Source organism: Stegostoma tigrinum, chromosome 31 (genome assembly GCF_030684315.1).
Source record: "Stegostoma tigrinum isolate sSteTig4 chromosome 31, sSteTig4.hap1, whole genome shotgun sequence".
In the NCBI taxonomy this organism is placed as follows: domain Eukaryota; kingdom Metazoa; phylum Chordata; class Chondrichthyes; order Orectolobiformes; family Stegostomatidae; genus Stegostoma; species Stegostoma tigrinum.
Window position 1 is genome coordinate 18214935 of NC_081384.1, and position 55141 is coordinate 18270075.

At 41.4% G+C, this 55141-nt stretch overlaps 2 protein-coding genes across 2 annotated transcripts in view; both read left to right on the forward strand.

Annotated features, from left to right (window-relative positions):
• Nucleotides 1–8401: 8401 nt before the first annotated feature.
• Nucleotides 8402–34224, forward strand: LOC125466413 (all-trans-retinol 13,14-reductase-like). The gene is made up of 11 exons (XM_048560872.2): nucleotides 8402–8593; nucleotides 9132–9314; nucleotides 11651–11892; nucleotides 15058–15259; nucleotides 19859–20056; nucleotides 20148–20267; nucleotides 24737–24875; nucleotides 27151–27260; nucleotides 28503–28669; nucleotides 29902–30061; nucleotides 33323–34224. Exons 1-11 carry the CDS (start codon nucleotides 8434–8436, stop codon nucleotides 33466–33468), a joined length of 1827 nt encoding a protein of 608 aa, XP_048416829.1. The 5' UTR covers nucleotides 8402–8433; the 3' UTR covers nucleotides 33469–34224.
• Nucleotides 34225–51962: 17738 nt separating this feature from the next.
• The window catches only part of LOC125466386 (cyclin-dependent kinase 6-like), a 47081-nt gene continuing 43902 nt past the window's right edge, over nucleotides 51963–55141 (forward strand). Inside the window, exons 1-2 of the mRNA XM_048560818.2 lie at nucleotides 51963–52183; nucleotides 54456–54591. Coding sequence (XP_048416775.2) covers nucleotides 51963–52183; nucleotides 54456–54591 — 357 coding nt within the window. The remainder of the gene's footprint in view (nucleotides 52184–54455; nucleotides 54592–55141) is intronic.

A 55141-nucleotide genomic window follows, 5' to 3' on the forward strand; every position in this document is an offset into this window, starting at 1 on the left:
CCTGACTCTCTCTATCAAATTTTGAGGAAAGCCCAAAATCTTTATGGGCCTTTAACTACATGCTGAGCTTGTAATTCATTATGGCATAAAAATTATTATTGCATATAAGAATGCCAACAAATTGCCAGATGATCTCCCTATTTATTCCAGTTCCCTCCCCCCATCCCCCTCTCTGATGAAGGGTCTAGGCCCGAAACGTCAGCTTTTGTGCTCCTGAGATGCTGCTTGGTCTGCTGTGTTCATCCAGCCTCACATTTTATTATCTTGGAATCTCCAGCATCTGCAGTTCCCATTATCTCTGGTATCAATGTGTACTTCACCAGCTTCAGAATCTCCCCTTCCCCCACTGCATCCCAAAACCAGCCAAACTCATCCCTTCCCCCCACTGCATCCCAAAACCAGCCCAGCCTGTCTCTGCCTCCCTAACCTGTTCTTCCTCTCACCCACCCCTTCCTCCCACCTCAAGCTGCACCTCCATTTCCTACTTACTAACCTCATCCCACCCCCTTGACCTGTCCGTCTTCCCTGGACTGACCTATCCCCTCCCTACCTCCCCACCTATACTCTCCCCTCCACCTATCTTCTTTTCTCTCCATCTTCGGTCCGCCTCCCCCTCTCTCCCTATTTATTCCAGAACCCTCACCCATCCCCCTCTCTGATGAAGGGTCTAGGCCCGAAACGTCAGCTTTTGTGCTCCTGAGATGCTGCTTGGCCTGCTGTGTTCATCCAGCCTCACATTTTATTATCTTGGAATCTCCAGCATCTGCAGTTCCCATTATCTCTGCCAGATGATCAACTTGTTTATCATATGTTCATTAAATGCATTCTCCTGAGATCATCAATGTATTTTGTTGCCTCATGATAATTTTCACTGTCTTATTTCACAACGGGGCAAGAAATGGAAGGAAAAAATATGAATTATGCATCATACACCCCACATCCTGGACTTTCGCAGATTTTAATTCATACATTCAACTAAATTGTGCCCTGACACGTCCAAGTGTAAAGCTTTTCATTATTTCTTGATGCAGCACAAATCCTCAAGCTATTTATATGAAAGAAGAATGTAAGAACTTTAATCATAAGAAATAGAAACAAATCCTAATCTTATGCATATACATGACTAGGGTTTTTCACAATCCGTGCTGAGGGCTTAATCTCCCACTTGTCTGCATTAAACTCCATTTGCCAGCTCTCAGTCCAGCTCTGCGGCTTAGCTATGTCTCTGCAACCTACAGCATCCTTTGTCACTATCCACAACTCCACCGACCTTAGTGTCGTCTGCAAATTTACTAACCTATCCTTCTATGCCCCAATCCAGGTCATTTATAAAAATGACAAACAGCAATGGACCCAACACCTACCCTTGCAGTACACCACTAGTAACTGGTCTCCAGGATGAACATTTCCCATCAACTACCGCCCTCTGTCTTCTTTCAGCAAGCCAATTTCCGATCCAAACTACTATATCTCCCACAATTCCATTCCTCTGCATTTTGTACAATAGCTTATTGTGGGGAACCTTTTCGAACGCCTTGCTGAAATCCATATACACCACATCAACCGGTTTACTCTCATCTACCTGTTTGGTCACCTTCTCAAAGAACTCAATAAGGTTTGAGAGGCACGACCTTCCCTTCACAAAACCGTGCTGACTGTCCCTAATCAATTTATTCTTTTCTAGGTGATTATAAATCCTATCCCTTATAACCTTTTCCAACACTTTACCAACAACTGAAGTAAGGCTCACTGGTCTATAATTACCAGGGTTGTCTCTACTCCCCTTCTTGAACTGGGGAACCATATTTGCTATCCTCCAGTTGTCTGGCACTATTCCTGTAGACAATGATGAGTTAAAGATCAATGCCAAAGGCTTGGCAATCTCGTCCCTGGCTTCCCAGAGGATCCTAGGATAAATCCCACCTGGCCCAGGGGACTTATCTATCTTCACCCTCTGTAGGATTTCTAATACCTCTTCCTTGTGCTCCTGAGATGCTGCTTGGCCAGCTGAGTTCATCCAGCTTCACACTTTGTCACATTGGTTGCAAATATTGTTTTATTAACATTCTTCAGATTGTAGGGTACAATAGCTATAAATATAATTAGACAATACAGGTGGGCATATAAATATAATTAGGCAATACAGGTCCAATTAATAATCACCCATGTTCATGTTATTCAACATATTAAACATTGAAGCAACCAGTCAGAATGAATAGCTCCCAACAAATAAAAATTAAATTTGTTCTGTTTTCATTATTTCACTTGCTCAGATAAAGTCAGAAATTCTATGACTTCTCTCTCTTCTCTGAGTAACCTGAGTTTCAAAATTTAGATTGCAGACTTTTTCTAAATTAGTTATCATGAAAAAATTCAGGGAGATCACTGTTATGAGCCAGGTCACAGAGAATTCACTTTCCAACAACATTGTCCGAATCACTCTGCACTGTTGACAATGTCACACACCTCAGAACAAAAGCAGCGTCCTAACCCTTCACACTGAAATCAGGATTAGCATGGTTGTCAAAGTTGAGAAGTCAACAACAGCAACCTAATAGAGCTAAAACACAAAGCAGAATGTGTGTCAGTCTTACGTTCTCAGCACCCTTCTTTCTAGCAGGGAAACAGAAGCGGTTTACTAAAAACAGCTTCTATCTCTACTGCCTCAGACATATACTGTGCATCTCCAAGAAAGACAGAACTCCAAACATGGAAGTACATCGATGTGAAAGGCCAGAGTTCTTGTTCACCAGGAACAGCAGCAGCTGGCCCTCCTGCCTGACCAAGATAGCCTGGATGAATGTCGCAGCGAGGGTTGTGATTGCAGAGCCCACTTTGGAACATGTCTGCAGTGCAAGGTCGACCAAGGTAAATGGCACTGAACAGTTACTGCAGAGTGATAAGAATATCTGGCAGAGATGCTTAAGTGAAAAAAGAAGCATTCTGTCTTGGGATCAGAGATAATGGGAACTGCAGACGCTGGAGAATCCAAGATAACAAAATGTGAAGCTGGGCGAACACAGCAGGCCAAGCAGCATCTCAGGAGCACAAAAGCTGACGTTTCGGGCCTAGACCCTCCCTGATGAAGGGTCTAGGCCCGAAACGTCAGCTTTTGTGCTCCTGAGATGCTGCTTGGCCTGCCGTGTTCATCCAGCCCCACACTTTGTTATCTCTCATTCTGTCTCGGTACTGACTGTAATCGCAGTTGTATCTTGGCTGCCTCCACTGAAAGAGTGGCGAGTGTGTTGGAGAGCCAGGTCCAGCAGAACGGTCAGTAGCTGTTGGATATGCACTCTAACTTGCACTTGACCACACTAGCTGCGGGTCAATGGCAGCAGTGGCTGTGCAACAGGGATCAAGGCACTTTGACCTGCTCTCCAAGGAAGGTCCCGTTGTGCACAGACAAGGAGGATGAGAGCCACACATGCAACCCAGGGACTTTGTTCCGGGACTCTCCACTGGTTCCCTATATCTGTGGAGGAGGACCTCAAAAGGCCACAGCCGTTAAAGCCTAAGACTGTCAAAAGACAGCTGTTAAAGCCATCTCATGTAACAGAGCAGAGCAGTCAACAGGCTGCCTCCACATCATCTGTGCAGGTCAGGACTGCACTGAGGCGTAGAAGGGAAAGATGAAGAGGTTATAAAACCACAAAGGTGACAATCATTGTATATGTGCAACACACTTGTAAATATATGTTTAACTTCATTGGTTCTCATGCATGTTGCATTTTCATTATGTTGACAAAAATGAGGTCGGGTCCAGCAATAGGGTTGGGAGTGGGTTGGTTTGGCTGTGGGTCTGGTAGCATGGGGTTGGATCCAACAGCAGTTAGGGAGCAGTTTGAGTCCAGTCTGGCAAAGTTGTGGGGGGGGTGGTGGTGCGGGGAGAATGGGTGTGTGTTGGGGGGGGGTGCATGGTTTCGGTTGTGTCCAGCTGCAGGTTGCTGGCTTGGGTCATGCAAAGTGGAGAAAAGTGTTGTCTGATCCCTGGGTGTGGTGTAGGTGGTCTCAGGGATATGTAGTTGAGTGTGTGTAAGGAAAGCATAGGGTTAGTTTAATAGTTGCTCAGGATTTAGACAATGTATTTAACAGTCCAACTTTCTCCGAGTAACTGTTATATTTAATTTCATCAGAAGTCTCAGATTTAGATGAAGACTTTCAGAGGGTTCCAAGCAGAAACAAATTGTCCAGAAGAAAATTCAATTTCCCAGGCAATTCTTTCAGAGTATGTTACAAGGAAAATTCCACGGGATCCCCTTATGCAACTCCCATTAACACTCGAATATAGCTGTCTGGCCAGTGGAAAGTGCAGGCTAGCACACCTTGGGCTAGAGTGTGACAGGCAACGCAGTAGAGTGGCAACTTGTCTATAAGACTCCTTTTTATGCATTTTCTAACCACTGGGAGCATCAGCAGAATCTGATCTCATATTTATTTTGATTGAGCAATTTACTTTCTCGCAGAAGTCTCTGGATACAATCGGAGATCCTCTCTCACCTGAGGCCATCTGCAATATCTCAACACGTGCACCAGCTGAGAGAAGTTAGCTTCACATGAATAAGGTCCACAATTTGAAACCTGCCTGGTCTTTATAATTTACCACTCTGTTACGTCAGCTATTTAACTCATTTACCTGTTGGGCTGCCAATATTTAAATGTTATGAGAAGATTACACCTTCTCAAAAAAATGGTTTTCCGTCAGTGACTGCATGTGTCATTTGAATATTAGCAAACACTGATTCACTAATTAACTGGTTTGCCATCTGTCGAAACATTTCTGTCTTTTCAGTAATGTTATTCTTGAATGGATATTCATCTAACATGTATTGCAGAGACGCTGCTGTGGAATATTGTATTATTTTTAAAAAGTTGAGATTGGGTATTATTTTTCTTCTAACACGATCATTGATTCAATTCATTACCTCACTTCAGAATGTGGATCTTTTGTTCATACTAGCTTTCACTCATTAAAAGGCTTATTGAATCATGAAGAAATGCTGATGTGTCAGAGTTGCTGATGGGTCAAAGCAGTTTGAAAAATTTGGATGTAGTCACTATATGCAGTGTGCAGTCCCAGACTAGCCTCCTAGATAGTTATTTCACAGAATGGAGCCTATGAAACAGCTTGCACGCTTTGAGTGCATTTACTACTAGTAGACTTTCATGCCTCTACACAATTAGCCTTTTACATACTTAAGAAGAGACCCAGGTTTCCAATATCATGCATCAAATTACTTTCCACAAATTAATTAATGAATAATATCATACACTCAATTAAGGTAGCGGATACAGATCAAGTATTTCAATGAAAACCTTTTTAATTGGAAACGTAATAACAGAACTTCATGTAAAATGCAGTAGCAACACTCAAAAGAGAAAAAAGAGACCTGAATTCTAAAGGAAATAGTATCTTCTATCTCAAAATAGTCTGCACAATAATATTTTCATCCAATTTCAGCTGGGGTAAATGATGTATACTATGGAATAAAATTTATAGAACTCCACAGAAACAAGCCATTTAGTGCATTGTGTCAACTTTCCTTGAAAGTGATCCACATTTTGTTGCATTCCTTTGCCATCCTGTTATTTTTGAGCTCCAATATATATTCACCACCATTTAAAATGTTTTTGACTCAAATTTTCAGGTTACAACCAAAAGTGGGACTTTCAGCACTCACTGTTGCAGTTTGAAAGTGATAGCAACCTCTGGTGTATGTAGGTAGTTTTAATCAACCCCTGTTCAAATAAAAATGAGGTGCTGCATTTCGGAAGGGCAAATCAGGGCAGGATTTGTGCATGTAAAGGGAAGGCCCTGGGCAATTCTGCCAAGCATGGAGACCTTCATGTGCAGGCTCAAAGTTCCTTGAATGTGGAGTCACAGTTAGACAGGGTGGTGAAGAAGGCATTTAGTATGCTTGCCTTTATTGGTCAATGCATTGAGCATAGGATTGGGATGTCATGTTGTAGCTATACAGGACATTGGTTAGGCCACTCTTGGAATGTGTTCAATTTTTGTGTTCAGTTCCAGTCTCCCTGGTATAGTAAAGATGTGGTGAAACTTGAAAGGGTGCAGAAAAGATTTACAAGGGTTGTTAGGGTTGGAGGGTTTGAGCGACATGAAAAGGCTGAATAGGCTGGGGCTATTTTACCTGGAATGTAAGAAGCTGAGGGATGACCTTACATAAGTTTAGGGGCAGAGAAAGGGTGAATAGTCAAGGTCTTTTCCCTAGGGTAGGGGTGTCCAAAACTAGAGGGCATAGGCTTAAGGTGTGAGAGGAAATATTTAAAAGGAACCTAAGGGAAACTTTTTCATGCAGAGGCTAGTGTGTGTATGGAATGAGCTACCAGAGGAGGTGGTGGAGGCTGGTATAATTACATAAAAGGAATCTGGATGAGTACATAAATAGGAGGGGTTTACAGGGATTTGGGCCAAATGAAACTAGATTAATTTAGGATATCTGGTTGGGTTGGACGAGTTGGACCAAAGAGTTTGTTTCCATGCTGTACTTCTCTATGACAATGTGTTATGGCACGCCTATGGTGTGTCTCACACATCTGGAACAGGTAGGACTTGAATCCAGGTCTTCTGGCTCACAGATAGAGACATGATCACTATGCCATGCAAGCTGACCACTGGCATATGTCCATGCACAGTTTAACATCAAAATGCTGAAGTTTCTGTCAATCATGCCCAGATCCTATACAGTTTGTGCTGTTGCAGACTTCAATGGTGGCATTGCAGTGATTTTTATGCAAATTCTATCATCTGATACCATTACAGTAATGAGATATTTTTAATCAAGCTGCTCAGACATGGTATTGCACAGAATTGGAGCAGGTGAGACTTGAACCCATGAAGTCTTGTCCCAGAGGTAGGGATACTACAATTGCATCACAAAAACCTTATTACAGTCATTACCTACTAATCACATATTAAAGACAGGTGAGAAAAAGGGGGATCGTGCATTCAGAGGTAAATTGACTTTAATAAGTGACAGTTCTTGCTGAACAACATATCTAGCTTCAAAGATTTTTTTCAAGTGTGAATTCTCATTCTCTCAGAAGAAATTTCATGCTCTGAATTTTTTTTTAGATTTGATGTCCGTTTTAATCCTATGTTTCCATTTGATTTTTGCACAGTGATTTGAATGATTTATTCCTCTGCCTTGCAATAATTATCACTGAGAATGTTTATCTACTTCCTGGGAGATAGCAAATACAGCAGATGCTGGAGTCAAGACACAACACAGTGTGGAGCTGGAGGAACACAGCAGGCCAGGCAGCATCAGAGGGGCAGGAAAGTTGACGATTCTGGTTGGGGCCCGTTTTTGATGAAGGGTCCTGACCCGAAATGTCAATTTTCCTGCTCCTTTGATGCTGCCTGGCCTGCTGTGTTGCTCCAGCTCCTCACTGTGTTGTCTGCCTACTTCCTGGCATGTTTTTAGTACAGAAACGTGCACAACAAGAGCAGGAGTAGGCCACTCAGCTTTTTGGGCCTTCTCTGCCATTCAATACAATGATGTCTGATTATCCAAGTCAGTACCCTGTGCTGCTTTTTCCTCATACTATTTGATCCCTTTAGCCCTCAGAACTACATCTACCTCCTTCCTGAAAGTATTCAATGTTCTGGCCTCAAAAGCTTTCTGTGGTGGAGAATTCCACAGGCTTCCAATCTTGAGGTGGGGAAATTTCTCCTCATCCTCAGTCTACTCTGTATCCTTAGACTGTGATCCCTGGTCCTACTCTAATTATATTGCCTAATTGATCAGGGTCAAATCTTGCTTTCTGATGTTTCTGCGAAGGTGGGGAACATTTCAATTCGAGATTCTGTGAAACATAGGTTGTTGTTGTTAGGTATGTTTGATGAATCATGATTGTTTTGTTCCTATCGCCCCTCACAGCAAAACCTTAGCCATATAAATGACTTTATTTACCCTGTTATGACTCACTACTGGGGCTAAGACCTCTTTAGGCTTGAACCTAGATTGGAGACAGGGTCACTCTGACCTCATGCCCTTTCTGATTTATAATTATGCATTTGCTTCCCTCACTAATGTATTCACTGCTCTACCAAACAAAACCCAAATTTCTACTATAAATGCAATGCAGCTACTAAGTCTCTCCTTGCATCCATATCCGAGTGCAAAATACACAGGTTGTAGGATTACACATTTCATTCTCAATCCCAGCTCTGTTCAGACAGTAGAACAACCCAATATTGAACCAACATTTCTTGTTGAAGTAGTGTGATATAATTTTTCTGTACTATCCTCTTGACTATAAACAACTGTGTCTTTGAACTTTAGTTTTGTTTTTGGTTGCAGTCGACGAAATAAAATCTTGTTACTTTCCCTTTAATTGCCCGGCGATCCTTTCAACGGAATAGGAAGTAGACTGTACCGTTTAAGTGAGCGGAGCTAAGTAGGGGAGGAGATGTGGCTGCATGCGGCATTACTGTTGATTTTGTATTTTATCTACCGCAAAGTTTTCCGCCGCTCCTCCCCGAGTCCTAATCCTTTCGCCAGGGACACCAGGAGACCACCGGAGCCTCTGGTCACCGATCGAGAAGCCAGGAAGCGGCTTATCCACAAAGGTGCCATGCAATGTTGCATTAGAAAAGCTGTCCAAAGTCTACATTCCTGCAGCTATAGCTGTTCAGTTCATATTTAATAACGCCAGGAAGGTCACGTGGTCTTCAGCTGAGTTTGTTTGCGAGGCTTGTGCGAGCCCGAAACCAGGTAGATGTAAACGGCAGGTTCGGGAGCATGGTACCCAACTCAAACAACCTCGTCCCCGCCCCTCCAAACTCAGAACTTGTGTGTATGTCCTCTTTAAAAGCCATGTATAGGTCAGTTTTGTCAGGCGGCATATTTTGGAGAGGGACAGAGGAACATAGCGATATGAGAGCCACACTTTGAATTTTTTTTTTCTCTTTTGATCTTCATCCTCTGTTATGCATCCTCAGTCTCCTGATGGGTCCACTGAGCATGTTTTTTTCTTAAATGTATCCCTTGCCATGTCTTTTCAGCCCAACTTGTCACTTAGAATCAGTGGCAGTTTACTGGAGAATGATGTATTTGGGGATGCCTAACCTTTCATTGTGTCTAATATGTCATTGTGATCTTATTTAGGCTTTACGGCCGATAAAGTGCCTGAAAACCTTGATGCCATTGTGATTGGTAGTGGAATTGGAGGCCTGTCAGTGGCAGCAATATTAGCAAAAGCTGGCAAACGTGTCCTGGTGCTGGAACAGCATGACCAAGCTGGAGGATGTTGCCACACATTCATTAAGAAGGGTTTTGAGTTTGATGTCGGTAAGAGTTTTGGATTCGAAATCCACTGTACTGCAAAATAATATTCTTTATTTGGTGTGGAGCCTTCTCTCCTCTTTCACTTTTAATATCTCAACAATGGTGATTCTTCAACTAATGACAGAAAGTGCTATTCTTGGCTTGTTTTGTGTTCTTGGCTGCTAATGTGGGAAGTCCCAAAGTCAAGTACTTTTAATTGTAAAGCTGAGTGCTATTCATTACAGGAAAATAAACCTTGCAAGTATAGAGTAGCTATCAACCATATTCTAGGCTACTTTACAATCACTGAACCACTTTTAAGACCAGCCATTGTTGGAGGTCAGTCTGGCTGCCAATTATATGCAGTCGGATCCCATCAATACCTGAGGTTTATCTCCCTTTGGATGGTATTTATCGGGAGACCTACTGGCCTGACACAACAATGATGTATTTATTTATACGTTTAACAGAATAAAGCATTCTCCAGGGTATTATAAAACAAAGTACAGCTTCAATTAACGTTAGATCATGTAGCCAGTAGCTTGTTCAAAGCACTGCCTTAAAAGAAGGTCGCAGGAAGAAATGAAGATTTGAGCAAGGGATTTTCCAGAGATTAGGGTCTAGATGACTGAAGGCACAATATCAATGGTGAAGTGATTAACATCAGGGATGCACAAGATGATAGAATTGAAGAATCACCAACATCCCTTCTGGGGATAGTGCTGTGTGAACATTTCACATTCATCCACAATTTTGGTACAGCCAACGAGGATTGACATCTTGTGCAATAAATGACACCTCAAACAGTGAGGCACTCCCTTTGCACTACCCTGAGATAACAACCTCGATTATATGTACAAGCCCTGGAGTGGGAATTGGTTTCTGACATAGTGGGAACCATGCAACTTCTGAATGTGCTTGTATGAATTAAGACCTGTAACTTGCGGCCCTGTGGGTCTTTGCATGAGGAGGTTGGTGTTAAGCCTCTCAAACTCCTGATGACTGCTTACCAGTCTTCTCCTGCATGTCAGTTATCTGCAGTCTAAATGGGATGGGTTCAAACTTGTCAGTCATCTAATGACCAACGAGTGATTATTTCCTTGGTTCCGGTTGGGGCAAAGGAAAGCTAGATGTCTTCAGAATTGAGGTCACTGTGTGATGACTTGCCTGGCAGTAGATATTCAGAACTAATTTAATGCCCCTGTGACAAACTCGCTGATCTGCTAGCTGTGCCGCCACACCCACAGTACCATAAATTACAGGCCCTAATTCACTAGTGACTCTGGCTCAATCAGTAGAACTTTAACCATAATTTTTTTTTCTGGGCCCATATAGTTACAGATAACCGTGTAGGCCATGTACTTTCAATAGCTAGACTGTCCTGGTTGGACAAGCATTGGTAGCAAGTTTACTACTGCCCTGTAACTAGTCTGTACCTGGTTAAATGCAAGCCATATCTGAGGGCAATTGCTAACCTTGATCTCCATTTACTGGATATTGATAAATGGAGTGTGTGCTCCATCCTGGCAACTGAAACTGTAGCGATGTGGATTATTTAGTAACTTGGATTAGAAACCACTAGGCATTGCGATGGATTTATGTATGTCTCGGCCTCTTTAAAACTGTTGATGTATCCTGCTTTTAATATAATTGTAAAAGATATGTGCACTTTTATATTTTTTTAAAAATATAGTTGTATTATAGTATTTTTGTTTTTAGCATTCATGTGAGTATATTGGGTAGGGAATTGATAAGTGTGTTGAAACACTGCATGCCGAAAGCACAGCAGGGCATGTAAGGTAACAGACCCTTTTGGGAACCCAAAATTTGGCACATCTCTGTATGGCAGGACAGTAAAATGAATTATTGGATTTTCCCAGGAATGCCCTGACCCTGCGTGCAGTTAAAGAACATCTTCTAAAAAGGCTGGCAGAAACAACAACCTATACTTACACAGTGCCATTCAAACAACCAAACCTCCCAAGGTACTTCATATTAGTGTTATTGAACAATGTTTGACCTAGAGCCACATAAAGAAGTGGTAGGACGGATGACCAAATGCTTGGTCAATGAGACAGTTTGCAAATGAGTGTTTCATTGAAAAAGAGAGGTGGAGAGATTGTGGAAGAGAATTCCAGAGCTTGGAATACAGGCAGCTACTGATCAATAGTGAAGTGATTAATATCAGGTTGCTCAAGATGTCAGTATTAGCTTAGTGACAAATGAGCTGCTGCTCTCTTGACCAAGTGAGAGCAGAAATAAAACCATAAATTGTATGATTATACAGTGTATTTATCACCATAAATATTAGGTGTCAGTCTTTTGAGAGTTAACCACTTATCCACACTGCACTATTTCAGGGATTCATTACATAGGGCAACTCTATGAACGATCCTTCCTGCGGACATTACTAGAACAGATTACAGATGGCCAGCTGGAATGGGTGAAAATGGATGACCTTTTCGACAATGTAATCCTGGGAGACCAACAGACCCAGCGAATATATCAAGTCTATGGTGGGAATCAAAGTTATCGAAGTTGTTTGAAGATGCAATTTCCTCAGGAATCAGAAGCAATTGATCAATTCCTGGAGCATATAAAGGTGACTTTTCAAAAACATATACATAATGGGGATCCCTTTTGAAGTATTTAGAATGGTAAAATCATGGAATGAAAAGCATCCAATAGATAGAATGAATTGTAAGCATTTAACAGAGCAAGGAGTTTTTTGATTAGTTTAAGCACAGTTCTTTGGAAGATATGATTTATTCTAATCTGAAATATTGTAGCTGGAAGTTAATTGGAATTAGCACTCAGGGAACCAGTCATTGTTGCTAGCACTGCTGCTACTTTCCCATTGGAATTATGTCTTCTTAACTTGTCATCTTATCCTATTCTGTGTTTACAGGCAGAAATTTAGGATGGAGCATGCACTAGGTGCAACACTGTAACTCCAAATCAGCATTTGCACATGTACAGAGAGTGTCTCCCCTGATCTATCAGTACAGAGATGCAGCTGTTAATGCAATGTCACTGTCAGTTTGTCAACTGATGGGAGACCAGGCCAACTGCGTAGTGATCTTGCAAACTCCATTATGTTTGTCAAAGTGTAGCTCTGCGCTCTCAATTATATCTGCCCAGCCGAGCAAAGAATAGGTCACTCAACCAGTTGTGAGAATTAATTATTATTTTGAGCAGCCTCATAAGAAATGATGCACCTATTTTTGCCCATGGAAGAAGAAAAGTATAACAAATTTTTCGATAAGATTTGTGGCTCAGGTTGTAGACATGCCTGCTGAGCTGTTGGGCTAGGTAACAATGTCAGTACGTCTCTGGTGAAGTGTCAGTGTTCTGCCCTGCTTGTTATTTATATGCCTCGGTCTAATTTTCCATTTGCATCGACTGTGACAAATTTCAGGATTTAGCTTTGTAATAAGTTCCCTAATTCTGCTATAAGAGATTAAAAATCACAAACAAATTGCATCTCATTCTAATTTGCTACACAGTTCTAATTTGCCAGAATGTATAAATTTTCTGAAGGCCACACAAAACAATTCAACCACAAAACAGTCCCACTAATTAGTTTGTGAATATGTTTAGCAGGCTTCTTAGGATTTATCAAATTGTTGTTTAAATTCTGAATGGGATCACTGACTAACTTCTCTTTGTTATTGTCTCCCTTTCCTCACGTGGTTTCTCTGTCCCTCATTCAAGCTCTCAACCTTAGCATATGCCTCCCCTTTTAAAAATATCTTTGTGATATACAATTACCTCCATCTCTAACTTGCAAAGTCATAAACCTACATCACAGAAGAGCCTGTTTGGCCCATCAAATCTATGCTGACCTATCTACACTCAACACACCTTGCAGCACTTGGTCCATAGCCTTGAATGTTATAACATTTCAAGTTCTCATCTATATACTTCTCAAAGGTTATGAGGTTTCCTGCCTCTACAGCTCTGCCAGGCAGTACATTTCAGATTGCTACCATCCTCTGGGGTGGGCATGGTCTCTCTGTGGTTAGCACTGGCTGCCTCATAGTGCCAGGGACTCAGGTTCACTTCCACCCATGGGCGACTGTCTGTGTGGAGTTTGCACATTCTCCCTGTGTCTGTGTGGGTTTCCTTCAGGTGCTCTGGTTTCTTCCCACAGTCCAAAGATGTGCAGGCTAGGTGGATTGGCCATGCTAAATTGCCCATAGTGTCCAGGGATATGCTGGGTAGGAGGATGAGCCATGGGAACTGCAGGGTTACTGGGGTAGGTCTGGGTAGGATGCTCTTCGGAGGGTTGGTGTGGGCTTGATGGGCCGAATGGCCTGTTTCCACACTGCCAGGATTACATGATTCTCTGAGTGAAAATGTCTTTTTTCTTCAAACTCCAGTAAACCTCCTGCCCTTCAGTATAAAATTATAATCCTTCATTATTTTCTTTGCAAAGTCTTTGAATACATTGTTGCCTCTCAGTTCTGTGCCCACCACTCAACATTCAATGGATAAATTTCTCTTTTCCTGGCTTCAGCTTTTCCCAAAGCATGGGATCGTCTGGCCAAAGTCAAAATGACCTCTGCCGTAACCCGTCCTTGATGCAGTGTTTGAGATAGTGACCTTGCTAACCATCTGCAGCCTTCCCATAGCCGGTCGTTTTAACACAGCATCCTGCTCACATGCCCACTTGTCTGTCCTCAGCCTGCTGCACTCCTCCAGTGAATCAGAGCACAAACTGGAGAAACAACATCTCATGTTCAGTGTCTGCACTTTACAGCCTTCTGGGCTTAATATTGAATTCAACACCTTCAAATTGTGAACCAACTCTCATTTCCTCCCTTTCTTTTAGCTTTACGCATTGCATTCTCTGTCCTCTTTCCCCTCTCCCCCTCACCCAAGTGGGACTGTCTTCTCTTTCTCGCCTGGCAGTTAGACTCACAATTGTTGTGCCATTCTCAGATTCCAATCACTTAATCTGAACTATCCACATCTTCTCTCCACCAGCACTCTACTCCCACCTCCACCACATATCACTCTCCGCGCCCCCCACCAAACTATAACATAAATGGTGTCCCCTGTACACCAATTCAGCTCTAATGTAGAGTCATCTAGACTCAAAACATTAGCTTGTTCTCTGTGTATGTTGTCTGACCGGCTGTGATCTCCAGCATTTGTTCTTTCCAGGTACAGATTCCAGCATCTGCAGTAGTTTGCTCCTACTATCTCTGTCAGCTCTGCTCCATTTTATCTTCTAGTGGGACAGCCACTGCAAGTTTTACTTCTATCAGGAATAGCCAGCATATTCCCAGCTTCCTTTGATGTAAGGTATCATGTTCTCTAAGGAGCTATCCTTGCCCTTTCCTTATTTACATGTTGTTCACTTTGCATTATTACAAAATGAGAGAGGAAGGCTTTCATCACATTCAAGAGTCAAATAATATACTCAACCAGAATTGCCCAATATCATTGATGTGGAAAATAAATATTTTATGTGGTAAGACCTTCTGGAAGACATCATAAATGGCAACAAGATTTGGGAGCAGATTGCTCTAAAAATGCTCCCAATTGCATATTTAGTCCATTATGAAAATGTTAACATTTATTGTGTATAAGGTCAAAGAATTGTATAGGGTTTGAATTGGATAGGGGATCATTTGGATCAGAAATTTGGGCATTAAGCTGCTTGCATTGACTCAGTGACATGGACTTCTCATTTGTGTTAGACAAACAGGAGGACACTTTTGTTCTTTCTCACTGTTGACCCTTTGCTGTTTTACTCTAGATAGTATCAAAGAAAGCATCGTTGTTGGTCATCATTAAAATGATCCCTCTTCCACTGGCAAGGTTCCTGATAAAGAGTGGCATCATCCACTGGATCTCATCAATTTTCAAGCTGGCATCCACCCCACTTTCAGATGTGGTTAACAAGCTGACACAAAATAAAGACCTTCGAACAGTCATGTGCTATGTCTGTGGGGATTACGGTAATGTGCTTTCATTATGTCACTGTACAATGCTTTTGATTAATGAAGTAAGTGGAATATTTAATCAAATCTTGCTTTTCTCATAGCCTTTGGTTCTGAAGATCGTAGATAGAGCAGTTTTTGGAGCACTGTACAACTTCAAAACTGGAAATCGGCAGTGTCATTTTTTTATCGAGTACCAGGGAGGGCTTTCCTCTGCGTGGCCTCATGAATTTTCTTATGCTATTGTACCAAATCTGCTTCTACAAACAGAGCTTTTTTCTTCCATCTGATTATCTCTGCCTTACAGGTCCATGGAAATTATTACAACGCTGATAAGTAATTATTCACTCTAAACATTATTGAGACCTCTGTCACTGAGCTGCTGAGTGACTCACAGATACTGCATTCATCTTGGCATAGAATGAGTCAGTGTTGATATGGGAGTAAATCAGGTAGAATAGCGTTGTGTGATTTATTTTCGTCAGTTTCGAGTTTTTTTTTGGCTCCCAGTTGCATATTTAGTGCATTATGAAAATGTTAACATTTATTCCATTAGTTTATTGTGCACAAAGTCAAAGAATTGTGTAGGTCCTGAATTGGATAGCGGATCATTTGGATCAGAAATTCGGGCATTAAGCCGCTTACCTTGGTACAGCGACATGGATAATGAGCCTTTTATATGATGGTTGTGTACCTTGTGGCGTAGGTCTACCATATTATTGCCTGGAGGTTGCCTAAAGTCTAGCTTCTAATGAACAATCCTGGCTCCATTATTCCTGTAGCTCTGTGCTTGATTCCTGTGGTACTAAGGTAGCTGATCTACACAAGGTACATGGGGTGCTTATGCGCACCCAGTATGATTCCAATGGTGGGGCATTGCTCTTAATATGCCGTTCTGTTTGAATCAGTGCCTCACGCATCTCACATGGCATCATATTGCAATGTCTCAACAATTGCTGCCGGTGGGGAAAGGGGATGAGGCATATTCAACACATGCATGAAACCCAAATTTTTCCATTTCATCTTGGTGTTTAATTCAAACAGACTTCATTCTAGCAATTGCCAGGGCCTGCCTTATTTATGAAGAGTGATTGAGCAGTTTAAGCCTGTTAAAGCAGTTTAACTCTTTTGAGTTTAGAAGAATGAGATGACATCTAATTGATGGAGATAAGATGCTAAAGGGGGTTGACAGTGTAGGCCTAAAGAGAATGTCTCCTCTTGTTGAGCAATCAAGAATGAGAGGTCACAGGTCATTGTTTATATAGAGTGCAATCATACAGCATGGAAACAGACCCTTTGATCCAACTAGTCCATGCCAAATATAATCCCAAACTAAACTAATCCCACCTGCCTGCTCCTGGCCCATATCCCTCTAAACCTTTCCTATTAGTGTACTTATCTAAATGTCTTTTAAACTATATCATTGTATCTACATAACACCACTTCCTCAGGAAGTTCTTTCACACGTGAACTCCCCTCTGTGTTTTTAAAAAAAATCTATCCCTGTCTCTTTTGTTTAAACCTCTCTCTCTCTCTCTCTCTCTCTTCTCCCATTAAAAATGTGCCCCCTCGTTTTGAAATCCCTGATTGTAGGGAAATGACATCTCCCATTAACTCTATCTATACCCTTCATTATTTTGTTAAATTTCTGAAAGGCTGCTTCTCAACATCCTGTGTTCCACTGAATGAAGTCCTGGCCTATCCGGTCTTTCTTCATAACTGAAACCTTCCGTACCTGTCAACATCCTGGTAAATCGCTTCTGAAACCTTTTTAGCTTCCATAATATTGGACAGCAGATTTAAAACAGAGATGAAGAGAAATTACGTCTCTCAACGGATCAATCTGTGGAATCCACTACTCCAGGGTGTTGTGAATGTTGGGACACGGAGTAAATTTAAGGAGGAGGTACATTTTTACTAGTAACGGGTTGAAGGATTACGGAGAGGGGACAGGAGAGTGGAGTTGATCATTTTGAAAGGCAAAGCAGGCTCAAGGGGTTAAGTTGCCAACTTCTGCTTCTAGTTCTTATATTCTTAACCCATAGTGTGTGTGTCATAAATTTATAGAGTTGGTATAAGTGCTGTTAAAGGAGGGATATGGTCTGTTTAATGTCACCATCTGAGTTTCTTTTAAAATATTCTTTTTATGTGAAGTAAATGAACTTAAACTGCCAGTGCTAGGCTGACAAGCTAAGTGGTATAGGTTTAAAAAATGACCACCTGGTCTGGCAAATCCAGTAACGGTCTTTGTTGGCATTTCCCAAAGAAATTTTATCATATTATTTTGAATACTTCACTTGAGTTTCTAGAACTGCATTTATCTTAGCTAGAGGTTCTGAGTTCACAGTTTTATTGACGGTTTAGAGACACTAGAAAAAATTTGATGTTTAATAAATGAAAGTATATTTGTTTTTGTAAAAGATCAATGAATTGAGACTACGCTACTTTGTGTTTCTTCAGTGGGAGATTTCTTGTGCACTGAAGTGTGTTTGAGTGAGAGTTTTTCAATTAGATTCTTAGAAGCTATCTTTTTAACCATCTCAACATGACTGGTGAAGTTTGCGCCAACATGAATACAATGTGGGTTGACATGTAGTTGGCAAGGGGTGTGTTTATAGCAGATAAAGGTGCATGAGTGAAGGTTAGACCTCACTTAAGTGTCTAAAGCAACAGTGAAAAATTACCAGGAACAAAAGTAAATCTTCTGACAGTTCTGCAGCTTCCCTTGTCCACTCCCTTGTCTGCTGATGATCTGTCCTGGGATTGGACCAGGGGGACGGGGAGCGTGCCAGATTTAATCATTTGCATGCCTCCCAGTGCGAAATTAGGTTCTAACATGGTGTTTTAAAATGGCGCAGATCTATTAAGTGGGAAATTTCCCCAATGAGCATAGATCACAGATCATAGAATCCCTACAGTGTGGAAACAGGCCCTTTGGCTCAATAAGTCCACACCGAACCCTCAGAGCACCTATGCAAACCTATAACCCACCTAATCTACATGTCCCTGAACACAACGGGCAATTCAGCATGGCCAATCCACCTAACTTGCACATCTTCAGACTATGGGAGGAAAGCAGACCATCCATAGGAAACCCACACAGACACAGGGAGAATGTCTGTGTGAAGTCTGCACAATCGCTTGAGTGTGGAAATGAACCCAGGTCCCTGGTGATGTAAGGCAGCGCTGCTAACCACCGAGCCACCATGCCATTTGGGAGAAAAACTCTGCTTTTAGCCTAATGTATTGCTGAAATTAATCACATTCTTGAAGAGGAAATTTGAGCCAGTGCCAGTTTCAGGCTACTTTTCATTAATTTTCAACTAGGCAAACACTCAAACTAGAAATTGTTAGTCCCTACTTGGATAACTGGCATAAACTTTATTAATTAATAGATGTGGAGATAACATTGAACAGGTTAGCTGAGGTAGGACATCAGACATAATCTTATTGATTGAAAGAAAAGATGCAAGGGACCAAATAGGCTACTCCTGATCCCAGTTCATATGCTCCAATCTTCATGATAAAAATACATAGTTTTTCCTATACTGTTAAATATCTATTGATTTTAAATTCAGTATTTATGTTTAGACTTTCAATTTAATTTAGTTGGGCAATTTCATCTTAAATCAATTCCTCACTCCCATATCAAACTTCAAGATAAATTGATTGATTATTTACATGATGATTGATAGCACAATCTGAGCTCACCAGGAATTTAAACATTAACTGAATCTGACCTGATTATTATCTTGGTAACAATAACTTAAATTTGTTTAATTTCTGCTTTAAGAAAATATGCTAAATGTTAACTTTATCTTCATGGAGCTATCTCCAGGTAATTAATTAATTTTAAGAAAGATTTGAGCAAAGCTGCCTGAATATATTTTAGAGATAGTAGGAACTGTTGATGCTGGAGTCAGATATAACACAGTGTGGAGCTGGATGAACACAACAGGCCAGGCAGGATCAGAGGAGCAGGAAAGCTGACGTTTTGGGTCAGGACCCTTCTTCAATATATTTTATGCTACTTTTGATATCCTTCCTTTGCAGTGAATAGCCAAAGCTACTATGTGACTGTCTTTATATGATTTATTTTTATTTTATCATTGATTGGTGTCACATTGTTGTTGAGACCTCAGTTTTATTACGGGCATTTAGAAAAAGGACATTTACATTCCGGCTCAAAAATTTAAAAACTTAAGTCAAGCATGTGTTCATATTTGAGTAAATTGCACTGTAAGTTCTCCTAGTAAACAATGGTAACATCACCACTTCTGGAACAGTAGCTCTTGGTTTGAGTCTCACCCCAGGACTTGCTGCCCACACTTTGGCATGTGGCAGGACTGGTAGATAAGAATCAGCCTGTAAATCCTTCCCGTATGCCTGGTGGTAGCTTGGAGAAAGACTCCTGCTTCATCATGCTGCAGGAAGTGTGTGCAAACTACTGTAAACATGAACCAACCCCATGGATGTCCATTGACTTAACCCTCTGATGTGAGGACAGGACAGAAGACAATGAGAAATGGTTTGTATTTTAGAATTGAAATTTGTAAATCGTTTGTTAATCTTCTGTTTGAACTGTCCCTTTGTTTCAAATATGTTTTCTTTTTCCAGGAGTCATGCCTAAAGAGGCCAGCTTTATGATGCATGCCTTTGTTGTCCAGAGCTACCAGAACGGTGCCTGGTACCCAAAGGGTGGCACCAGTGAGATTGCCTTTCACATAATTCCCATTATTAATAAAAGTGGGGGTGAAGTTCTAATGCGGGCACCTGTCCAATGTATACTAATAAATAAAGATGGTCAGGCCTGTGGTAAGTGTGAATTAAATGTTTTCATTGGTTTAAGCTTCAAGAGACAGCATATTTAATCCTTGCTACTTATGTTTCTCCTCTTTCTCGCAAGGTGTGACAGTGAAGAAGGGTAAAGAAGAAATAAACCTGTTTGCTCCTGTTGTGATTTCTGATGCTGGAATATTTAATACCTATGAACGACTGTTACCTCAAGAACTGCAAAGTAAACCAGGTGTGTGACTACTGTAGTGTATTATTTTTCCAATGGAGTATTAAGTGCACCAAAACCAGGGTTGATTATGTCGCTAATCTGTCGCTCGATGATTAAAGAATGATGAGTTCTCACTTTCTGCTAACTTCAGTGTCCAGAGAATTTCTGCATTGCCATGCCTGGTTTTTCTGAGCTATTTTCATTCAGCTAAAGCTTAAAGGTTCACTTGACGTTTAGAGTGGATACAAAGGCAGGAGGCGACTTGTTGTAATTGGCAGCAGTAATCAGTCAAGGGGTAGACATGTTGCTGCTTGATGATGTGCTATGTCAGTATTTTACTCGTACCATGTGTCAGCAGGATATGCAGCACCTCAACCTATTTGTCATGTCTCAAAGGCTAAACAAAGTAATCCTCAGTCATGCCCAGAGAGCTATTCTTCTGTCAGGGAAACACTGCACTCTAGATCAAAGGCAGCTTTGATATTGGTACATGACCTTGAGCACAGGTCAGTCAGTAGATCAAGACTGTCAGTTTCATAGGATCCAGACCTCTCCAGTCCATGGAGTGGTCTCAGTCAGCCCTGTGAATCCTCTGCATCAGTTTGGGGCATCACATGACATCAGTCAGGGATTTGCACAAGGATCAATTAGGTATCTGGTCAGTAACAAATTGGAACTCTTCATCCATGTTGGTCAAGAGAGTGGGCTATGGTTAGGCCATTAAAGGTCAAGGGGCTTTATGAAGGGCCAATGTTATAGGAGGGAAGCTGGAGAACTCAATTGTGGGGATCAGAGGCAGCTTGCTGGTTTGCAGAAGGCATAACAATTACTAAGGTGGGCAATTCAGTGTACAAGGAGAGGAAATGATAGAGCATGGAAGGGAAAGGGTAAGGCAGGAGGGACAAGGCCATTGATATTAGCACCATTCTGGCTTTGACGGGAATATGTTGCACTACCACATTTGGCACAAGGACTCAGTGTATGAGGTTCAGGGAGTAAAGTGCAGTGATGAGCAGTGAAATAATGGGGTGAGGTCAAAGCATAGGGAACATCAAAGCTGATGTAGTTGACTGCAAGCGCTAACAAGAATGGAATGTGAAGATTTGGATGGTTACCTAGACTGAGAGGCTGACTATGTGACTCACTACATGAATCATGTTTCCTACTGTCGGGTTTGCAGTGGAGATGAAAATGGCGGACTCTATAACCGGAGTGGTCAGGGAAGTGTGTCATTCTGAGAGCGGGACCTTCACTTTCACCCAGTGTGAGGCCCTTCAAGGTACAGTAGCATCAAATAAACAGTACAGGTGTAAGATACTTGCGAGCACTTAGGCTACTGTGTGGAGTCCAAGTCCTGGCCTAAGTAAAAATGTCTTCACTGGTCATTTTCAGTCATGAGAGTGATGTCTTTCTAGCTGCAACTACAAGCCCCCTTGACAACGTTATGTAGCATCAGGAATCGGTCCCACTAAAGAATATGTGTACAAGCAATGTATTGCAGTCTAGATTAACCCTCTCTGTCAAAGTGGCAATCACCTTTTAAGGTCCCAGAGCACGCATAAAGTTTAGCAGTTGTTCAGTTCAAATCTCGGACCATAAGCACATGGTGTAGCATTAAGGATGATTGGCTGTGAACCTTCACTGTTCTAGTTGCAGCTAAAAGACATTCACACACTCACAACTGATGATGAACAGTGAACATAAATTGACTAATGTAAGAATGGATTTCTAATGAAGAGTCACCCATGGCAGCCATGTGCCCTCAGAGTGTCGTCATCTTCCTTTCCCTCCCACTACATTGTAATGCAGTCCTAGGGTCTGCAGCTTGGGTGCCTTTCCGGCTTTAGCCCATCAACCTTGGAGATTTGGTTGGGTGACCCCGGGGACATTTTTGTTGAGTGGGCCCACACATACAGAGTGCGTCCTGCAAACTGTTCAAGGTAGCTCACAGGCTCCAATGGGTTCCCAAAACTTTGCTTCACTGATTAATAACTTCCAGAGGCCATCTTCAAGTGCTTTGGTCAGTTCTCGGAGAGTGTCTCAAATCCACCATCGGTTAAGGCCTGCTCTGTTGACTCTTCTTCCCCCTTGATTTGTCTAGAAAAATCTCCTAGAATTCTTAGAAGTCTGCAGGATGTGTCATTTCGAGTAGAGTCTACCCGCTTCCCACACCTGGCTGTGGCAGCTTGCAAAACCCCAAGCAGCCTTTTATTCCAAATAAAACTGAAAGAACTGCGGATGAAGTCAGAGTTAACGTCTTGGATCCAGTAACGCTTCCTCAGATCTGTTCTGATTACGGGTCACCAGACCCGAAATGTTAACTTTGTTATTTTCTTCACAGATGCTGTCAGACCTGCTGAGCTTTTCCAGCAACTTCTGTTTTTGAGCCTTTTCTTCCAGCTGATCTGTCCTCTTTCTTTTCTGCTCAAGAATCCTGGAACCAACAGGTTTACTTTCTGAGATAATAAAATGTGAGGCTGGATGAACACAGCAGGCCCAGCAGCATCTCAGGAGCACAAAAGCTGACGTTTCGGGCCTCTCGGGCCAGAGAGGCTCTCTGATGAAGGGTCTAGGCCCGAAACGTCAGCTTTTGTGCTCCTGAGAAGCTGCTTGGCCTGCTGTGTTCATCCAGCCTCACGTTTTATTATCTTGGAATTCTCCAGCATCTGCAGTTCCCATTATCACTGATACAAGTTTACTTTCTGCTCTGGTTCTTCATCCAAACTGTGAGAATTTCTCACCTCCCATCAAGTTCCTTGACTTGGAGTCTCTTGTTCCCATTAGCAAGTAAACCAGGCTCATTGTAGAGCAGCATTCAGAACCAGCCACATGACACCTTTTACTCCATTTTACCTAAAACTAAACGTAAAGGTTACAGCAATCAACAATCTTACAGAACTGGAAGCCTTTTAATCATCAGAGGGAGGTGATGGTGTAGTGGTAACGTCACCACCCTGGTGATCTACAACCTGGGCTGATGTTCTGGGACAGGGCTTCAAATCTGACCATACCAAATGGTTAAAATTTGAATTTAATTTTTTTTTAAAATCAGTTAAATGATAGTCTGATCACCACAGTGTCAATTAATGTAAAGGCCCATCTGGTTCATTTCAGGGAAGGAAATCTGCCTCCTTTACCTTGTGACTGTAACCTGTAGCAATCTTGTTGGATCATAACCTCCCCCTGTGGACAATTATGGGTGGGAAATTGGCCTAACCTATGATGCCCAGGCCCCATGAACAAATTTTCTTTTAAAAAGCGTGGACACTCATCAATTATTTATTCAAATGTGTTCCTCCAACCAAGCTACACACTGGTGTAATTAATGCACAGGAGTGAGCTTTTTCATTTGGCAGTGAGGTTTCCAAAATATCATCTAATGGAGGATGACTCATTAAACAGCCAGACTGTTGATCCTCTGGCTAGCTAGAGGGGCATATCAGAAGGCTAGTAATCTTCCAGATCCTGACTTTGAATGAAACAAAATTATAGTGTTAAAGCAGATGGAAAGAAGGCTTATGTTTGCGGTTTTCTGTTTCAAACCTATTTTCAGTTCGGCCATTTATCCCATGGAAAATAGAATTCCAAATCTAACCAAGTGTCACAAAGGGTAGTGACTGGAATTTGAGGAAGTGTTGTCAAGAGGGTGATTTAATTATCTGACTCTTGTACCTTCACCCTGGTCCCAACCAGAGGAACACACGGCTGAAGAAAGCTATGGGCAGGTTTGAGAGAATAAAAGATGGTGTTAGATCCACACAGCAGGATAGGAAGACAAGATAGAAAATGTTCCAGAAGCTTCTGCAGTCTTTCACACATATTAGTCTCGTGGTATTTTAGTACCAGAGTACTTGGCCACATTGGAACAGAAATTAAGCTTCTGTGAAGTTGGCACAAGTTTATCTCACCCTGTGGGTTTTTAAACAGTAAATGGAAAAAGGGGAAGAAAAATTTTAAGTAAAATGCTTGGTGAATGATGCTAAGGTCACATGATGACAATCGGGCACCTGCTTTTCATTATGCTTGACTAGACTAAGGAGTGTAGGCTGATTTGATTCTTCAGCTGATCACCAGAGTACACAATAATAATAAAAACCAAAAGAACTGCGGATGCTGTAAATCAGGAACAAAACCAAAGTTGCTGGAAAAGCTCATCAAGTCTGGCAGCATCTGTGAAGGAAAAAACAAAGTTAACGTTTCAGGTCCAGGGACCCTTCCTCAGAACTGTTCTGAGGAAGAGTCACTGGACCCGAAACATTAACTCTGCTTTTTCCTTCATAGATGCTGCCAGACTTGATGAGCTTTTCCAGCAACTTTGGTTTTGTACACAATAGTAATCTGTTTTGAGAATCATAAGTTATATTTCAACAATTCAGAATGTCAGAACTTATTCTCTGTGTATATTTATGCTGATATTCAGGAGCATGTAAGTTATTTCTTTAGCCATGAAAGGATTCTGATGGTTTTTGATCATTCTGTTGGCCCCACAGCCATCCAGGCTCAGCTCAGCATGGTACGGCATGGAATGGGAGGATTCAGCGTTTTTGTCGGGCTGGATGGCTCGAAGGAGGAGTTGGGGTTGAAAGCACAAAATTACTGGTTTTATCAAGAGAACAACATTGATGAGCTGTAAGTTCATGCAGTGCGTTAAACTTACTGTCACAGCATCCAGTGCATGAGATTTTATTTAGTTGCATTCAGCTTTGTAACATAACATGATTCCACTCCATAGTATTACACTATTTTCTACTGTTGTGTGAATTTCTAATTTCTTTAGTTATGTTTTCTGCTTCATCCTCTATTAATACTTCTTTCATCTACAATCTGTTTCTATATTAATACCTTCCAAACCTGTAGCCTACCCATAAAAGGACGAGAGCAGCAGATAAAGGTAAACATCATCATCCTGACTTGGAAATATGTAACCGTTACTTCATTATTGGAATAAAAAATCCCATCATCCCTTATGTAACAACGCTGGGGATAGACCTACGTCTCACAGACTGCAATAATATAAGACAAGGACCCTCATAAACACAAAGGTATGGATGCTCGAAATCTGAGACAAAAACAGGAAGTGCTGGAGAAATTCAGCAGCTCCGGTAGCATCTGTGGAGAGAACAAAACAGAGTTAACATTTTTAGTCCAGTGACCCTTCATCATACAGGCTGCAGTTAATGCTAGACTGTAAAGGCAGGCCAACAGCCCTTGAATGAATAATAGGTATCAAAAAAAATCTCCAAATCTGTCCCCGTGTTACCAAGTATTTTTGGTAAGCTTGACTTGGCTTTTCTCAACCATTTCAAGTTTCCTGTTTATGGTGATTTGAAACTGGTTTGTCCTTGGTGCAGGAAGCATCTGTCTTTCAGTGTTAAGGATCAATGGAAAGTGTTTTTATATTGACAGTCACAGTTGTTAACAGTCAAAGAATTATGAAATCTAATCCATCAAACATTACTTCCTGATTTTTTTTCTCTTGATTTCCAGCTCTTGATATCTGGATCGCATGTTCTCGTTTTCTGTCCTCAATTTTTCTCCACTTAGTGTGTGCTAGTCCTGGTTGGGAATATTTCTATAGAATTCATTGTCGCAGCCTAAGGAAACCGTCTTTCTTTTTTCCGTTTCTTTAATATTTTTGTAACTAATGGCTGAAAATATTCAAGGAACATGTGGGAAGGTAACAATTTCTTTCGGTGCACTCATGACTTTTTGCCTGAGTTGCTTGGAGCAAAGTCTAAGAAGTTAGAACAAACAAGCAAGTCAAAGGGTTTGTAGCCAATCATCACTGGTTTTTAATTTCTAACTGCACCCAACCTTTTTCTGTTAAAGTTCACAAAATAAAAATTTAGGCCTATATGGAAGACTCCTTTTATAGTCCCATGATTTCTTTTACTTGGTTAGAAATTTAAAATCTTGAATATTTTCCAAGTCAGTAGAAAATACAAACTGGAATGATGAAAAATAAGTTGCTGATTCCAGCTCCTAGCATCAATCAGTTTCTGCTGCAGTGAGTTCTGATACCTGCAAAGCCCAGGGAGAGTTGGCAATATTTCTGCATCCATCTTTCATAAATTGTCACTATTAACTCTGTCTTAATTTCAAATAAAGCTTCAGTACCAGGAAACACCATGCACCATCTTCTGTGCTGAAGATAAACAGAACTGATGGTGCATGTCATGGTCATGGCTCCTGGTTCCTTGTCTCTTCCTCATAGGCACCCAGCCCTCTGATCCTTTTCCACCATACGTCACTCTCATCTTAATGACTGGCAGGTAATTGACTTTGAAATCTTAGTCCATTATCTAATTGGTCCTTGCATTGCATAGTGGAGCTTAACATCATCCAGCAATGAAAAGAGGGAAAAGACCACATGGAAGTTGCTCTCCTTAAATATTGGCAGTGTAAATCAGGAATTTAAAAACATCTTATTACGAGCAAGGGCAAAATATGCAATTGCAGTTCGGTTCTTCTACTTGTAGAATATGCAACACTGCCTGGTAGGCTGTTGATACTGAGTGAACTAATGCTATCAGGACTGAGAGTGATTAGATTTTTCTTAAACGAGGGTATCAAGGGATGTAAAGCAGTACGGGTCAGTCATGATCTAATTGAAGGATGGCACAGGTTCACAGAGCTGAATGGTTTACTCCTGTTCCTGTGTCCCTGATGTTTTGTCTCTGTTTTTGCCCTCCTCCCAGTTAAAAATACTTTGGAGCAATCGTTAGCAGGAACTTCACAGTAATTGGAATAATATGAACTGAAATGTCCTGATGAAAGCTGGAAAGTAGGAAGAAAGAAAGAACTTGCATTTATAAAGCTACATATGACTGTGTAATTTCTTCTCCATTTAAGTTGCTTTCTGGAAGTTGTTTTGTTTATTGACATTTACTTGCCATTATTTAAGTTTCAGTAAATACTACACACTCAGCAAAGAAGACATCACTGAAGGGTATCCCTTCATGTTTGTCTCCTTCCCATCTGCTAAGGATCCAACTTGGGATGAGCGTTACACAGGTAACCAACAGCAGACATGTATCAAAAATATTAAAGCCAATATTGCACGGTATTCTCTTTTCTCTTAGAATCTCATTCAGGAAGTAATAAGCAACTGAGCCAAAATAGACTAGAATATTCCAGGCTAAGTGTCCTTTTGCATTCAGTTAGTTAATATCACTTGGGCATTATGAATGCTTAATAGAGAAAAATCATTCAGGATCTCGTTCTTAATATCTGTTAATTGCTTTCCATGGATTGCTATCCATAAATCCATGTTAGAAAATGTGCCCATTTGGACTTTGGGTCAGAGCAGGATTGTCTCAGCGTGCTGTCGCTATAATTCGCAACATTATTGAAGCATGAGGAGTAACCACTTAAAGAAGGTATCAAGTGGGAGCTCAACGACATGGGAACATAGCATAGCTAGAGTTGAAATACTCTTGATGTAACGAAAGGATGACAATAGGGAGAAACCTGGAACAAAAAGGCATTGCCCTTGCAATTTTAAAACAAATGCCAGATTTCCCATTCTATCAGACAATTACCAAGAAACCAACTTTAGATCATATAGCAGGAGCTTCGCCAGCCTGGTGAAAGATCTTAAGTTTGGGCAAGACAAGAATACAAATATTCACAAAAGCATACAGCACAGAATAAAGGGCTATGATGTCCATGCTGACTTCTGTTCAACTAGTTCCACTACTTACTTTCTTTACTCCAATCACGACAAATTGTTCCTTTAAGATTTTACCCCTTTTAAAATCACTATTCAGTCTGATTCCATTACCTGTTTAGGCAGTGCACTCCTGATTCTATTTGCTGTATAGGTTTTTATTCCTCATGTCATCCTGGTCCCTTTGCCAATCACCTTAAACCTGGAACCCAGTTATCCACCTATCTGCCACTGAAAACATCCCTCTGATTTACCTCAACAAATTACATGTGATCTTGAACACTTCTGCCAAATCTTCTCCTAATTTTCTGTGCTCTCAGGAGAAGAACCCCAACATCTGCACCCTTTGCAGTGTGAATGCTCCCTTTCCTGGTACCATTGTAGTAAATCTTTTCTCTAAATTCCCTCTCCATGTTCTTATGTCCTTCCTAAAAGGACCAAAGTTTCTTAGGCTTTTCACATAAACAAGATCATCATGCATAACAACATGATTTTCTAATCCTTAAAATAGTTCAAAAGAATGTATTTGTTTTACTGCTGTGAAATATGTGTTGGAGAGGGATGTAATTTAAACTTACCCTCTTTAGGGAAGTCTAATATGGTAATTGTGACATTGGCACATTATGAGTGGTTTGAAGAATGGAAGGACGAACGTGTGAAAAAGAGAGGAGAAGACTATGAAAGTTTAAAAATGGATATTGCCAGAAAACTGATGGACCGAGTTATCGAATACTTCCCACAACTCAAAGACAGGGTATGTCAGCATATAGAGTCATGTAACTTTCTTTTAATGATATAATCTAGGCCAAAGCAGCCCACTAGGTTGGTACCCCATCCATGACCTTTAAATATTCCTGCCCTCCACAACAACATGCAGCATCTAACAACTACAAGATGCACTGAAGCAAATCAGAAATGTCACTTTTCAATAGTATGATCACTATCACCCAGAAGAATGTGGGAACTCCACTACTAACTGTTGCCTTCCAAGCCACACACCGTTTTGATTTGGAACTTTCATTGTCACTGGGTCAAAATCCTGGAGTTCCTTCTGTAATAGCACTGTCGATACATCAACGCCACATGGATTGCAGTGATTCAAGAAGGGAGTTCAACACTACTTTCTCAAGAGCAACTAGGGATGGGCAATAAATGTTGCAATCACCAGCAAGTCCATATTCCATCAACAAATAAGAATGAAAAGCATGATAAATAACAGCCTTGTTTGGCATTCTCTTGCAGGAGTCAAAAGTAATGTTATAGAATGGAGTCTGTATTAGAGTCAGAGATTGAAATGGCTTTAGTGCTTCTTGTATGGTCTGTTAAAATCCTAAACTCCCTTTTAGGGCTAATCTGGATCAGGTCTGCTTCCTGATTAGCCCCCTTTTGTCGCCTCGTGTCAGAATTTAAGGACACTTAACTGTGTCTACAGATTTGCATAAATCTCTCCTTGAAGGTAAAGAGCCAGTCACCATTACCTTCCTCCTGATAACCTTTATATTTAAGTAAATATCAGCCAGATTGTAATTTTCTCAGGGTCCCGTCAAATTACTCAGTTAATTACTTCCACACAGAAAGAGAATGAGAGGTGGGTTTTGTAACTTATTGTTACAGAAAATGAAGTGAAACGAATTAAATTTAAAAAACGTGTAAAAAGCATGCAATTTGGTATGTACATGAAAAACATAAATCCCAAAATAACTATCTTTGAGGTGTACATGTTTTCCTATCAGCGAGTCATTTTCTCATCGTTGTGAAGCATGTCGACCATACGGCATTTTGCATGATTGTTTCTTGTGAGAAAATGTGTTTCGCTTTGTGTTTTACGGGGAAGTAACTTTTGAACCTAATATTCCTTTCTTATTATCATATCATTTGATTCTTCTTCTTTTGCACTTTTAAGCTTATAATTGCTTATAAAGAGTGAAGAAAATCATTTTCGCTTTGCTTTGGCTAACGACTTGTTTGTGTCCAAATGCTCCACAGATTGAGTATATTAGGGTTGGGTCTCCACTATCACATGAGTTTTACATAGCTTCTTCTCGTGGAGAAATTTATGGTGCCAATCATGATGTATCGCGTTTTAAACCAGAAGTTATCGCTTCCTTAAGAGCGGGAACACCCATCAAGAATCTTTACCTGACAGGTATGTTACCCTAAATGAAGCAATAAAGAAGATTTAGAATGCGTAACAGAAGCTGAAAATTTGTTGTTTAATCGAATGTGTTGCTTGCCAACTTGTGGCATTAAATTGTTAGCGATTGGACAATTACCTCAAATTTGCAACTTCTGGAGAGGCTAGTGGCTAGTCTGAATTGGAATGTGTGGACTTCTAACCGGAATAATAAGGTGGGCATTTTGGCTGTAAACAATAGCCTTAGAAGAAAAAGTGTAAGCACAATCAAAGGGCATACATTTACCTAAAATGCATCCTTGCTAACAACATTTAGAAAGTTTTAGCTATTAGAGGTGGCAGTTTCAAACTGTTAGTTGCAGCTAATGGTCAATTAGGAAGGTGACAAGGTAAAGAATTATAATTTAATGAAAATGCTGAAAGAAATTGGTCAAACCAGCAAACAGTTTAATGTAATTTTAAGCAAGATTTGGATTAAGCCTAATTTATTACAAAATTTAAAACAGCAAATTTTATTAAATTGGATATGTTAGAGAAATCACTATGGCCTTGAAATTATAATGTGGATTAAATTAGGTTCAAAATTCCTAACCATCCTCCCAATTTTAGCCAAGGATTATCCATTTATTTCAAAATATAATTTCAACATTTGTATGATTTGCAACACATTAAAAAATGTTGAGATCAAAGGTATCATTTTTAGATTGTAAAGCATCCTTTTATCTGTAATAAATGAAATTATGTTAAGATAAATTGTTTTGAACTTCCATGTGCTGCTGTTAGATTAGAAATTCCTATCTGACAAAAAAACTGCTGAATTTTAAAACACAAATCAGTTAGAATAAAGAAGTCTAAAATATGTTCCAACATTCCTCTTGTGTGCAATTACTGGAAACAGCAACATGTTAGGGTCGGTTAGCTCAGATGGCTGCTTCGTGATATGGACTGACGCCAACAGCATGGGTTCAATTTCCACAGTGGCTGAGGTTACCATGAAGACCCCTCAACCTCTCCACTCATCTGAGGCCTGGTGATCCTCAGGTTAAATCACCACCACTTGGTCTCTCTGTCTCTCTCCGCTCAGTGGTTAGCACTGCTGCCTCATAGAACCGGGGACCCGAGTTCAATTCTACCCTCAGGCAACTGTCTGTGTGGAGTTTTCACATTCTCCCCTTGTCTGTGTGGGTTTCCTCCGGGTGTTCCAGTTTCCTCCCACAGTCCATAGATGTGCAGGATAGGTGGATTGGCCATGCTAAGTTGCCCTTAATGCGCAAGGATGTTTAGGTTAGGTGTGTTAGACAAGGGGAATGGGCCTGGGAGTGGGATGCTCTTCGGAGGGGCGGTGTAGAATTGCCTGTTTCCACGCTGTATGGATTCTATGATTCTTTCTCTCTCCGTCTCTCTCTCTCTCTCTCTCTCTCTCTCTCTGTTTCTCTAATGAAAGAGCAGCCCTACCATCTGGTAAAACTATGGTAACTACAGCTTTACCTTTTTGTTATTATCCTAATGACCTCGATCGCAAATTAAACTCCCGTTGCAAAGCTGAAGAATTCAGATTCAGTTAATACATGCTGTTTCCATATTCTATTTATGGGTAACGGTGATCTTGTAACTGTTGGATTGTTGTGTAAAATAAGAGAAGTCACAATCTGGTTGACTTGTACTCCTTAACTCTGCCATCCTTACCTGGTCTGTCTTCAGATTCACAGCAATATGGTTGACACTTAATTGCCCTTTTGAAAAAGCTAAGCAAACCACCCAGTTTAGGCAGTTAGGAATTAGCAATAAAATCTAGTTAAGACCATGGTTTGCAGATTACTTTTAATCAAAAAAAAACTAACTCAAGAGCAAAATGTTTCAGCATCTGAACCATTGTACATTTCACAAATATTGTTAAACCCATCACAAAACTATTAATTCAAAGATTCTGTCAACTGCTGAAGTTTGTTTGTTTTTGTCATAATGTAAATGGGAAGAGTGCACCAATAACCATGCTCCATTGTTTCACAAGCTATCATAAAATGTATGTATGTATGTATAAAATTCCAGTGGGTCCGCTGAAATGACCAATTTAGCTGTGGCTGACGGCTGCTCAAGACAAAAACAATTCACTCTGGGTTTTGTCAATAGCGGTGAATAACTCTGTTGTAACAAACATAACCTTAACAACAATCAGAGAAAGACAGGAATTCTAATTTCATACTTAGTGACATAAACTACACCCCTTCAAAACTCCCAAATACAAATTTAACCCATCATGATTAAGACAGCTAAAAGGTAGTTTAACAGATATACAAGGCTATGAAGAATACATGAGGGTAAACAAAATTCCTTGATCAGAAATTCAAAAGCTGGAAAATTACTTTCTCATGTTCCTTTTTGATATTAGCAATGATGACATGAGGTTGACTCGATGGTTGATCAGGTGAACTTAGGTCATTTTAGATTTCTTTTTGTTTTAATTTTCTGTCTTTTTTCCAACAGAGGGAGGGCGGGAGAGAGAGATGGATTCTTTCAATCTGCAGGCTCTGACCATTTTATTTTCTCTCTGCTGCCCTGGCAATTGCAGCTTTTTAACATCCTGAAGCTCAACCAGCCTGAGGGCCGTTATCAGATAGCATTCCCTTAACTCGAAAGATTCTTAATGCCATTCAGTCTCATTCTTCCTGTCACTGCTTCAAGCAGCAACATTGCGTCACACAGTTTTAAAAAAAAAGCAGCATTTGATGTTCAACTTGCAAAAGTTGAATGGTATTTCAGGTGAACTGGTATTTCAGTTATAGTGGTGCAAATTTCATTTCAGTTTATAGTCCCAACAACGAAATTATGGATATGGAGAAGATGATTCCACAATAGGTGAGACTAGAATCCGAGAGCACAGCATCAGAGTGAAGAGATAACCCTTTAGAGCTAAGAGGAAGAGAAATATCTTCAGCTAGAAGGTGGTGCATCTGTGGACCCACTGCCATAGAAGGATGGGAGGTCAAGTCATTGAGTAAATTTAAGACAGTGATAAATATGTTCTTGATTAGTAAGGAGATCAAGGGTTTTGAGGAGAAGAATTGAGAAATACATCAGGTATAATTAAATGATGGATCAGACTTGTTGGATCGAATGGCCTAATTCTGCTGCTACATCTTATGGTCTTTTATGTAATTTATACATTGTGGAGAGAAAACAAGTGAAAGAGAGTATAAATATAGAATCAGAAATGACTTCTTATTCATGTTGTTGTGTTATCCATTCCCCTGTTTCTTGCTTTTCTCATCCCAGGTCAGGATATATTTTCCTGTGGTTTTACTGGAGCCATCCATGGAGGCCTCATTTGTGCATCAAGAGTTCTTCATCGCAATTTGTACAATGACATCACGAACCTTAAGAAGAAAATGAAAAAAACAAAACAAAAGAAGGAATCTTAACAAAGCTGTTGGAATTCTATCCTATTGGTTTTGTGATTTCTTTTTACATTGCGTTCCAATTTCTGCAGCCAGAGACATTGAAACGTTTATTTGTACGCCAACCATTTCACAATATTACATGAGAGCTAGTGTTAAAGTTTTTTCAGGACTGTGAACTGAATACTACTAGAACTTAATCACTTGAATCAGGAGACTTGTTTTATTAGCAGTGTGTACACAATTGACCTTTTAATTCAAAACATCCAACATCTGGAACTACTGCACTGTCAGTTTCAGAATCAAATTTGCAGTCAAGATTGTTAATAATGTGATATGAATTACAATGATTTTCACAAAAAAACTGAGCTGATCAAAAATTAATCTTGGGGAATGAAGGATTAAATGTGATGGTTTGCACAGCAGTTTGTTAAGTAGGCAGTTTAACATAGTCATGGTTGGGCCAAGCATTTTTTCTGTGCAGAGGTTGAAAGAGTTGTGCTGAGTGTAGAGATATATCACACAGCTGAAATATAAAAGATACTGAAAACACTGCACTATAGCTAGAATTGACCAGGAAATTCAAATGTGATCTTATTGTAATGTTACTAGGTGCAGAGAATTCATAATGATCTAATTGTAAATGATCTAAAAATGTTATTCCTTCTAATTGCTGTATTGTTGTTTGAACTTGCTTTAAGAATTAACTTGCCAGCAATAAACCTAAAGCCAATATTTCTGAAGAAGGGTCTAGGCCTGAAACATCAGCCTTCCAGCTCATCTGATGCTGCTTGGCCTGCTGTGTTCATCCAGCTCTACACCTTGTTATCTCCTATGAAAGATCTGGTGAGTTAACTGGAAAAGGGCACAAACCCAATTACTTATTAAGAGAAGCAGGCACCTTTTAGTTATCTCCAAGTGCCTGATTACACCTCTGTTCCTGAGACATCACAAGAGTTGTAAATTTTATAAAAGTATGCAAAATCCCCCAAAATTACCTTTCTTTTAGACCCAGGTTGAAAGGAAGCACAAACCAGGTTTCTATACTTGACAAGAATGAGTATTTATTACAAATAAATAGATTCAAATAATGGATAATTTGAACCATCAACTTCACGAGTTGAATTTCTAACCTCCTTAGAGACTCCCCTGAACACAGACACAGAGACCAGGAATACTGGAACTTGACTTCCAGCTCAGTACCAAACAGTAAGTCTTGACATGGCTTTCCTACACTGATACTTATTCAGCATCTTTATTTGATATAATTGATTCTTCATGCTACGGTCAGGTGCATTTATTAGATAAGTCACTTTAATAACCCTCCTAACTACAGTGTGTACGACTGGATTTCACTTTGAGGTTAACCTTGCAAAGGCTACAAAATAGTGAGAAACCGATCATTTTGTCACAATCCTATGGATATTCATGACAATAAGCCTTAATCGTGGTTTTGAGAGTCTTATGATACCTCTTCAAAACACTCTTTGTGGTTAGTACACAGTTGACTTCAATTGGTTTACACCTATGCTGTTAGTAATCTTTTAGAAAGTTTTAAAGTTAAAACTGTTATCAAATTGTATCTCAATTCATAGTCCATATTGAGGGGGAGAAAAACTGTCAACCTTTCCATTAAGAAAGCAGATGTACGACTGAGGTCAGGAGGAACTTCTTCACCCTAAGGGTTGTGAATCTGTGGAATTCCCTGCCCAGTGAAGTAGTTGAAGCCATCTCGCTGCTTGTGTTTAAGGCAAGGCTAGATACATTTTTGAACAGTAAAGGACTTAAGGGATATAGTATGAGGGCGGGTAGGTGGAGCTTAGTCTCAAAAAGATCAGCTATGATCTTATTAAATGGTGGGGCAGGCTCGAGGGGCTGGTTGGCCCACTCCTGCTCCTAGTTCTTATGTTCTATTAGCTTCCTAGTTATCGTTGCCTTTAAAGGAATAGATGCTGGGAATCAGGTTGTTGTATCTTAAGTATGGTGAAGTCACCATATTCCCAGAAAACTCTATATCTGCTGTCTCAACAGAGAGCGACACTGCTAGTGGTTTAACCTGAGGATCACTACACCTTAGTTAATGGGGGAGTTTGAGAAGGAGGACATCATGTTATCAATAATTGTTTGGAACTACTGATGTTATGCTTTTGTTTTAATTAATGGTTAACTAACACTCAACCGAATGGCCTTCAAAACTAGTGTGAGAATCACAACGCTGGTTTTATTACACCTTGGGGTTTTCTGCCACCTGACAAGTCTGATATGTTGTATAAAACTGCACTATGACACAATGAAGTCTTGACCATGTAAAATGCCTGTTTATTGATATCTGTTTCCCATACTCCAACCTGACCTACCACAGGAATATCATTTGCCATTTGTAGTATCAAAGAAGAAAGAATAGTACAGCAAAGGACCAGGCCCTTAGGTCCACCAAGACTGCAGCCTTTTTAAATTAAAAACCTTTTGCATCGACTGAGTTCATATCCCTCTATTCCCTGCCTATTCATGTATTCGTCAAGATAATGTTGCTACTGTATCTGCTTCTGCCATCTCCTCTTGCAGCGCATTCCAAGCATATTCCACCCTCTGTATTTTAAATAAAACTGTGACACTCACATTTCATTTAAACTTTTCCCCCTTTTACTTTAAACCTATGACCCCTAGTAATTGACATTTCTACCGTGAGAAAGAGACTCTGACTATCCATCTATCCATGCCTCTCATAGTTTTGTAAATTTCTATCAGGCCGCCCCTACCCCCCACTCCCCCCAAAAGTCTCCAATGTTCAAGTGAAAACAAATAAAGTTTGTCCAATCTCTCCTCATATCTAATACCCTCCAAACCAGGCAACATCTTGGTAAACCTTGTCTGTACTCCGTCCAAAGCCTCCATATCCTTCTGGTAGTGTGGCAACCAGAATTATATGCAATATGTGGTTTAACTGAAGTTATATGCAGCTGCAATGTGACTTGCAAATTTTTGTACTCTCTGCCCCGAATGATGATGGCAAGAATGACATGTGCCTTCTTGACCACCTTATCCACTTAAATTGCCACTTTCAGGGACATGTGGACCTGAATGCTTAGCTCTCTCTATATGTTAATTGTTCAAAGGGTTCTGCCCTTTACTGTTTACTTCCCTCCTACCATAGTTCTTCCAAAATGCATCACCTTGCAACTCTCGAGATTAAATTTCCTTTGCCATTTCTCTGTCCCAGATGCTGGTCTTCAATTTATCCTGTTTCTTAAAAAAAAACTTTACGAACTATGATCTAAAAAAAACAAATAAAATGCACCATTTCCCCTCTGCACTGAATTCTCACACTGCCTCCAAAGTCCCCGAACTATACACTCACTTGGACTGTGTCTCACTCTGGATGTGATCTCTCCTTCCTCACTATGTAAAGCTTACTGATCCTTATGGGCACTGAGAAAAACTGCCTTCCCAGTCTAGTTGTCCCTGTTCCATTGGTCTGCTGAGATGGTCCTTTTGGCTTTCCAAGACATGCTGTGCCTTAATTCTCCTTCTCCAGATACTTTAACTTGCTAGTTGAAGGTACAGGGAGGTTCACAAATATAATCATAGAATCCCTGCAGTGTGGAAACAGGCCCTTTGGCCCAACAAGTCCACACCAACGCTCAAAGCATCCCTCCCAGAGCCATCCCACTATAGCCCACCTAATCAACACATCCCTGAACACTAAAGGCAATTCAGCATGGCCATTCCACCTAGCCTGCACAACTTTGGACTGTGGGAGGAAACCCACGCAGACATGGGGAGAACGCACAAACTCTACACAGACAGTTGCCCGGGGTGGAATCGAACCCAAGTCCCTGCTGCTGTGAGGTAGCAGTGCTAACCTCTGAGCCACTATGCCACCCATAATTGGCAGTCTTACTGGTTAAGAGGCAAAGCTTACTGTAACCACTGAGGGGGCAAAAGTTGGCTATCTTCTGCTCAGAGTAAAACAAACAAGTCAATTTCACTTAACCAAAGATCAACTCAACTCAAAACAGCATTTCACGTACATATATTTAGATGCATGGAGTACAGCAAACCCCATGGGCTTAATGATCTAATTCTGCTGCAATATTCATGGCTAATCCCAGCAACCACAGAACAGTTGGTTTAACTTTAAGAGTGAGGAAACCTTTGGGAACAATTATGCGGGGTACAATCTGTAGTCACATGGTAAAGGGTGGGTTGATTAGGAAAAATCAGCATGGATTTCTCAAGGGGGAATCTAACTACATTGTTGGAGTTTTTTTTGAAAATGTAGTGAAAAGATTTCTTGAAGGTAATGCTTATGAAGTAGTATACACAGATTCCAGAAGATATTTGGTACTTTGCCTCACAACAGACATATGAAAAAAGTCATGTCATGGTGAAAAAGGGACGGTAGCAACATGGATACTCAGTTGGTCAAATGGTAGAAAATAGAGAGTAATTGACAATGACTTTTTTTGAGGCTGAAGGAAGGTTTGTACTGGAGCTCCCTCAGGGACCCTCATCTTTCCTGATATATATTAATAATAAGGGACTTGTAGTGCAAGGGACAATTTCAGATTTTGTTGGTGACACCAAATTTGGAAGAATTATAAACTGTGGTGAGGATAGTGCAGAACTCCAACAGGTGCCAAATAATGACCAATGCAGAGGAATGTGACATGATGCACTTCAGTTGTAAAAACACTGAAAGAGAATATAAAACAGGGCTGTAATTCGAAAGGAGGTGCACGAGTCGATGAACCTGGTTGTATATGGGTACAGATTATTGACGGTGACACAGTAGGTTGAGAGAGCAGTAGATAAAGCACGTAGTGTTCTTGGCTTTACTAAAAGGGCTTGGAGCACAAAAAGGAGGTGATGTTGAGCTTGTATTAGGCACTTGTTAGACTTCAGCTAGAGTATTAGGTACAGTTGTGGGTGGCACATTAGAGGAACCATGTGAAAGCATCAGAATTGAATGCAGAAATGATTTGCTAGATTGATTCCTGGGATCAGAAGCTTCGGCCGTGAGGATAGATTGAAAAATTTGGGGCTGTTCTTGCAGAGAAGGCAGCTGAGAGATGATCTTTGAGGTTTTACAAATCATGTGTGGACTGGACAGAGTGAAGCTGTTTCTGGTTGTAAAACAAATGAATAAGAATTTTTTTCTGAAGTGATGTACAAACGAAGGGTGATGTGGGGAGAAAAAGCCCTTTCATGCAGTCAGTTTCTATGATTCAGAATGCACTGCCTGGAAATGTGGTGTTTTTTGGATAGAAATTGTGTGGAAGGATAAGGGAAAAAGGCAGGAGACTGGCGCTCAGTAATAGAACTGCTTGTACTATGGGTCAAATGGCCTCCTTCTATACTGTAATAATTGTGAACTCCCAGAGAGAATGGGATTTCAGTTCCTATGGGGAGCGTGTACAATGAACAGTTTAAACTGCATTTACAATATCACACCTTGATTTTGGTAGTCTAAATTTTCTGTTGCTGCGTGAAATGTAATTGTCTTGCACTGAGGCTGAACCAGGTACTTTGCAGTGACTGTTCCATACATAAAAATATCTATTTTAACCACTTCGACAAGATGGAGATAAGTTAGACACGTGGAATAGGAGGGAGGGGTCGGTGAGGAGATGAACTTGCCCTGTTAAAGATAATACTGCGCTGTCATTGCAGATAGTTTGAATCGCCGGTGAAGTTTTGAAGGCTCGGCGATTGTTTAGGACGTCTTTAGCAGTTGGTTTTAGTCTGTAGTGCTTTACTTGAGACTTTGCTGCTGATTGAACTTTGTTCTTGAAGACAGGTTTCAAATTCCTGATAATTATATTTTGCAAATTCGAAATGCTGCATTACAACTATTTTCATTTATCCGCGTAGCTAAAAATGTCGTGCTAACAATTTTCGTAGCTCTTAATTTACTGAAAGGTTTTGGCCTTGGTTAATGTTTTTATTTCATACTAAAGAGTTATTTTTAACAACATAAATTTGTGATGAATCACTTTTTACTGGTAAATACTGTGCAAAACGATTGGGATGCAAACCTCTAGCACTGGAGTAAACGTTTTTTGCAATTTAATGGGGCAAATTTATTTTTGGGTTAAAAACGCTGACGTTTACTTTTAACTAGCCTTGAAATCATGGCATAATACAGCCATGAGTGACAATTTGAAATATTTGTAGAGGTCGGAAGGAAACGATAGTTTTTTCAGTGATTAACAGTTGCAGATTTAGCAACAAAGATGGAACTGGGAAACTGTTAACATCACCTTTCCAAATGTGGTTGGTGCTGGGAATACGGTATTTGCACTTTGATTTTGTAGAAGTGACGATCTCTTAATAATGTTTTGCAAATTCAAGATCATTCATTAAAAGAGAAATCTGTATCGCAAATCATCCTGCGATTGAAACATTTCCTTCAGTGAAGGTAAGGAACACAACATGCTCTTTATGCATCGGATGCAGATCTACTTGCAAATATACAAATTGCAATGCCTGAAGAATTAAACTACAACTTTGCAAAACTATGTGGAAATGTGAAGTTCTTAATGACAATGCTTTGGCGTGGTCAAAATTCAAAATTTTTGCTGCATCTTGCACTTGCATATTGTTTAGTAACGAAGGCATCATTGCAATCTGCACAGCGGGTATAAGATGCAGAAGAAAGCCTCTGTTAATGCGTCTATATTCTCTCTACTCCTACCGTGGTTTCCTTCTGTTTAGTGAATGGCCCTGGATATGCAGGAGCCTAGTTCGTGTGTCAATCATTCCTTTCAACTTCTGGTTGTTGCAAGTATGCCTTTTACTTATCACATGTTCTAGTTTAACCAGTTTTTGTTTTTTTTTCCACACAATTTACAGAAAACAGAAAAACCTCCAGGAATTGGATCTTCCTGCTCACTGCCTGTCTTGGTGGAGGAGGACCACACAGTGGGAATAGCGAAGGAATCATTCTAGGTAAAGTTGTCATTCTGCAGCCCTCTAGGATTTCCATCAGCTGATGATTGAAGCAGTGAGCACACCTCAGTGGCTGTGGACTAGGGGCGCTCTGTTACTCTAGAACTCCAGGTTTGGAGAGGGCTTAAGAGGGAGGAGATGGCAGTGGTGAGAATGTGGAGTCTCAGTGTCCTGCTGCCACTCCCCTTGTAAGTCGATTCTGTTTGGCCAGTGGGTGAAATCAAATTTTTTTAATGTTTGAACAGCTTTCTACTACCCTAAAAGCAGACAGCCGTGTACTATGTTATATGAGTGATCCATGCAGCTGCTCAACATGTTGTGTGAGCTCTCTTCTTTTGCTCACTACAGCATAGACTTGTTGCCACCATCACCTTTCAGAGTAGGGATCTACAGGGCCTACCTGGTCTGGTGCGATGGAGTAAAATCACGTGGCAGTCTGACTAGACCCATACACTTTTTTCTTAATTGAGACATAGTTTATTGCATCAGAGCTTCTAGGTGTTAGTTACATTCAAACAATAGATGTTGTTACCGAGGCTAGGAGGAAGACACAAATGGTAGTCTTAGTCCTTCAAAAGCTGTACTCCCCCGAGCCTATATGCCAGCATTGTAATAGGTGATGCTTACGACACTTCTCAGACCCTCAAACATTTGATCAACATCTACTCTGTCCCAAGCTCCTCCCTTTCATAAATACTTATACATTTGTGTTTAGAATTATTGCTGATTTTACAGGTTCACGTAGTCTGGAGGCTTCATCATTCTTCCAGGTTGTGTGGTCAAAGTGGAGGATTCCAGCATTTCTCTGGATGATTCCTGCTCATTACAACCTAAATACATGACTTTTATTTCCTTGATGGCTGAAATGAATTTGAATTAAATTAAACTGAATGAACCTGGCTGCTATCAGCTGAAAAAAACTCAATTCCAGTATTAGCCATGTTTCAGTAAATGACTCCTGCTATTTCAGCTATATAGGATGAATTGTGTTTCTTTCAGGGTCTTTTTATGTAGATAATTCCTGCTGACTGCAGCTCCACATAATAATTCTCGTTGCTTTCATAGCTTTTTTTCCTGAATGAATCCTGCTGTTTATGCTTCTCAGTAAATGCTTCCTGTATTTATGATGGTTTAGGTAATGGATCTCCCACCTTTTTTACTGCCTCAACAGTCTCTTAACTTTACTCTTCTATTAAACTGCTGACTTGGCCCTTTGCTTTAATTCTGTCCTTGTGTTGTTCATAAGTTTGTAACTTGACACAAGTACATTTTTATTGTGGCTCTTGATCTATCTTACTGTCGCTGAACGTGGACTGCAGTGGTTTTAAGAAGGTAGGTCACTGCCACCTTCTCAAGAGCAATTAAGGATGGGCAATAAAAGCTGGCCCAGCCAGCAACACCCACATCTCAAGAGGGAATCGAGGAAAGTCTTGTTCACTGTGCTGTTGATATTCAGTGTGGCTTGTAAGTACTTTTGTTGACATTTTGCCTTCCCAGCTTTTAGAACATAGAACATAGAAAAGTACAGCACAAAACAGGCCCTTCAGCCCACAATGTTGTGCCGACCATTGATCCTCATGTATGCACCCTCAAATTTCTGTGACCATATGCATGTCCAGCAGTCTCTTAAATGTCCCCAGTGACCTTGCTTCCACAACTGCTGCTGGCAACGCATTCCATGCTCTCACAACTCTCTGTGTAAAGAACCCGCCTCTGACATCCCCTCTATACTCTCCTCCACCCAGCTTAAAACTATGACCCCTCGTGTTAGCCTTTTCTGCCCTGGGAAAGTCTCTTTTTTAAAGCTTTCCCTTGCCTGGGGATTTCATTTCTACTCATGGAGTCGACAGCATATGGGTATCCAGATCATTGGCCCTGGATACAATCTGTAACTGTTTTGGATTGACTACTATTCCAGGTCTGTGGAATTCCGAACACTCCCTGCTGCTGGGTTTGAGGAGCTTGATCCAGTTGCCTGTGCCTCAAGTTTCTCATTTGTAGTGTTTTTGTCAGTTCTTCTAGTTGCTCACTGCCTGCACAAGCAGCGTTCTTAAAGTTGGTTCTGAAGAAATATTTGACTCTGACCAATGCTAGCGTTGTGGGAGGTGACTACTTGTCACTATGTGTGAGTGATCCATTCTGTTGGTCATTGTGTTGTCTGAGCAGTTTGTACCACTGCTGCCACAAGGTAGGATTTATCGAGCCTTTTTGATCTATTGAGGTACAGCAAAACCAGCTGGAAGCCTAATGAGGAGAGGCTTTTGCCTTAAACAGGTTGTAGCTTATTCCATGATAGCAGCTAGATACAAATCACACTGATATCATAGACTTTCTGACTGAGACTGAGAAAGGACAGATGTTAGGTCTCACTCCTTGAAGATCCTAAGCTATTCTCCCAACAGGTCCACATGAGGGTGATGCTTAAGACATTTCTCAACATTAATCCTCTCAGACAGTTGCATCCTTTTATAACATTTTGTTGTTATGATTAACCGATCAGATTTGCAGCCATCCACCTGGAGCACATTTCCACAGGCGAATTATACCCAAAATTGGCCGAGTGTCAATTTTGGGGAGTTTCCTGGAGGATCTCTGTCTGTGAGCTCCAGTGTGTTTGCTCACCCGGTTTCATGCTCCTCACATCTTGTTTGCACCATGTCTGCATGGTGCCACTCCCATTCTGCATCGTGCACACCAGCGGCAGAGGGAATCACTGTGGCCAGCTGGGATTCCTGTCACTGATGCCATTTTTAAGAGGGAATCGAGGAAAGTCTTGTTCACTGTGCTGTTGATATTCAGTGTGGCTTGTAAGCACTTTTGACATTTTGCCTTCCCAGCTTTTAAAACACCATTTTTTAAAGCTTTCCCTGTGTACCATTGGCAGTCAGGAAGAGCCCTTCACAGTGAACTGAGAAAGGAAAGCTGCAGAAGGCATGTAAATAGCATGGATGCCATTTCATTGCAAATATATTCCCAGATTCAAAAACATACTGCTATTCTGTATCATTAGCTGCCTGAATATTAGTAACTGCAGCTACAAGAATTGAGCAACACACACTACTAGTCATTAGTGTCTGGACCTCTGTCTAAGAGAGTGTCACTCTCTCCCTCACACCCCGTATACTATACCTTCGTGTCATTATTAAAAGCAAGAGCATCACATGTTGGAAAATCTTCAAACTGTTGAAGACAAAAACGAAGGAGAAAACAAACAAAAATGCTACTCAGAGATAGTAGGAACTGCAGATGCTGGAGAATCTGAGATAACAAGGTGTAGAGCTGGATGAACGCAGCAGGCCAAGCAGCATCAGAGGAGCAGGAAAGAAGTGTCTAGACCAGAAATGTCAGCTTTCCCAAACAAAAAAGCTACATTTGTTTCTGGGAACAACTAGGGGCTGCGCCATATTTACATTCAATGAACAGTTAGTGACCACAAAACCGTGAATTTTAAGATACTGATGGATAGGGATTACAGCTATGTTCGGCTGAATCTGTTAAACTGGGGGGAAAAGAACTACAACAATATTAGGAAAGAACTGGAGAATGTTGACTAGAGGCAGCTGTTTGAGGGTAAATCCATATCAGACGTGGGAGCATTTCAAAAGGAAGTTGATAAGCATTCAGAGGCAGCATGTTCCTGCAAAAATGAAGGGCAGGTATAGCAAATTATGTGAACCTTGGATGACCAGGAAAGTTAGAACCTTGGTCAAAATGTAAAAGGCAGCGTACTTAAGGTCTAGGAGGATGGGAACTGACAAAGCCCTTGAAGTATAAAAGGAAAGTAGGAAAGAACTTAAACAAGGAACTAGAAGCGCTAGAAGGGGTCATGAACAGTTGCCAACAAACAGGATAAGAAAGAATCCCAAAATTTGTTGTACATTTATAGAAAACAAGATCATAGTCAGGGAAGGGGTTGGCCCACTCAAGGACAAAGGAGGGAATCCATGTGTAGAGCTAGAAGAGGTACATGAAGCCCTAAATGAATAGTTTGTGTTGGTATTCACCAAACAAGGAATTGTTGAAGGATAATCTCAGGAAAGGGAGTGTTGAATTTCTAAGCCAAGTTACTATTAAAAAGGAAGAAATGTTGGGCTCATTAAAAAGTCCTGATGGAATCTATCCCAGAATATTGACGGAGGTGAGAGAACAAATTGCTGGAGATGGACAGCCATCTTTGTTTCTTCTTTGGCTACAGGTGAGATTCCAGAGGACTGGAGAATAACCAGTGTTGTCCCATTGTTAACGAAGAGTGGCAAGGATAATGTAGAAGATTATAGGCTTGTGAGCCTCACGCCGGTGGTGGGGAAATTATTGGAAAAGATTGTCAGGGACAAGATCTGTATGCATTTAGAAGCAAATGGTCTTATTAGCAATAGACAGCATGGTTCCGTGTGGGGGAGTTCATGCCTTACTAACTTGATCGAGCTTTTTTAGGAGGGGAAAGCGGTTGATGTCTACATGGACTTCAGTAAAGGCTTTGACAAGGGTCCTGATGACAGTCTGGCACAAAAGATGAAGTCACATGGTATTAGGGATGAGCTGGCAAGATGGGTACTGAACTAGCTTAGTCATAGGAGACAGTAACAATGGAAGGATGCTTTTCAGAGTGTACCGTTGTGTCCAGTGTTCCACAGGGATCAGTGCTGGGACCTCTACTTTTCATCATCTACATAAATGATTTGGAGGAAAATGTAGCTTCCAATTAGGAAGCTTGTGGACAATACAAAGATTGGTGGAGTTGCGGATAGTGAGGAGGATTGTTGGAGGATACAGTAGGATATAGATCAGTTGGAGGTGTGGGCAGAAAAATGGCAGATGAAGTTTAATCTGATCAAATGTGAGGCGAGGCATTTTGGAAGGCCAAGTACAGGTAGAAATTATAGAATGAATAGAAGAACTCTTCAGAGTACTAATATGCAGAGGGATCTGGGTGTGCAGGTCCATAGATCACAGAACGTGGCAGCGCAGGCAGATAACAGTAAAAAAGGCTTATACCATGCTTGCCTTTATTGGAATGGGCGTTGAGTTTAAGGATTGGCAAGTTATGCTGCAGCTTTATAGAACTTCGGTGAGGTCACACTTGGAATATTGTATACCATTCTAGTTACAACACTACCAGAAGGAAGTGAATGCTTTGGAGAGGGTACAGTAAAGGTTTAGCAGGATGTTGCCTGGTATGGGGGGATTTTAGCTATGAAGTAAAGTTGGATAGACTGCGGTTTCACTGGAAGGCATGAGGTTGAGGAGTGACCTGATAGAAGTTTGTAAGATTACGAATAGCGAAGATAGAGTGGAAAGTAAGAGGCTTTTTCCCAGCATGGCGGAGGCGGGGGGGGGGGTGCAGCAATTATGAGGGAACTCAGGGTCAACGTGCGGGGAGAGTGTGTGAGGCATATTTTTCACATAAAGTGTGGTGAGTGCCTGGAACATGCTGCTGGAGGAAGTAGTGGAAACAGACATAATAGCAGCATTCAGGAAACTCCAGGGTGAATACATGAACAGGAAGGAAGTAGAGGGGTACAGATCCTGTAAGTGAAGACGATTTTAGCACCAAAGGGCAAAATGTGTGGGCACAGGCTTGGAGGACTGAAGGGTCTGTACCTGTGCTGTTTCATTCTTTAAATGACCGCTTCAGCCAGCTCAGTGCTATTGGAACCTGGTGTCACTAAAGTCCTCTCTGGCTTGTTGTGATGGATGCTATGTTGCCCCTCTGTTATAGGGTGGTTGTAACTGTCAATGATTCTCCCCCCACAGTAACATATGCTGTGATACACTGTCGTCCCTCCCACCATAGATGTTGAGTTACCCCCTTCACAACTATTCTCTGCTGTGCATCCTGTCTCCAGTTCCCACTATTGACTTCCCACCACGGCAGTGCCCCCTAGATTTTCAGTGAGCAGACCCTATGGACTGACCCCACTCCACCCCCAGAAGGACAGCTTCCACTGATGAGTGAGTGACGAGACAGCTGACTGATCTCTGTGCAGCTCCCTGACCGACTTAATACTAATCCCTTGCTGGGTTGTACTGCAGGAATGCCTGTGGCCCACTCCTCAGACTAATAGTAACAGAACCCCTGACCCCCTCCCGGAGAGAGATCAGACGCTGCCCTTAACTGAACCATGACAGCACCCCTACGTGATGGCAGTGCCCGTTGGCCTCACGGAGCACTTAGGCCCTGAGACATGGCTGTTTGACTGAGTTACCTGCGCTAAGTTTTCTGTGTGAGTTGCTGATACATGGTCGTGGGTGTGACATTGATACAGCACAGTAATGCACAGCAACATGTCTTCTCCCCTAGTAATCACTGCTGACAGTCATGGCAACTGTCAAGCCTTGTGTTTGTATTAAGTAGCAAAGCCAAATAGAAATACTATGGAAACCGAAAGAACCACAGATGCTGTAAATCAGCAACAAATACAGAAGTTGCTGGAAAAGCTAGAAATACTATGAGCCTGGAGCAGATAGGTGGGTCTGTCCCACCCATCTGCTCCTCCCACCTCACTGACCAATCCCAACCACTCCCTACTTGCACTCACTTAAATAAAGAGAGGAGGGGTGGGGCTCGAAGGTAGGTGGAATGGTCATTCCACCTACCTTCTCGAGCCCCACCCCTCCTCTCTTTATTTATTTCTGAGCTCCCTTCCCCCCCATTTCTGAAGAAGGGTCCCGAAAAAGAGTCTACAAAATCATGAGAGGTATAGACAGGGTGGATAGCAAGAAGCTTTCTCCCCCAGAGTGGAGGACTCAATTACTAGGGATCAGGATTTCAAGGTGAGGGGGGAAAGGTTTATGGGAGATATGCGTCGAAAGTTCTTTGTGCAGAGGGTAGTGGGTGCCTGGAAAGCATTGCCAGCGGAGGTGGTACAGGCACGCATGATAGCACCATTTAAGATGTATCTAGATAGATACGTGAATGGGCAGGGAGCAGAGGGATACGGATCCTTGGAAAATAGGCAACAGGTTTGGGTAGGCAACAGGCTTGGAGGGCCGAAGGGCCTGTTCCTGTGCTGTAATTTTCTTTGTTCTTTAACCCGAAAAGTCAGCTTTCCTGCTCCACTGATGCTGTCTGATCTGCTGTATTCTTCCAGCTCCATACTGTGTTATCTCTGACTCCAGCACCTGCAGTTCTTACTGTCTCTGAATACTATGAGCCTGTTGGTGCTGAAGGATATGCAAAGTGTGAAAACAACAAGGCGAGGCTGCATCCCCGATATACCATACAGCTTTGGGTGGGTTTGAGGGCCGATCCCTATGCACAAAGCATCCTGGTAGCATACAAAGTAAGGTGTTGATACTGTTCAAAGTTTATTATTGAAGGAGAGAAAAGTATTTGGATTGAGTGATGGGCCTGGTGAACATCGAATGCTAACGTCCGTGGGTGGGATGTGCAGACAGTCTTTGCCCAACGAGCATGCCCTGAGATGTTGGGGAATACTGCCCAAGGTAAAGGGCCAGAGGAACAGTTAGTGAGTTGGAGCTACCAGTTATCCTCGAAGACTGGGTATGAAAGGCCTTGTTACAGAGACTGAGGAAGACATGATGTTTTACTCCTTTGAGATCCTAACTGTCCCACCAAGCCCAGAGGTCATCGTCGTAATGGATGGTGCTTAAGGAATTTCTCAGAACCTTGTATCCACTTTGCTGTTACGATCCCCCAATCAAGTTTGCAATCATCCATTGGTGGCAGATCTTCACAGCTGTAACGTACCAAAACATGTCAAATTTTGGGAGTTCCATGGGGCACTAGGCACCTGCTCTGACTTTCACATCAGGAGTTATTGCCATCTCTATCACCTGGGAGAATAGCAAATTGCACATAAATAAGACGTAAGTGAATGCAAATAGGCTTCTCATTACTCACCAGTAACATTTTCATCTCACCTTTCAAACCTCGGATGGAAAAGCAGACAACTTTTCCTCAACGTTATTTTTCGACCTCGCCATATTTTCCTAGCTGATTTGCCAACTCCCACCTTGTTCAGGGGCTGGGAAGGTTCAGGTCCCTGTCTCCCTTCTGAGTCCTGTCAGGCAGTGTTAATGAACTCAGAGCAATCTAACTGAGTCAGTGATAGTAGGAACTGCTGATGCTGGAGTCTGGATAACAAGGTGTGGAGCTGGATGAACACAGCAGGCCAAGCAGCATCAGAGGAGCAGGAAACTCGACATTTTGGGACTGGACCCTTCTTCAGAAAAGGGTCCCAACCAGAAAAGTCAGCTTTCCTGCTCTCTGCTGCTGCCTGGCCTACTGCATTGATCCAGCTCCAAACCTGCTAACTGTGTTTATGCTGGAAGCCATATGTGGGCAAAGAGTTAACCTTGCTTGGATTCCAAGGGAAGGCTAAAGTTCAACAATCAGTATTATTGGAATAATTGCCCAACCACTCCCTTTAGCAGAGATAGGAACTGCAGATGCTGGAAAATCTGATATAACAAGGTGCAGAGCTGGATGAACACAGCAGGCCAAGCAGCATCAGAGGAGCAGGAAAGTTGACATTTCTGGCCTAGACCTTTCTTTGAAACATCAGCCTTCCTGCTCCACTGATGCTGCTGGGCCTGCTGTGTTCATCCAGCTGTACACCTTGTTATCTCACTCCCTTAGAAGTTGAATAACTTCAGTAACCACCTTTCTCTATTTCCAGTCAATGCACTGGGCGAGATGCATTATGCTGAATTTTTATTTTGGCAGCACTTTGATCGTATGATAGCCCCAGTTCCTGATGGAAATCAATTCCAGGCAACTCTTATGAAATTGTAACCTTTTCAGTCCTTTGCAAAAATTTTCCTTTCCCTGGGTTTTACCTGAGGTGTTTGCAGTCATTATCTTTATTTTCAAATCTGCAACTTCCTTTTCTTTTGACCACATTTCACATTGGAAATGCCTGTCAGTATTCTTGCTGTTTGGAGAAGACCGGGGGAGTGAAGGAATGTCTGACTGTGCCTGAAGCAGCCAAGCTGTCACGCAGCAGTGCCCACGGACTGGAACACACAGAGCAACATAAATTTCCATTTGCCTGAGGCCTTGTGTCTGCAGAGATCTTAATCCACCAGAACAGTTGTCATGGAGCTAGGCCACATGCTGGGAGCAGCCCTGCAGCTAAGCTCCATCAGAGTCAGTCACTACGGGTAGCTGTTAAACTTGTCACATTAAGGATGTTTCAGGGTGACTTTGGGAAAATGGCGAACATTTGCTAATCAGCAATTCCTAGATGTGTGAAGCAGTTTATAGATGTATCATTTCCTAATTCCTCGCAGTTCATTGTCTCCTCCGTCGGTACCAGTCAGTAATGTCATGAAGTCCTGCAATGTTATATCTCGCCCAGTTTAATTTAAGTGCTGTTTCACAAAGTTATTTTGTTGCCAGTTGTACGGGTGACCTTCTTGCGTTACATTGCCTGTATTGTCAGTGGACAAATCACTAATTTTAGGAGACAGAGGGAACAGAAAACTTCCTTTCACTTCTGAGATTTGAGATCCAGGTAGAGATTTGGGACGGTCAGGATGGAGAGAATTATCCCTGATGCCACCCACTTCTTTCTGCCTGAACTTCTCTTTCAGTCTCATTTTCATTGATTGTCAGTGGCAACAGTGTAAACCCAGTATTCAGGTTTGTTAGGTGAAATAAATTTAAGCTGACAAGCTTCTTCAGTTTCTGCTGTGAGTGAAAGTATGCTTTTGTTTGCTTTTCTCCTGACTGCTGAAGATTCACCTTGATTGTGACTAATGAATATAGGGAGGAGGATTCTCGTTGCAATTGACTGCAAAGCATTGCCCAGAGGCTTTCCTTTGTCAAAAAAAAACCCACAACATTTATACCGTATGCTACATTTAGATCTACAGCTATCTTTCACTGTGCATCCCACTCTGGCGGCCCACATAGACATCACCTTTGGTACAACTTCACCAACCAAACAAGTGCAAGGATGCAGGAACCTAGCTACATACTGTTGTAGAGCAAGTCATTTCAGTGCCTTACCCACGTACAACCCTGTTGTCAGCACAGTAGAGAAATACAGGTATTCCACGTAGAATTCCTTCTGCTAGGTTGTATGTGTTTTGGTCATCAAAATCTAAATGTACATCCACTCTCTCAGTCATTCAGCTTATGTGCAAATAGCAGCAATAACATCATGCAAGTCAATATTCAGCTCTGTGACAGCATGCTCGTATTCTCTGTCAGATGAACCTTCAATAGATTGCATTGCTTATGTTTTGTTTGATATTCTCCCGTGAACTTGTAGCTCACGTGCTTTGGAGGAAGCAGTTTGCAAATGGGTGGATTCACAGTTGTCTGTATACAGTGGAAGATGCTCTTTGTTTGGGGTTGAATGCAAAAGAACCAATTGAGCAAGGTAAGGGGCATCTTTAGCTCTGTACCCAGCTCCAGTGCCTTAAACTACGGGAGCTTTACCACAAGAACAGAGTGGCAAAAGTGAAAAAGAAATCTTTAAAGGACAGACATCTCTCACCGAAATAATACTAAAATATTGTTCATTTTTGGGAAGAATTACAAATTAATTTTGTTGTAACCCCAACCTTGGAACTTTATCATCAGCTAAACCCTTTACATTTAGAGATATTTTTAGAACCTCTTCACATGGATAATGCATGAATTGGCTCAACTCCCCTTTTAGTATCATAAAATTCCTTATTTTAGGAAAAATGTTCTCTGCAGCCACCCTCAATGTACCCCTGTTCTGAGATTAACAAAACAAATTTAACTATTGAAGACAAATGGAAAACTTGAGATGGTGTTTATTTGAAGCAGTAATTCGAGAAAATCTGATCTCACAATTTTTTTGAAGAGATTGGTAACAGCATTTAAGAGGCACAAGAACAGGCAGAGAATCGAGGGATACGGACTATGTAGAGGCAAATAGTATCAGTTTAGAATGGCACCATGGTTGGTGCAGTCATTGGGGGGGTGGGGTAGGAAGGGCCTGTTCCTGTGCTGTACTGTGACCTTCTGTGATTTGAAAGAGTATGTTTGTCAGGATATTACTGATAATGAATCAGTAAATGTGGAGCTGGAATAGCGCAGCGGGTCAGACAGCATCCGAGGAGCAGGGAGGTCAGCGTTTCAGGCTGAAACCCTTCATCAGGACTGGGGAGAGGGACGGGAGCCCAGAAATAAATAGAGCGAAGAGGGGTAGGCCTGGTGGGGTAAGAGTAGGTGGAATGGAGATAAGGTGGATGCCGGTAGGATGTGGGCATGGTTGTGGTTGGTCAGTGCGAAGGGTGGAGCAGATAGGTGAGCCAGGAGCTTGTTGGGGTGGAGAGATTTTGAAGCTGGTCAAAATCTATAATCACAAAAACTCCCCATTTGCATCCATCTATCTCCTTCCCATTTACCCTGCCCCACTCCATCTCCCTCTCCCCCTCCCTAGTCCTGACAAAGGGATTTGGCCCAAAACATTGACTTCCCTGACCTGCTGTGCTTCTCCAGCTCCACTTCTAATGTCTCTGGCTTCCAGCATCTGCAGTCCTTCCTGTCTCCATGTTATTGATAACAAGGTTTGTTTACTCCAGGTGGCGCTGTTCAGCCTTTGGACTGATTATTGATAAGAATGGAAAGCGGTCATTCTGAGCGATATGAGCTGCTGGCTGAGATTGGAGAAGGAGCTTATGGAAAAGTGTACAAAGCAAGAGACCTGGAAAACAATGGGAGGTTTGTGGCACTGAAGAGGATTGAGATCCCAAGAACGAAGGAAGGTATCCCTTTCATAGTAATTCGGGAGGTGGCCTGGTTGAAACAGTTAGAAGTCTTTGACCATCCAAATGTTGTCAGGTGAGGTTACTATTGCATCGAAAACCGTTTTTGATTAAAGCCTTGGGTCTTCTGTCATTGAGGATGAAGAGGGCGTAGGATAGATCACCTTGCTTCCTGCACATCTTTTTTTCAGATGCTTGGGCAGCTGAGCTTTTCAAGAAGGACATTGTTGGGACTTCAAGTAATGACTCTAGAGAAAGAATGAATGAAACATTTTCAAAGTAAACAACAACTTAGCAGTAAATACCTCCCAAATAACGCAGATAAATTCATTATCTAGAATAAGTTCCAGATTTGCAAACCCAGTTTGTACCTTTTGCTTTCATCGAAAAGTCAGCTTCTTAACTCAATCTGTAGAAACCTATTACAAAAAGACAAATTGCTGCAGAAACTCAGCAGGTCTGGCAGCATCTGTGGAGAGAAAACATGTTTTGAGTCCAGTGACACTTCTTTAGCGTTTTTAAACAGGGGTCACTTCAGTTATATTCCGGCATCTGGAGTTCTTTACTACACAGAAACCTGAAAAGTGTCTGCTATTTTTAAATCATATGTCTTCCATTTTTATTAATCTGTTACATCAGCTCTGACCAAGCAAGGGGAGCTAAACTTTCTCCCTGATTGAATCAAACCAAATCAATGCTCACTGTGCTGCATGGGAAAGGAAGAACAATGTATATTTCTGGTTTGATCGTCTGCTTATCTCCAATCCATTGCTAAAGCTAGTGCAGCAGTGTTTCTAAGGGAGTAGTCCTTCTGAATTTTTTGCTCTCCTGATGGAATGGCCAACTTCAGAACTTCACCAGTAGACGTGGATATAGCTAGATTTCTGCACAATAATTATCCCACTACTATCACATTCTGCCTGTTCTGCTCTGGCTGCTCACTGTCGGATAGACTAACTATTCTCTGATGAAGCCCATTGATGCACTTAGCCTTGAGCTGTTCGGCAGAAGACAGCTAGTCATCCCGCACGTGGGCGTAATATCACTTTTGATTCAGCCAGAGAATGACATCATCATAAAATATTTCATTCTATATATTTGGGCAGACAGTTCTCTTTATTGTAAATGGTTTGTATTGAGTTACAAACCATATGTATAAAATTGCATGTTTCATTATTTCTTGGGGAAGACATATTGACTCAATGTGGGAGCAAATTACAGCTGATGCTTGAATCTGTACTGAAAACAAAAACTGCTGGAAATCACTGTGGGTCAGACAGCATCTGCGGAGACCGACCAAGCTAACTCTTCATCTCAACTCAAAACATTAGCTTGCTGTCTCTCCACAGATGCTGCCTGACTGGCTGTTTTTTGTTTTTAGTAGGTATTGACTCCATTGTCTTAAAATCAGTGTAGTTGCAGGCGAGTTAGTTTAGCTATCTAAATGGAAATGGAGTTTATGATTTCGTCTTAAACTCAGTCCATATCTCTCATCAGTGATCTGCGTTTCATGGAGATGTGCCCTAGATCAAGGATTTTTCAGGTATCGGATCAAAAAAAAAGGCCGCACATACGCATGCATGCATTTTAAAGATCGAGATAACTCCTGTTTGTCTTTAGTAGCACTAGTCCAGCTATAACTGACATCAGTCAAACAAAATCAGTATAGCTCAGTCCATTGCCTTAAGCTTGACTGATACTGTCCCCCTTGATTTGGTCAATGTGCAATCAGCAAGTTTTTGTTGCAATTCACTCTGCATGATGCTGACTTTGACAGTTCATCAAAAATCTTGCGCTCACAAGCTCTGAGCTGAATTATAAGTAGAAGCTAGGTAAGTGCACAAGGAAGGAATAAAAAAAATCTATTGATACAGTTAGAAGAATAAAAGTTAGAGGAAGCCTGTGTGGACTGTAAACAACAACATCAACCTTTAGACCAAATTGTCTGCTTTTATTTAACTGTGAATTCTATATCAAATCAACTTTGAGTTGTTCCTCATCATAAGTTGTGCATCCGTGGACAAATAATTTTCCAAAATCGGGCATTTGACCAACATTAATGGTTTATTTTTTTCCCCACATTGACTGTAGTAGTTTCTCAGATTAAGTTACGACGTGTCTTTAATTGCACCTTGAAGATGTTAGATCATCACAAGGTGCTCCATTAGAGTGTTACGAAAAAACGAAGTTTAGCAGCAGGGAAATCCCAACCCAAAACGTCAGCTTTCTTGCTCCTCTGATGCTGCCTGGCCTGCTGTGTTCCTGCAGCTCCACACTGTGTTAACTCAGACTCCAGCATCAGCAGTTTTTATTACCTCTGAATAAAGATTATTCCCTCTTTTATACAGGTTATTTAACGTGGAGCTTGGTTCTCGGACAGATAAGCTGATGAAGTTGACGCTTGTGTTCGAACTCATTGAGCAAGATTTGTCCATGTTTCTGACAAAAGTTCACCAGCCACACCTCCCTCATAAGAAAGTAAAGGTAGGGCCAGCTATCGTACAAATTGTGAGAGTTTGCTTGTCCCAGAGCTCTGATGTGTTGGAGGACAGTGAGAAATGATTGAAAACGTTGATTATTTCTCCTAAGAGAGGAAATCTTCAAGCTCATTTTCAATTACAATTGAGCCCAATTTTTGGGAGACCAGATCTTTCTGAATAAGACAGTCACAGGTGAATGTGGAATGCTGTTCAACGTTTGATTGTTAAGAGTGTAGCTGCAACAATTTTTGACAGACATGTCAGCACAACTTTTTTTGTCCTTGATATGGGGGGCTGAGCCACATCAATCCATGTGACTTGAAAGATTGTGGAATTTTTGTGAGTCACGTACACAAAGTGCGACACATCCACGTGTCCTTAAATGTCCATTCCACTAAGCACCTGTACAGCTCTCCACCTGCTGGCAACATGCCTAGATCCCAAATGTCAGTTTCCCTCATGTTTGTACTTGCCCAGGGAGAGGTGTAGCAGTGAGGAATTCCATGGTGTCCTCATGTTCAGGTGCACGAGCACCCAGAGCTGACTGACCACCG

Bases quoted from the DNA above. Each gene is read 5' to 3' on its own strand.
- LOC125466413 (XM_048560872.2), top strand. From the start codon at position 8,434: ATGTGGCTGCATGCGGCATTACTGTTGATTTTGTATTTTATCTACCGC. The intron at 9,315-11,650 runs GTAAGAGTTTTG...GCACTATTTCAG, and splicing joins GGGTTTTGAGTTTGATGTCG to GGATTCATTACATAGGGCAA. The intron at 11,893-15,057 runs GTGACTTTTCAA...GTTTTACTCTAG, and splicing joins AATTCCTGGAGCATATAAAG to ATAGTATCAAAGAAAGCATC.